Source organism: Suricata suricatta, chromosome 9 (assembly GCF_006229205.1).
Source record: "Suricata suricatta isolate VVHF042 chromosome 9, meerkat_22Aug2017_6uvM2_HiC, whole genome shotgun sequence".
In the NCBI taxonomy this organism is placed as follows: domain Eukaryota; kingdom Metazoa; phylum Chordata; class Mammalia; order Carnivora; family Herpestidae; genus Suricata; species Suricata suricatta.
Genome location: NC_043708.1, coordinates 72,690,363 through 72,761,570, shown reverse-complemented (window position 1 = coordinate 72,761,570; position 71,208 = coordinate 72,690,363). Strand labels below are relative to the sequence as shown.

Here is a 71,208-nt window from a genome sequence, read left to right as displayed (position 1 = left end):
GACCACACTTTACTGTGAAACTTGGTGTCTTATATACCATAGGTGATTACATCATTTTTCTAATGATTACATTGTTTGTTACTTCCAGAAAAATTATTATTTCCAAGGTAGCAAAAACAGAAAATCAAAATAGAAACGAGGTACAACACAGAAGATCAAAAAACATAATTCATCACTCAAAATACATGAGCAGGGGTTTATTTTAAGTACATAGTGATATTATTAACCGAACCTTATGACAAGGCTATTTTTTCTTAAAGACTTAAACAATAGTCTGTGAGTAAGGTGCCCGTAACTAGGGAGGAAGTTTCAATCAAGTGACATGATTAATAGGAGAACTAACCCCAGTCTCTGTTCCACTTAGGTCAAGCAGTCAAGCACACACATTTTCAAGTAGGGGAAGCAGGGTCGCAAAGGCCACACAGCACTTCTGGCTGGATGGACCCCAACACATGTGGCTAGTAGTTACCTTATTAGAGGATGCAGACCTAAATACTTCCAATTAGATTTTTCAGATGATAAGATGGTGTTAGATCCTGACTACAAGAAACCAATTTCAAATATAAAGATACAGATGAGTAAAAATTGAAAAAAATCATACAAACATGAGTTAAAAGTCTGAAATGACTATATTAAAATCAACCAAGTAGACTTTAGTACAAGTAATATTATGAAAGATAAATATTATGAAAGGGAATGACAAAGATGTCAATAATTCAAGAGAAAATAATAATCCCAAATATGTATGCATCTAGTAAAATATCTTTGAAATACACAAAGCAAAAATTGGTAGAATTAAAAGGAGAACTAGAGAAATTTCAATGCCCCTACCTCAACAAATGATAGAATGATTAGACAGAAAATTAGTAAGGATATAGAAGACTTGAACAATATTATCAACCAGCTTGTTTTAGTTGAAACATCTAGCAACCGCAGCAAACAGCTTCTTTTAAAGTGTTAGGAAATATTAAGGCCTTAATAAATACAAAAGAATTGAAATGCAAAATACATGTTTTAGTTGTAATGTAATTAATTGATTTGGAAATCAGTAAGAGAAAGCAGTCTGAAAAATCCCAAACATTTGGAAATGTATTTCGAAATAAATAAGAAATTTTTAAATAAAGGAAAAATGGAAACATGATTGATCAAAATTTATGGAATGCATCTAAGTCAGTGCTTAAAGGAAAATATATGCCATTATATGCTCATATTAGAAAAATACAGTCCTGAGGCACCTGGGTGGCAGTTGCTTAAGTGTCCAACTTCAGCTCAGGTCATGATCTCATGGTTTGTAGTTTCAAGCCCTGTGTCGGGCTCTGTGCTGACAGTTCAGAGCCCAGAGCCTGCTTCAGATTCTGTGTCTCCCTCTCTCTCTCTGCCTCTCCCCCACTCATGCTCTGTTTCTGTCTCAATAATGAATAAACAAAAAATTTAAAAAAAGAAAAGAACAGTCCTCTCTGGCATTCTGTCCTGCAAACTGTACATGTTGAGTTCTCCCCATAGAAACTCAGGTCCTTTCTCCTTAACAGAGAATCTGTTCATTGTTACCCAGAAATTCCCTCAGGAAAATAACTTAGGCAACCATAGAACTTACCTGGTTCGATTTTTGATTTTACCATTTGTTGCCTGATGCTCAGTGTCTTAAAATCTGTTTTGTGGATTTTTTGTTGTTGCTGCCCTAAGCAGGAGAGTAAATTCAATTCATGATACTCCATCTAAATCAGAATGAGAAATCCTGGTTTTAAAAACTGGTTAAAAGCTTTAAATATAAATGACAGTTTACTTACTTCATATGGCAATAGTGTTACAAATCAAATGGATAAAATGAACACACCTATTTTTAAAAGTAAGCAATTCACATGATAACTGAATACATGAAAAATATGTTTAATCAATAAACATGGTTTGCAATTGTAAAAATAGAAATCTCTACTAAATATAAAACCTCTAAAAATATAATAAATTTGGTCTTTTCCAAGTGGCAGATATTTAAAAGAGAGCAAATATTACTATTAGAAATAACAAGAACAGATAATTTCATATATTTTTGGTGGAAAATTAAATTGATAGAATGTCTCTATCAGTATTTATGCCTTATGACCTAGTAATTGTGCTTCTAAAAATTTATTCCTAGAAAATAAATAATTGTGAAAAGTTGTATTTGAAACATTTTTATATAAACTTAGCTTAAAATAGCAAAAATCTAAAATTAAAAAGGCAGAGATTATTTAAATATAAAAATGATGAATAATACATTGTTACTTACAAGAGTATTGTGATCTATACTTATTTGAAATACAACCTTAATATTAAAAGAACACGTTTTAAACTCTATATATAATATGACCCAATTTTAATAAAAATTATAACTCATTTATGCATGTAAACTGAAAATCACTGAGAAAAGCCTAATATTAAAATTTTAATTTTCACATTATTCTATAATTCATTTATTAAATATTTATAGGCACCTTCTTTGTTATAATAGACAAAACAAATCTATGCTTTCATGATATATGCCATCATGAAAATATAATACGTATATAGGACATAGATTCGTTACAGAATGATAAGTGCTATGAGAGAAAGTAGTGCTTGACAGGATATGGAGTATGTGGAAATGGGTTGCAAATTTCAATACGGTAGTCAGGGAATGTTTTGCATGCAAGGTGACATTTGCAGAAAGGTCTGAAAGACATGAAGTGAGTCATGCCAATATCCTGGGAAAGCACATTCCAGACAGAGAAAACGGGAGTAGCCTAGCATGTTCAAGGGTCAAGAGGCCAGTAGGGCTGAAGAGAGTCAGTGAGATGCGATGAAGTAGATAAGAGATCAGAGTGAAAAGGCGGAGCAGCCGGGGGATACATACGGGGTCATATGGACTTTTATAAGTAAAAAGGAAAGGCTTTTAGTTCTTACTTAAATAAGATGGAAATCATTGAGGATCTTATTTTCTTTGTTTCAAGTTTTTATTTAAATTCTAGTTAGTTAACATGTAATGTAATACAGTAACATATACTGTAACATACCAGTGCTCAACACACGTACTCTCCGTAACACCCATTACTCATCTAGTCTATCCCCCACCTACCTCCCTCCATCAACCCTCAGTTTGTTATCCATAGTTAAGGGTCTCTTAAGGTTTGTCTCTCTCTTTTCTTTTCTCCTTCTCCTATGTTCATTTGTTTTGTTTCTTAAATTCAACACATGAGTAAAATCTTATGGTATTTCTTTTTCTCTGATTGGTTTTATTTGTCTTAATTCACTATAGATAGACACACACAGATGTATTTATCTATTCCCACATCTTCTCTTCTATTCATCAGTCAGTAGACATTTGGGCTCTTTCCATAATTTGGCTATAAGCATTGGGGTGCATGCATCCCTTCAAATCAGTGTTTGTGTATCCTTTGGGTAAATACATAGCAGTGCAGTTGCTGGATTGTAGAGTAGTTCTAGTTTCAACTTTTTGAGGAATCTCCATACTGTCTTTCAGTGGGAATGCAAACTGGTACAGCCATTCTAACAGTGTTAGCAGGTTCTCCTCTGCATCCTCAACTACATCTGTTATTTCTTGTGTTAATTTTAGCCATTCTGACAGGTGTGAGGTGATAGCTCATTGTAGTTTTGATATATATTTCCCTGATGATGAGTGATGTTGTGTGGAGGGGAGACTATGAGAGTGAAGAGTTTTGACAAAGCAGTGATGCACAATGTCAAATGCCACTCAGAGGTACTACACTAATGAAAAATATTAATGGGGGGGCACCTGGGTGGCTTAGTCGGTTAAGTGATCAACTTTGGCTCAGGTCATGATCTCATGCTACATGAGTTCAAGCCCCACATTGGGCTCTACACTGACAGAGCCTGAGGCCTGCTTCAGATTCTGTCTCTCTCTCTCTCTCTGCCCCTCCCCTGCTTGTGCTCTCTCTCAAAAGTAAATAAACATTAAAAAATATTAATACAGGAGCATATGTATGTGTAGTTGGGGGCAGATAGTGTATGAGCATTCTGTATTTCCTGCTCAACTTTTCTGTAAACCTGAAGTCACACTGGAAAAGTCTACTAATTTTTAAATATAAACAATGCTTGGAGGGCTGTGCTGTAAAAAAGAAGGGGGAAATGAGGTAATATGTAGAGGGGGAAAGGCGATGAAGAAGTCTTATTTAATATGAAAGAAATGTGATTACGAATGCAATTGGGGGGAAAACATTAATGTTGCAAAAGAGAGAAAAAAGAATTAACAGGATAAGTGCCTCTAGTAGCAGAGAGGATGGCTTCTGATGCACAGATGGGGGTGTTGACGTTTGTAGGAGCAGTAGAAAGTGAGCCAGTTTCAGGAGAGATGAAGGGAAACATGGTCCCAGATGCAGGTATATGGGTAAGTGTAGGGGTATGAGTTTGAACAGTTCTCTTTTTGTTTTAGTGAAATAGGAAGCAACATGATGAGAGTGGAACTGGAGGAGATATTTGAGAAATGAGAACAGTTTTATAGCCTAAATATATTTTACTATGCATATGATTTATATTCATGAGTATTTTACCTATTGATTATTTTTTTAAATAAAAAAAAAAAGTCCTAGACCTCTTTCCATTTTTGGTTACATATTTTTTGGATGCTCCCCATCCAAAGACTTGAATCTGGGTAAGTTTAATGGGGCAGAGAAACAGAAGTAGAAGAGCTGGTTCTATTTTGCTAGAGGAGGTCTGATAGGTACAGGAGTGCTCTGGGTCACTCTCTTGACTCAAGTCCTGTGGCTAATGTGGTGGTAATTTTCAGATAACAGATGGCAAAGATTGTGGCAAGAAGAGCTCCTTTAACAGTCTGGGTCTCCTGTGTTGTTCTAGAAGACATCTCCGATGCCCAACTCATGATCTGTTCTTCTAGACCTTTAAACTATTTTGTAAACATGTAATTCTCTATATTAAATCCTGCTGTGTTTAAAATAAAATAACTAGAATAATTTCTGCTGTCTGCAATAGACTTATGACTGGTTCACCAACGAATTATTATACTTAGTGTGAAATCAACTAGGGATGAGATCAACAAATAGCTAGGTGTCATAAAGAACTGCCAGGAGTAATCATGAAGTTCTGGGGGAAATTGGTTATTTCCGTGTGTAAAGGTCATGGAAACATTTCAACTTTTGGGGGTTCTGGCCCAAGATGGCCATGTAGGAAGACTTTGAACTCCCTTCCTCCATAAATATACCAAATTTACATTTATTTGTACAGTAGTTCCTCCTGAAGAACTGAGGGCTGACTGAACACTGTCTGCACAAAACAGTAGACAGCAAAAGAAAATGGCAGGAGGGACAACAGAGTCATGAAGGGAATGTCCATCCCTGAAACTGTGAACTGCCACTGGATTATTGAACTATTGAGGGACTATGAACAGATTCATCTGCCTTGGGGCATAGGATAAAAAACATTATTTAAAAGTACAACTAGTATATTAGTGATCCAAAACTGGGGCTCCACCCAAGGGCCAGAGGAGCTGCTGGAACTCTGAGTTGGAGGATCTGGGTTGGTGAATGCCACGGTTACACTCCACCTCCATCTTAAGAATGGAGAGTGGTGCAGGATCTAATATTGACCTGCTGCCTCCCCTAGCCCACCCCAGCCCTATACACTCAGGGCCACAGAATAGATGCACAGTTTAAAGCATGTTTGTACTCATAGGTCTAACAGGAGAACAGGAGAAACCTGTTATGGAGGACCAGGGGGAGGGGAAGAGGGAAAGAGAGTTGGGGAGAGAGAGGGATGCAAAGCATGAGACTATTGAATACTGAAAACAAACTGAGTGTTGAAGGGGGAGGAGGAAGGAAGTGGTGGTGTTGGAGGAGGGCACTTGTGGGGAAGAGCACTGGGTGTTAAATGGAAAGCAATTTGACAATAAACTATTAAAATTTTTTTTAAATAAAAAAGTAAAAAAAATAAAGCAACTAGCATATAAAAGAGTCAGCCCTAGAACTCTACCAGTGGAGGAGGCTGCTGGAACTTTCTGAAGGTCAGGGGGACTGGTGAGAGCCATGGTTTATATTCCCCCTCTATCCTAGTAACTTGAACTGAAGCAGCGTCTAGGTGCCCTAAGCAATCTACTGCCTTACCAAGCACTGGGTCCCCAGCCCATACCAGCCCCAGCTGTGCTACCAAGGTGGCAACAGATTGCTACACACTGAGACACCCCCGGTCAGCACTCACTACAGCTTTTGCACCAATGTGACTCAGGAGCAAAGCACCATAGAACACTCCATGCCCACACCACTTTGGCTTTGGCCAGCCTGCTAGGGCTTCTCCAGTCAGAGTGTTCCAGGACTTCGCAGCTGATGATGCCTGCTTTGGCTCCAGCCATTTCTCCAGGACACCGCCTGCGCTGGGGACTCTGGGACATCCTGGGTCTTATCCACATCATCTTCAACTGTCCTGTCAGGGTACACTTTGCATGGAGAGTCCAGAGAATACACTGGCCCACACCCATGGCAGCTTTAACTGTCCTACCAGGGTACTTCCTGTGCAGAGTGCCGCAGGATCCCTGGCCTGCACCCTACCTTGGCTCCACCCATCCTGCTGGGGCACTTTGTGGGGCATCTTAGTTTACACTCCATTCAGCTATCCTGCCAAGGTGCCCTGTGTGCAAAGAGTACCAGGACATTCCAGCTTGTGCCCACTTCATTTTCAGCTATCCTGGCAGGGTATCTTTTCTGTGAAGAGCTACGAGACCACAGAAACCCATGTCTGCCTCAGCTTAGCAGTCCTGCCTTAGTCTGCTCTGCGTGGAAAGCTCTGGGGTCTCTAGACTTGTACCCACTTTGGCTTCAGCTGTTCTGCCATAGTGCTGTCTGCAAGGAGATCCCTGGACCTTACAGCCTGTACACTGCCTTAGCTCTAGCTACCCACCAAAGAGCACAGAGCAAAACAACCCAACTTATAACCACTACAACTTCAGCTATCCTGTCAGGGCACACAGAGCCCTATGACTCCCTTGCTTGCACTCACCTCAGCTTCAGCAGTCCTGCCAGGGTATCCTCTGTACTTACCTGCCTCCCTCAGCCTGCACCCACTTCAGTTTTAGCTTTCCTGCCAGAGCACCTGCTACATGGAGAGCCCAGGTGCTGTTAACACCAACTTATGCCTACTTAGCTTTAACTGTATTTCCAGGGCTCACACTGCATAGAAAGCCCTGGAACTCCTCGGCTTTCACCTTATTCAGCTTCAGTGGTCCATCCAGGGCACCCACTCCCTGGAGAGTTCGAGGATCACTCCAACACAACCCCACTTCAACTCTGGCCATCCCACTGGGACAGACCCAGCATGGAGTGCCCATGGCCCCTACTTCATGCCAACAACAGCTCCTGCTGGCCAGCAGAAGTCACCTAGAATACACAATCTGCATAGGACAACCACACATAAGACCATTCCTTCAAGATTAAAAAATTTAGTGGTTCTACCTAATCCATAGAAACATAGAAATTCAAGCAAAATGGAGAGGCAAATACAAGATTAAAAGATTTAGTGGTTCTACTTAATCCACAGAAACATAGAAATTCAAGCAAAATGGAGAGGCAAATATGCTCAACAAGCAAAAAACTCTCAGAAAAATAACTAAATGATAATCAGATAAACAATATGCTTAAAAAGAGTTTAATTATTAAAAATGCTCACCAAACTGGAGAAGAGAGTGGAAGAACTCAGAGATGTCCAACAATAAGACAGAAAATATAGAAAGGAACCAATCATTGTTGAAGAATATAGTAACTATAATAAAAACACTATAGGGTATAAGAAATAGATTATTGGATATAGGAGTACAGATCAGTGATCTGGAAGACAGGGCAATGGAAAGCACTCAAGGTGAACAGTGGAAAAGAATTTTTAAAAATAAGAACAGTTTAAGGTGTCTCCTAGAAAATATCGAGGAAACAAACATTCACATAATAGCAGCCCCAAAAGGAAAAAAGAGAGAGAATGGAGCAGAAAACATATCTGAAGAAATAATAGCTGAAAACTTCCCTAATGTATGGAAGGAAATAGACATCCAGGTTTCAAAATCCCAGAAAGTCCCAAACAAGATGAATCCAAGAAGGTCCACACCATGACATAATAATTATTAAAATGTCAAAGGATAAAGATAAAGAGAAAAATTTTAAAGCAACAAGAGAGAAAAAGTTAAGCACAAAAGAAACTCCATAAGGCTCTCAGCTTATTTTTCAGCAGAAACTGTACAGGCCAGAAGGGAGTGGCATGATCTATCCCTAGTGCTTAAAGGAAAAAAATCTACAACCTAGAATACTCTAACCAGCAAGTTATTGAGAATTGGAAACATAGAGTTTCCCCGACAAACAGAAATTAAAGGAATTCATCACCACTAAACTGACCTTACAAGAAGTGTTAAAGGGAATTTTTTAAGTGGAAGAGAAAAGACCATAATTAGTCATAATTCTGAATAAAATGATGTACAATATGACAGTCCACATAAAACATGGAGGAGAGAGTAAAAATAAGAGGTTTTTTTTTTTAAAGAATGTGTTTGAACTTAATCAACCATCAACTTAATAGAGATTACTATATGCTTAGGATATTATATATGAATCTAATGGTAACCACAAACCCAAAAACTGTAATAGCACACAGAAAATAAAAAGAAAGCAAAACATAACACTAAGGAAATTCATCAATCACAAAAAAAAGGAACAGAGATTAACTACAAAACAACTGGAAAACAACAAATATCAATAACTACATACCTATCAATAATTAAACATTAATGATCTAAATTTTCTAATCAAAAGACATAGGGTGGTGGCATGAATAAAAAAATATTAATATTCTGCCTAAAAAAGAGTTACCTCAAACCTAAAGACACATACAGACTGAAAGTAAAGGGATAGAAAAACATTTTCCATACAAATGGAAAGGGGAAAAGCCAGGGTAGCAGTACTTACATATAACAAAACAGACTTTAAAACAAAGACTGTGGGACGCCTGGGTGGCTCAGTCAGTTAAGCCTCCAGCTTCAGCTCAGGTCAGATCTCATGGTCGTGGGTTCCAGCCCTGCTTCAGGCTCCGTGCTGACAGCTAGCTCAGAGCCTGGAGCCTGCTTCTGGTTCTGTGTCTCCTTCTCTCTCTGCCCCTCCCCCTCTCATGCTCTGTCTCTGTCTGTATCAAAAATAAATAAAACATTTAAAAAAAAAGCAAAGACTGTAACAAGAGACAAAGAAAGCCATTATGTGATGATAAAGGGAACAATTCAACAATTGCAAGTATCTATGCACTCAACATTGGAGCAGTTAAATACATAAAGCAAATGTAAATGGGCATGAAAGAAACTGATGGTACTAAAATAACAGTAGGAGACTTTAACACTCCCTACCCTCTTACATCAAAGGAATTAAATAATCTAGGCAAAAAATCAACATAGAAATGGGTACCTTTGAATGACACATTAAACCAGATGGACATAAAAGATACACACAGAACATCCTGAAACAAGAGTATACATTTTTTCAAGTGTACATGAAACATTCTCCAGTTTATATCACATGTTAGGCCACAAAACAAGTTTCAACAAATTCAGAAAGATTGAACTATACCATGTATCCTTTCTGATCACAATGGTATAAAACTAGAAATCATAACAAGAAAAAAAAACCAAAAAACACAAAGTCATGGAGACTAAACCACATGCTACTAAATGACTAATGGGTCAACAAAAAAATTAAAGAAGAAATTTAAAAATTACACAAGACAAGTGAAAATGATATAAATGGTATAAAATCTTTGGGACACAGCAAAAGTTGTTCTAAGAGGTAAATATAAAGCAGTATGGGCCTACTTCATGAAACAAAAAAGTCAAACAATCTAACCTTACACCGAAGGAACAAGAAAAAAGCCCAAAGTGACTAGAAGAAAGAAAATAATAAAGATCAGAGCAGAAATAAATGACTTAAGACTAAAAAACAATAGAAAAGATGAAACCAAGAGCTGGTTCTTTGAAAAGATAAATTGATAAACCTTTAGCTAGACTCATTAAGAAAAAAGAGGACAGAAAGTCATAAGTGTAAAAGAAGTAACAACTGATACCACAGATATACAAAGGATTTTAAGAGACTACTATGAAAAATTATATGCCAACAAATTGAACAACCTAGAAGAAATGAATAAATTCCTATATACATGTAAGTTTTCAAAAATGAATCATGAAGAAATTGAAAACTTGAACTAGCCAGGTATAGTAACAAAAATGAATCAATAATGAAAAAATTACCAAAAAAATATGTATATATATTGTATACTTGTACACACACACACACACACGCACGCATGCACACACACATAACCAGATAGATTCACAGGTAAATTCTACCAAATATTTTAAGAATTAAAACCCATTCTCCTCAAACTATTCCAAAAATAAAAGAGGAAGGAAAGCTTTTAAATATATTCTACAAGGCCAGCATTACCCTGATACCAAAACTATACAGAGACACCAAAAGAAGAAAACTATAAGCTAATATCTCTGATGAACATAGTTGCCAAAAAAAAACCTTAACAAAATATTAGCAAACTACATTCAACAATACATTAAAAGTATCATTCAGCACAGTCAGGTGGGATTTATTTCAGGAATGCAAGGATAGGTCAATACTCACAAATCACTCAACATGATATACCACATCAATAAAAAGAAGGATTAAAATCATATGATCATCTCAATAGATACAAAAAAAAAATTTAACAAAATTTAACATCACTCACAATAAAAACCCTCAGCAGCATGAATTTAGAAGATACCTCAACATAATAAAGACCATATATGAAAAACCTACAGCTAATATACTCAATGGTGAAAAACAGAGATTTTTTTTTCCCACTAAAATCAGGGACTATGTTTATTTAACATAGTACTGGAAGTCCTAGCCACAGCAAACAGATAAAAAAAAAAAGGCATCTATACTGGTAAGGAAAAAGTTAAATTTTCACAATTGGCAGATGACATGATACTATATACTACATATACTATATACTAAACATACTATAGAAAACCCTAAGGACTCCACCAAAAAAAGTACTAGAACTAATAAATGAACTTAGTAACCTGAAATATAAAAAATTAATAAACATAGGGGTGTCTGGGTGGCTCAGTCAGTTAAGCATCCAACTTCAGCTCAGGTCATGATCTCTCAGTTTGTGAGTTCAAGCCCCGCATCAGGTTCTGTGCTGACAGCTCAGAGCCTGGAGCCTGATTCAGATTCTCTCTCTCCTCTCTCTCTCTCTCTCTCTCTCTCTCTCTCTCTCTCTCTCTCTCTCCCTCTGCATCTCCTCTGTTCATGATCTCTCTCTCTCTCAAAAATAAATAAACACCAAAAAAATTTAATACACAGAAATTCATTGTGGTTCTATACACTAATAACAAATTAACAGAGAAATTAAGAAAATAATTCTATTTACATTTGCACCAAAAGGAATAAAATGCCTAGGAATAAATCAAGGAGGTGAAAGAACTATACTCTGTAAAATAGAGTAAAACTATAAAATATTGATGAAAGAGTTTGAAGGTGACACAAATGGAAAGATATATCATATTTATGGATTGGAAGAACTCATGTTGTTAACTTGACCATAGTACCCAATACTATCTAGAAACTCCATGCAATCCCTATCAAAATACCAACATGATTTTTCATAGAATGAGAATAATTCTTAAATTTATATGAAACTACCTAAGAACCCAAAGCAATCTTGACAAAGAACAAAGCTGGAGGTATCACAATCCCAGACTTCAAAACAATATACTACAAAGTGGTAATCAAAACAGTATAGAGGTGCCACAAAAGAAATAGATTTAGAACAGAATAGGGAGCCCATAAATTAAACTGCACTTCATGGTCAATTAATCTATGACAACGAGGAGCCAAGATTATACAGTGGAGAAAAGATAAGTCTCTTCAACACTTGCATTTTCTACATGCAAAAATATGAAACTGGACTTTTTCGCACCATAAACAAAAATAAACTCAAATGGATTAAAGATCTACATGTGAGACTTGAAACCATAAAACTGCTACAAGAGAACATAGGTAGTAATCTCTTTGACACTGTCTGTAGCAATGTTTTTCTAGCTATGTCTTCATAAGCAAGGAAAACAAAAGTGAAAATAAATTACTGGGACTACATCAAAATAAAAGGCTTTAGCACACTGAAGGAAACCATCAGTAAAACAAAAAGGCAACTTACTGGATGGGAGAAGATATTTGCAAATGACATATCTAATAAGAATTAGTATCCAAAATATATAAAGAACTTCTTCAACTCAACACCAAATAATCAAATTTTTTAAATAGGCATTTTCCAGAGAAGACAGATGGATGACAGACACATAAAGAGACGCTTAACATCACACTAATCACCAAGGAAATGCAAATCAAAATTTCAATAAGATATATCACCTCACACCTGTCAAAATGGCTAGAATAAAAAGAAAAGAAATAATAAGTTTTAGTGAAGAGATAGAGAAAAAGAAACCCTCATGCACTGTTGGTAGGAATGCAAATTGGTATAGCTACTGTGGAAAACACTATGGAGGTCCTTTAGAAAATTAAAAATAGAATCACCATATGATCCAGTAATTTGACTACTAGGTATTTAACCAAAGAAAATGAAAACTCTAATTTGAAAGTATTAGTGCACCCCTATGTTTATTGCAGCTTTATTTATAATAGCCAAGATATGGAACAACCCAAGTGCCCATCTATAGATGAATGAATAAAGAAGATGTACACACACACATTAAATATTATATATATAGTATAATGTATAACATATACATGTTATATATGTAGATATAACATTATGTATATAATATATAATGTGAGGGTGTGTATATATATATTACACAGCTATAAAGGATAAGATCTTGCATTTGTGACAATATGAATGGATGTAGAATGTATTATGCTAAGAAAAACAGATTTATTTTGCTTAGCATGATATACTCAAGGTCCATCTATGTCATTGCAAATTGCAAGATTTCATTCTTTTTTATGGCTGAGTAATATTCCAGTGTGTGTGTGTGTGTGTGTGTGTGTGTGTGTATACACCACATTTTCTTCATCCATTAATCAGTCAATGGACATATGGGATCTTTCTATGGTTTGACTATTGTTGATAATGCTGTTATAAGCATTAGGTGCATATATCCCATTGAAATAGTATTTTTTTATTCTTTGGGTAAATAGGCCAGTCAGAAAAAGACAAATATATGAATTCACTCATATGTGGAATAAACAAAACAAGCAAGCAAAGGGGGTGGCATGGGGGAGAATGAAAGAGAGGCAAACCAAGAAAAAGACTCTTAACTATAGAGAACAAACTGAAGATTACCAAAGGGAGGTTGGGTTAGAAGCATGGATGAAATAGATGATGGGGTTAAGGAGTGCACTTGCTGTGATGAGCACCAGGTGTTATATGGAATTGTTGAATCACTGTATTGCATATTACACCACATGTTAACTGGAATTTAAATAAAAACTTAAAAAGCCAGAGAAAGGCAAATACAATATGATTTCATTTGTATATGGAAACTAAAATAAAACAAATGAATAAACAAAGAATCAAAACACAGAATGACCTATACATATAGAGAACAAACTGATGGTTGCCGGGGGAGGGCAGTGGCAGGATGGGGAAAATGGGTGAAAGGGAGTAGGAGTTACAGGCTTTCAACTATGGAATGAATAAGTCAAGGGAATAATAAGTACAGCATAGGGAATATAGTCAATGGTTTGTAATAATGTGCAGTGACAGCAATACTTGTATTGGAGATGGCATAATATATAGATGTACTAAATCACTGTATTGTACACATGGAACTACTTAAACACTGCATATGAACTATACTCAAAAAACCATTTTGCTGCTTAAAGTCTTAGAATGGTGTCTTATTATAATTGCCAAAAAAAGAACAACACCTCTTTATATTCATTTCATAGACTCATGTGTTGAACACTACCTTAAACTTTATTTTCACATTCACTTATACCTCAGTCAATTTGAACTTTGTTGTATTCTTCAAATATACCAAGTTCATCACCTAAACTTTAGGTTTATGCACTACCTGTTCCCTCTGCCTAGAATGCTCTGCCTCAGGATGTTTGCATGGTTGACTATTTAGTTTATCTAATTACAGCCAAAATGTCACATACAGAAGACCACCCTGGTTAAAGATGGCAAGTAAACTTATTACACTCACTCCACACTCTCTATCTATCTACATCTATCTATACATCCATCTTTTTCTTTTTCTTTTAGTTTTTGTAGCTCTTCCTGAAACCAGTCTGTTCATTTTCTGCCTATAATAGTTATCTGTTCCCACAAAGTGTACCTTAAGGAGAACCGTGACTTTACCTGTTTCATCAATAACGTTCACCCAGTGCCTAAAATAGTCCCAACAAAAATGAAAATGCTCAATAATTACAATAACTTGGAAATAAATAAGTTAAATTTAGATGAAATTCTCTGGTCTTGATTTTCTTGCCCCCACCTCCACCCCTAAATTAGGCTATGTGCTGATTAAACAGCCTCCTCATGGAAGCTTTTACTTCCTGGTTGCGAAGAGTGTAAATCACAGGATTCAACAAAGGAAAAATCACTGTATGAAAGAGAGATACCACCTTGTCAGCTGGGAAGGCTCTGAAAGGGCGAGTGTAGATAAAGATGCCAGGCCCAAACATAAGAAATATAACAATGATATGAGTGGTGCATGTGGATATGGCCTTGTTCTTCCCCTCAGAGGAAGACCCATGTACACGGCAGAGGATGACAGCATAGGAGGCCAGAAGCCCCAGGAAGCACAGGAGGGTCATGAGGCCACTGTTGAAGACCATCAGAAGCTCCACCATGAAGGTGTCTGTGCAGGCCAGCTTGATGACCTGAGGCACATCACAGAAGAAGTTATCCAGTCGGTTTGGGCCACAGAAGGGCAAGTGAAGGATGAGGGCCACCTGGATAATGGAGTGGACAAAGCCTCCAAGCCACAGAGCCAACAGCAAGACATAGCAGGCTCTAGGGTTCATGACAGTGGAATAGTGTAAAGGCCGACAGATGGCGATGTAGCGGTCAAAGGCCATCACAACAAGGAGTAACCCTTCCCCTCCTCCAAGGAAGTGCAAGAAAAAGAGCTGAGTGATGCAGCCCCTGTAGGAGATTACTTTCTTCTCAGAGAGGAAGTCCACCAGCATCCTGGGAGCCACAATGAAGGAGTAGGATGCATCCAGGAAAGCCAAGTTACCCAGAAAGAAGTAGAGGGGGGCTGTGAGGCCAGGGTCTGATCTGATGGTGAGGATGATGAGGAAATTTCCAGGGAGGATGATGAGATAGAAAATTAAAACTAGGACAAAGACGAGGAGCTGAATATCTCGAGACTGGGTCAGACCAAGAAGGATGAATTCTTTCACCACTGTGCGGTTGTCATTTTCCATCTCCTCTGTCTGCAGTACATCAAGAAACAGAGTTCATTGTTATCACTGTTTCTTCCATCTAGACCCTCCTTCTTCTCTAACTAAAAATATTTGACATATATATCACATTAACTAAAAATATGTCTCAGCCCTCTCCAATTTCCTGGGTAAACTCTAAACCTTTCATTACCTCCAGATTTAAAGCAAGCAAACTAACAAACAAAATACTGTTCTTACACCACAACTCTTATTCCCATTTAACCATATGCTTCTATAGAACTGCTCTCAACTTTAAGAATCTGGCATCCTGAGGTGCCTGGGTGGTTCAGTTCGTTAAGCATCTGACTCGTGATTTTGGCTCAGGTCCTGATTTCATCCTGTGATGGAGCCCTGTGTCAGGCTCTATGCTGACAGTGAGATACTTCCTTGGGAATTTCTCTCTGCCTTTCTCTCTCTCTCTCAAAACAAGTCATTATATATTAATTTTATTCTCTTGAAATGCTATTTTTTAATATGTATAGTATATATTAGTATCAAGGTATATATATACTTTATAAATTAATTGCATATACTTAAGGTCCATGTTCAAAAAATGTTTTGTTATGGGTATGAAATGTTTTAAGTTTGAAAACTGCTGATCTACAGAAAAATATAATGTAATATATGCCAGTGCTCCCCTATACTATTTAACTAACACAGTTGTTTTAAGTAAGTTCTGTGGAACATGGGGTGCCAAGAAAGGGGAAATCTTTGACAGAAAATGCTAATGAGTCATTAGTTACAAAGGAAAGACAGGAAGAGAGAAGGGTGAGGGAAAGAAAGAAGAGGAAAACAGAGAAGCAAAAAAAAATACAAAAAACAAAAAAAACCAAAATAGTAAATCTATACAGTGCATTGTTAGGGTACATATTTTAGGAAATATTAAAAATATATCTCTTTTAGGTATCGCCAGAGCTGAATAGAGTGGATAATACACAGCTTTCCATGTATTACTCACAGCCACAGGTGGAATTTATGAAAGTCATACTTCACTATATCAATCAGTATATATACATAATATACATCTACACACACACACACACGGTAAGTGGAACCTGCACAAAATTTTATAAAAAAAATTTTGGGGGGGACTCTCCAAATTACCTTCTCTGCTCACTTCTTAACTTTTCAACATTTCAGCAGCCATTTGTCTCAACACTCATTCCATCATTTTCCTGAAAAATACAGCAAATATTGAGCTCTGTGCTGAGCGCTGAGAGCCTGGAGCCTCCTTCAGATTCTGTGTCTCCCTCTCCACCCCCACCGCCCCCCATGCTTATGCTCTGTCTCTCTCAACAATAAAACTTTAAATTAAAAAAAATACACCATAGAATGTAAGACAAAGCTACCTTTTACTTATTCAGGTTTTTTTCATCCCACAAACTCAGAGTGTATTATTTCATGATGTGTGTTTAAAGATATCTCTAAGACCTCAGAGGATTTCTGAAGGTCTTTGTGATTCAGGGTTACAGGATCTTCTACTCTGCCTCTTTCCTTTCTTTCATCTCTGTTTTTCAACTATGACCTAAACAGATGGATTTACACACCACCCGAAATATGTGATCTTCATCCCATATCCCATTCTCATATATGTGCCTTCTGCACCTGTAATTCTGAAATGGTGGCTGGCATAGATGCAGAGCTATGTTTGAGATGAGCATTTTTCTAGGTAAAATGAAATAAATTTATGGAAAAAATCTACAAATTATGATCCTCTTCAGAATAAAAATATCCTATTTTAGCCAATTACTGGGAAAAGGGTCAAAATGCAAATCCTTACCACCTTATCTCCAATTTTCCTTGCCATTTCAGCTAATTCATAGGTTCTTCTCACTGTGGCAATGATGATATATTATAGAGGTAGGAAGGTGAGGTAGAAGAACTGCCCTTATTTTTAGGGTAGAGACAAACTGTGCAGGCCTGGAGCACAAACTGTGGTCAGACCAGCCTCTGGAGCCAGGTGTAGACCCAAGGGCCTTACTTCCGCATCTCTTTGAAACATTTACTCATGCTTCCTTCCTAATGTCCCTCTGTTCTCCTTCTCACCCATCTCACTCATCACCAAGGCTTCATTTTCCTAATTTATTTGTATAAATTTGTTTATGGTTTCTTTTCCCCCTTTTAATTTAGTGAACTCATTTTCCCCTAATTTTCTTTCCCTATTTACTTAGCTTTTTGTAAGTCTAACGCTTCTTTATCATTTTCTCCTCTTTCTCCCTAGCATGTATTCATGTTCTTTTCTATGAAATTTTTTCACTCTTGCTGCTTGTCCCCTTGTTCACTGCCACTCCACTATATCCCATGCTTCTCTTGCCGTTATATCTAAAAACAAGGGGTGCCCAGGTGGCTTTGTCAGTTAAGCATCCGACTCTTGATTTCAGCTCAGGTCATGATCTCATAAGCCATGTCAGGCTCTGTCCTGACAGGCCAGGGCCTGCTTGGGATTCATTCATTCATTCATATTCTCTCTCTCTCTTCCCCTCCTCCACTCATATGTACTCTCTCTCTTTCAAAATAAACCTTTAAAAAACTTAAAATTAAATATGAAACAAAACACTTTGTTTTCTTTCAAACAAAATGAGCAGTACATAAGCTTCCTACCGTCTTCCATTCTTAACAGTGGGTCTACAAAATAAAACGTAGAAGTCACTTTTCAGTACTAACCATTTTCTCTTCAATGGATGGTATCCTTACAATTTACTAAATCTGAACCACTTGTTAATTACTTCTCATCCCTCATGTATATTTTTACTGCATAGAAGTGAACCTGATACAATGCTATACCTTTTTTAATAAAAGGAAATTTCATTAATATCATTCTAATGAAATAAATATATTTAACAAAGTTTCCAAGAATTTGAGTGTAATGAATGTCAACATATTGGCTGAAGCTTATAAATTATTTAAGTATAAATTAATAAGTTCTACATATTCTTAAAAATGTAGATCAAGTTGAAGAATGTTATCAAAGGTTTAATAACTGGTGCTAATGATGGTTATATAAAGCACAAAACAAATCTATTGGTCTTCACCCAGAAAATTCTCTCATCAGTGAAATGACATGGTAAATTAACTTACTTCTAAATTCCTTAGCTTTTTAGGAAGTAATAAATAATGTAGAAATATCCTTGCTTTGGAGTCCTTTCATATGATTCTAATACCTTTTCAGATACGAGTAAGTTGCCGGAGCGTTGGTGGTATAGTGGTTAGCATAGCTGCCTTCCAGATATGAGTAAGTGTTGGCTCAGCAATTCACTAAATGTATTACCCTTGGAAAGTCACCCAGCTTTCAGAAGGCCGAATTTTCATCTATCACACAATGTATTGACTCCTTCTGTCTGACAGGGACAGAAAGATCAAATGAGATGATAACAGTAATAATAAGTAACTTATTCCAGTGTGTTTAAACCAAAGTTAACTCTGCACATCTGCAAATGCTAAGAGGTAGCTCTGCTGAATGGACATATTGCCATGAGATCCTTTGTCAATGGATGCAGGGTAAACTGTGGTTGACAGTAGCTGCAAAAATCTAATAGAAGAAATTGTGGATGTGCAGTAAAACCTTCGTGTAAAATTTCAATGCAGTCCGTAATTTGTAGATCAAGCTTTTCTCAGTTTTACAGGCTTTCTCTCTGTTCTAGCCTTATGTTGATGAATAATGGAACCACAGGCAATAGAAGAAACTCAAATATGTTGAGTATGGAAGTTAAGATATCAGGCTAATCTGAAAAATGATAAAATCTATTAAGTTTTTCCCCTGGAGACTTTAACCTTACTTTCTGTATCTTCCTCCCTTCCATCTGTACTTTATAAGGAAAATAAAACATATCAGTCATTTATATGCTCCTTGGTTTTAACATCAAATGTCAATTCTCTGAAAGTTACTGATAATTTCACTTTACTATGACAAGAGAATGAAAGTTTTTGTCCACCATTAAAGTAATTCTAAGCATCAAGAGATATGGAGATGTATTAGGGGAGAGGGTAGAAAATGTCACACTGCTGAATTTAGGCCTTTGCCTCTTCTATTCCTACTGTAAATCTGACCTCTGTTCCATTGTATTCCAAGGCAGCAGATGAAGCAGTGGAATAGTTGTATACCTTCTCTATTGTCCTCTCCTGCTTGTTTCTTGTAAATACAAATACTGCTCCCAGCCCCTGAAATTTGAGTCTGCAAGGGTTTTAGGAAATTCTCACAAAGTAGCCATCCTTCCTCTCCCGATAGAAACATTAACTGACCATTCTTATTGTTCATAAATACTTGTTCTCACATAGGGACCTTAGCTTTTGAAACTTCCTTTAACTCTTTGTGATGCAGTGGAGAAACTGCTTTGGACACTTGAGACTACCACAGCTCTACTGAATATTTCCATAGGGAGCTATTAGAATGTCAACTAAATTATGCATGGGGTAATACCAGAGCTTTGTAAAGGATAAATATTTTTAAATGAATCACATAATGCCACACTGGGTAAATTCTGAATTTTAAAACCAAAATTCTATCAGTGAATGAGATAATAAGCCCTATTTGGAAGCATATTTATTGGGACAAAAGTAAAGTGGTTAAGAAAAATTTATATCTTAGCATTCAAAAAATGAAAAGATGTAAATGAGAGATTATTAATGTATACATATGTATGTGACATATATATACATATATCAAGAAAGCAAGCTAGGCCAGAATGAGAGGGTGAGGAAAGTGAGGTATTTGCCTTAGGCACAAACTTTACCAGGGTACCAAAAACTTTGATAATCAAGATAAATATTTTAGTATAATATTTTTTTTAAATGTGAAAATTATGAACAGAACAATCAAATTTTTTAATAAAGACATAAAAATTACAGATTTTTCCCTTTCCATGAGATTCCAGTATGGCCCAGCATGACATTATTTGGAATTTATTTTGTTCATCATGGATTTTTATAATTAACTTTGATTTTGTTTAAATATTAATTAAAACATTCTTTATTACTAAGTTGGTAGGGGTTTTTTTGTTGTTGTTACTTCCTTAGATTTCACACTCAGGGCAAGTGCTTTACTCATTGTCTAGCATCACCGTGACCTGACCCTGAAAGCAAACAGTGTGGCCAAATCATTCTGAGCTTGTAAGATTCAGCACATTGCTGTGATGAAGACATGAGCAGAGAGAAGTGCTCGTGAAGACTCTGAAGGCATGATTCTTAGAGAAAAGAGCTGTTCAGTGTAAGATAGACCATTTCCCATCTGACTTACCAAATACGCTGGGAAAAGATCTGTCATGATCTCAATATTTTTTGTTTATTCACTTTTACTCTGCTTGGCAAAAACAAAAGTAAATAACTTGTTGTTTTTTCCATTGAAGATTATTGAAATAAAAATTAAAGGTCAGAGCAACTAAATGCAGCTTAATTTCCTTTTGATATCTGGTTGTTTTTACTGTTTTGCTTTAAAGAGAAATCTGAGTTTATGAGTAACTTTACAATTGAAAAACTGAATACACACTTTTGTAAACTAAATACAATCCATAATCAAATATGTATTTGTCCTAATCTATTTTCAGCTCAAAAACACAGTGTGAAAAGTAGGAAAAGAAAAAGGAGAGAAAAAAGAGATAAAAAGAAAGTTAAAATGATCAAAATATAGGACAGGAAAACAGAGAAAGGAGAAATAAATATAAAGATAATTATATCTATAATTGTATTGTAACAGCCCTATCTTGAAACAAGTTAGATGCCTGCCACACAAGACTCTTTAAAAGGTAACAGTTCCCGGGCACCTAAGTGGCTTAGTTGGTTAAGTGTCCTACCTCAGCTCAGGTCATGATCTCATGATTCCTGAGTTCAAGACCTATGTTGGGCTTTGTGCTGACAGTTCAAAGCCTGAAACTGCTTTGGATTCTGTCTCCCTCTCTCTCTGCCCCTGTTTGTGTTCTCTCTCTCTCTCTCTCAAAAATAAATAAACACTAAAAAGATGTGATTTTTCTGTAACTATAAACATAATCTGGGACTTTCTCACTTCTTCATATTCACCCAATATATAAGATAAAATTAATCTGAATATCTAAGCTAGTTCTCAGAATGGAGGCTTTTTAACCCAGCCAGCTGGGAAAGCCTTATCATGTTAGATTTACAACTTGAAAACAAAAACATGTTCAAAAGTTGTATCTTCAGGTTGACTTCAGATATTATATAGCTAATATGCGTGATCAAAAAATCATATGTACATGGGGGGTCAGTAGGTGGTCCAAGCTGGGTGATCTGGGGCTCTCTGCTGTCAGCACAGAGCCTGATTTGGATCCTCTGTCCCTCTCTCTCTCTGCCCCTCCCCTACTCCTGCATGCATGTGCGCACGCTCTCTCTCTCTCTTTAAAAAATAAACATTAAAAACAATCATATACACGAAAATAGGCCAATATAGTGAAAAGATTGCTAGGCAGAAAGCGAAAGCTAAGGATATAATGCTGGCTCCAATTTATACATGTTCCATGGCTTTGGAAAAAAATACCACTTTTCTCACACTGTTTCTCCACCTACAAATGGGGCATTTTTTAATATTAAGATACTGAACTATTTATCTTTAATGCTGAGTTTTTTGACACTCTCTTAGTTTCTGTACCGAATTCAAAAATTACTACCCTGAGCCGGGTAGTATTTTAAGTGTCAGCAATGCAGTACAGACAAGACTAATAACAACAACCATGTTCTTTGGAATTCTACATTCTAACGCAGGGAGACAGACAATAAACAAAAAGCAGAAAAGAAAACATCAGATAATAATGAATGTTATAACGAAAATGTTGGAGGCCAGCTTATAGAATGTAATAAGTTAAACTTCTTACAGAATATAATGGGTTAACCTCTTCTGGAATGTAATAGGAACTTATTTTGTAATGTAATGGGTTAACTCCCTCTGGAAAGTAATGGGTTAACTTACTGAATCTTTTGTTGTAAACTGTCCCCCCCCCTTTTCTGTTGTCTGATCAAGGCCACGCCTACAGAAAATGGCTTAGTCACTATCCCACTATGATTAGTCGTTTAGAACAAAGAATAAACTTGGTAGGTTCCCACCAAAACTGGTGATCGTGATCGGCATGTCACAATCTTGAGAGGTTCTCACCAAAACTGGTGATTGGCATGCCACCGTGTAATTGGCTATCACAGAATCCTATGTATGTCTATATAATCTCAATGTATCAAATGTTGGGGCCATTCTCTGCTCCTTATCATCTGGAATTCAGGTTTGGTCCCGCCATAAATAAAGTTTTGCCTCACTTCAATTTGGCTTTAGTGGTCTCTTCAACATTAGGTTACCACAGAAAATATAACAGTGTGTTGGTGAAAGAGGCTGCTATTTTAGATGGCATGGTGGTCAGGGCAGAAATTTCTGAGGCAGTTTCAAAAGAGTGAGCTGGGAATGTCTAAAAAAGTCATTCTAGAAAGAAGCCACCAAAAAGAAAGATCTGAGGATGCCTGTGTGGCTCAGTGGGTTAAGCATCTGACTCAATTTCTGCTCGGGTCTACTGGTTCGTGGGTTCAAGCCTCACATAGGGCTCCTCTCTGATGGTGTGGAGGTTGCTTGGGATTCTCTCTTATTCCCTCTCTCTGCTCTTCCCTCTCACATGCTCTCTCACTCAAAATAAATAAATATGCTTTAAAAAAAGAGAGAGAGAAAGGAGGGAAAGAAGGGAGAAAGAAAAGAAAGAGAAAAACAGGAAAGAAAGGGAAAGAAAGAAAGATAGACGGATAGATAGCTTGATCCATCTGGTGTGCTGAGGAACAGAAAATAGGCCAGGGTGCCAAGATAGTGAGAAAAATTATACACAGAGAAGATTCCTTGCCATCCTTGTCCCCCATCTATATTTCCCCCACACACACAATTCATAATAGGAAATAGCTATTATTCTTTGTGTATCTTCCCAAAAGCATTATGCATATATAAGCAAATGGACTGCATATTCTTTTCTCCCTATTAATAAACAAATGTGATAAACATTCCAAAATAGGGAATTATTGGAATACATTTTAATAACAGCACACGAGTCAGTACTTCACAGGTATTTAAAACTATATATCTATAGATAGATAAGAGATATCCATATATAGATATAAAATATGTAAGCATATAATATATATGTTGATGTATAAGTTCTAGAATTTTTAAGCTTATTCATGTTGAAAATTGTGGAAAATATATCTCAAAATATTATATACACTCTCTGACCTTTTCCCTATTGTGTGTATTTCTCATCAATTTCTTTCTACCAGTCATTTTTAAAATTATTGATATTAACATAATCACATTATATAAAACTCTATATTGTCTCTCATTTCAAAATTTCCAATTCTGCTTTTTACAGTAAAAAAATAATGTATGCAATCACTCATTCTCTTATCAACCATTATTGAAAGTCTACCGGAGTGAGTCACTGTGCCAAGAGATGAAAAAAACATTAATAAGACAAACACTAACTTCAAGGCAGAAAATTGTGAATAATACACATAAAATTTAAATCATGAGATGTTTTATAAAAGAGCTGTACTTAGAGTATCACAAGAGCAAATAGAAGTGGGGCATTAGAAATATTTCAAGAAGGAAGAAGCATTACAGCTGAGTCTTGATTAAAATATTTACCAGAAAGTGGTAAAAGGAGAGAACAGAATGTGCAAAGGCATCAAAGAATCAAAACTGCACATGTGCAGAATTAGTAAGTGGTAAGATTGGAAAAACAGGGTAATTGCTAAGAGTGGTTATATTTGATTATGTTTATAATTCAGCAAAAGGAAATTCAGGAAATACCCATGAGACTGCTGTTTTACACTCTAAGTGGAGAATATATCTAGATGACTTGATGAAATTTACAATTTGTCTGTAGGTTGTTTATATGTATCCTGTAGCTACATCACCAGACTAAGTTCATTTTTCAAAAGTATACTGTTACATTTAAAATTCAGAATTTATTATGGCATCCAACATGGGCAGGTCTTAATCTGACAGATTTTAATCTGGGATATAAAACATTTTTTTTAATTTTTAAAATGTTTTATTTATTTTGGAGAGAGAGAGAGACAATGTGAACAGGGGAGGGTCAGAGAGAGAGAGACACAGAATCTGAAGACAGCCTCCAGGTTCTAAGCTAGATATCAGCATAGACCCTGACCTGGGGCTCGAACTCATTAACAGCAAGATCATGACCTGAGCCGAAGTTAGACACTCAACCGACTGAGCCACCCAGATGCCTCTAAAACAAATTTCAACACATTTTTAAAATTGAAGTAATACTAAATATAATCTTAGACCACAATGAAATAGAACTAGAAATATATCAGGACAATTCCCAAATATTCAGGAAAAAAATACACTCTATATAACCATGAGTAAGAAAGTCAAACTAGAGATTAGAAAGTATTTTGAATTGAATGAAAATGAAAACACAACATATAAACATATGCAAGATACAGATAAAGCATTGCTTAGAGGGAAATGTGTTGAATCAACTGAATATATTTAAAAGGTTTATAACAAAGGGTTTGATTCAATAGTCTAATCTTCCCCTTTAGAAAACAATAGGAAATAAAATCCAAACAAGGAAGAAGGAATGCAATTACATAGACATGAGAAGAAATATAAGAAATTGAGAAAAATAATAGAGAAAAATAAATAAAACCAAGAGCTAGTTCTTTATAAAGAACAACCAAATTCATAAAACTTTAGAATAGTCAAGGAGAAAAAAACAATTACAAAAATATCAATATCACAAATATCATTGTAGATATGATAAAAATAAAAAATATTAAGGAAATTAGCAATTTATACCAATGAATTTAATACTTCAACTGAATGTACAAAATTCTAAAGGCATTAACTACTAACGCTAACTCGAGAAGAAGTAGACTGAATAGCAATGTATCTATTAAAGAAATTCAACTTGTATTTAAAATCTTCCCATGAAGAAAACATTAGATCCAGATACCTCCTCTAATGAAATCCACCAAACATTTATTGAAGAATTAATACTGATTCTACACAAACTCTTAAAAACCATGGAGTATGAAATGGAAAATACTTTCTAAAATCCTCTAATTTCTTCTTGTAAACATTGGGTTATTTAGAAGTGTGTGACTTAATTCAGAAATGTACACAGTTTTTTCCTAATTATTTTTAATTCAATTCCATTATGGTCAGAGAATATATTTTGTATACAATATACTGAGATTTTTTTATATAGGCCAGCATATGGTCTTCTTGGCAAATGCCCATGTGCACTTGAAAAGAATGTGTATTCCTCATTATTGGGTGCAATACTCTATAAATAGCAACTAGGTTAAGTTTGTTTCTAGTGTTGTTCAACTCTTCTATACCCCTACTGATTTTTTATCACATTTTCTATCAACTTTCAAAGAAGTTATTAAAATTTCAATCTATGACTTTCAGTTCTCCATTTCTTTACTTAGGTATGTCTGTATTAGTACATAAATTTTTAAGTTCTGTTGCTAGAGGAATCACATTAAGATTATTATGTCCTGAAGAACTGCCTTTTTTTTATTGCTATGAACTTCTTTTATAAATACCTAATAACACTTCTAGGTCTGTGAAATTTACTTTGTTATTCATACAGCTATACCATGAAGTGATTAATGTTGGCAGGGTGCATGAGGGTTTTCCAGACAAACAGAATAGTAGGATAGTTAGATACATATTAGAGAGAGCAAGAGGTTTATTATAATGAATTGGTTCATGAGATTATGGAACTGGAGAAGTCCTACAATCTGTCCTCTGCTAAATGAAGACCCAGGAAAGCCAGTGGTGTCATTTGGTCCAAGTTCAAAGGCCTGAGAACAAGGGGAACTGATGGCATAAATTCCAGTCCAAAGGCTAGAAGAGATGAAATGAAATGTCCCAGCTCCATCAGTCAAGCAAGAAAGAAAAAGCAAATTCCTCCTTCTGCTTTTTTTTCTATTTTTTTCTATTCAGGCCCTCAATGGATTAAATGATGCCCACCCACATTGGGAAGGGCAATCTATTTTACTGAGTCCACCAATTCAAATACTAAGCTAATACTAACACTGTCACAGACACACCAGAAATAATATTTAATCTGGGGACCCCATAGGCAGTTGATCCATAAAATTAAACATCACATATGGCATATCATTCTCCATCCTTATACTTAAAATATATCTGGGTCTTTACATTTAAGAACTGATATCTTACAAACAGCATATACTTGAATCTTGCTCTTTTATGCAGTTTGAAAATTGTTTAATTGGCATATTTAGTCCATTTATATTTAATATTATTGTTGATATTTGAGTTCATTGGTATTTGTTTTCTATCTGCCCTATTCTTCTTCATCATTCCTTTGCATTTCTTTCCTTCCTTCTTTTGTATTGAATGTTAATATTCCATTTTCTTTCCTAAAAGGTTATCTAATTAAATCTCCTTGTATTATTTTTAAATATGTGGATGCTCTAGTGATTACAGGACTCATCTATAGCTTACCGGTCACTTCAAATTATTATTCAAAGATACTTTGTGAAGAGTATAAGTAATTTACAAAAATATATATAAATATTTTATCTTCCATTAAGTCCTACATGCTATTGTTATTATATATTTTACTTCTAAATGTTATAAGCCCCACAGTACTTTATTATTTTAAAGACGTTAATTATAAAGTAAATAATACAAAGTAAAAATACTCCTTGCTGTATTTATACACTTTTACCATTTCCAGATCTTTTCATTCATTCTCATTAATTCAAGTTTCCATCTGACATGTTCTCTGTTTACATGAAGAATTTTCCTTTATTATGACATTTTGTATGGGTCTGCTGTCAACACATTATCTCTCAGCTTCTGTGAATATTAAATACCTGTTACACCTTTGTTTTTGAAGTTTATTTTCACTAAATATGGAATTCTAGCTTGACAGTTTGTTTTTCTTCTTTAAGAACTTTAAAAATTCTATTCCATTGACATGGTGTCCATTGTTTCTGATAAAAGGTCAACCACCATTCTTGTCACTCCTCTGAACTGTCTTTTTTCCTCTGTTGCTTTTAAGATTTTCTTTTCTTTGGTTAGCGTCTATTACACTGTGGTCTTACTTGTATTTACACTGTTTAGATTTTGCTGAGTTTCTTGGATATGAATTATTGGCAGTTACTTTTCCTATCCCATTCTCTCTCTCTCCTCATCTGGAATCCCAATTACACATGTATTTTACTATTTGCTATTGCCCCAAAGTATATTAACACTATTAACATTTTTAATCTTTTATTGCTGAACTTCAGTTTGGGTTGTTTCTAATAACCTACCTTAACAATCAGTCATTTTGTCTGCATTGTCTATAATGCTCTTCATTCAGCTCATCTAAGGAATTATTTTAAATTTCAAATATTGTTGTTTTCAGTTCTAGCACATCCATTTAGAGTTTACATTTCTTTCCTGAAATCCTCATCTACTTATCCATTTACAACTTATTTGATATATTTATAATAGTTTTCTAAAGTTTTTATCTGATAATTACATCATATGGTTCAACTGGTAGTTTTTGTCTATCAATATTTTTCTATTAGAGATACTCTTCCCTGTTTTATTTTCTTGACATAGCTCTGAATTTTTAAATGATAGTCCCAATACTTTCTATAAAAATTCAATGGGAGATGAAGAGTAGTATTTAATATTATTTTTCTTAGTTCTTCAGAAAGTTCAATCCTTTTCCTCTGTCTAAAAGTTAGAATGAGGATCTGATCATTCATATTCTTTCAAAGGTCTAAGGGAGCTGAGACTTGGAATCATCTTTAATTAAACTGAATTTAGTTCAAATTAATTGTACCTCCAACATCTACCAACTGCTACCAAGATATTTTATCCTGTTGTTACTTGGATCTGGGAGGAGTTTAAGCCACAATTCAGATATTTTTATTTTCCTTAGGATTCATCTCTATACACATTAATGCCCAAGCACTACAATAATGGCTAAAATTATTCAAATCCCCTCTAATCTTCATTTATTCTTCCACTGCCCTTCTTCTGAGCAAATTATTGGTATAGTTGTCAGTGGGGATAGTGGAAGAAATTTTTAAGCTATTTATTTTTGCATTTGGGGCTTTTTCAGATTCTAATCTGTCAATAGCTTAGAGCTTTTTCCTCATCTCTATGAAATAACTCAATCTATGGCATGATCACTCCTCCATGTGCCCATACCCAGACCAGATACTTACCCACAGATATGTAACCTGCCATAGCTCTCTGCTCATCTAAACGAACTTTTTCCCTCTCTGGATCTCTGTAATAAGGTTTCCTTGCTTTATCCACTCTTTTTTAGAAATTTTTATTTCTGCAATTGTCTTTTTATTGATAATACATGAGCATCATTCTTCTACAAGCTAATCAGAATCAGTAGTCTGTATTCTCATTATTTGTTTTTGAGAATAAAATTATGTTTATAAGCTTTTCCATTTTTTCCTTTGTTAATTAACTGTATTGGTTTCAATTCCCCCTTTCTAGTTTCCTTCTAAGTATGATCTATTTCATATTCATTTACTGAAATTCCTTATGTATTAGTGAATTCACTTTATCATTTATATTCTTTAGTTAATAGCTTTTTTATTTTAATTTTTATGCATGGATATTCCCTTGTACAATCCTGGAGTAGGAAGGAAATATTCAATTCAATGTCCATGCAAGCCTCTATAATTGTTGAGAAAATAATCTGTCCATCCATATGTGGTAAACAGGTTTTCAGCAGTTTTTCTTTTTACCTTTTGCCTACACATATATATTCCTAATATGTCAAATATAATTTTTTCTTTTTATTTACTATTTTTATATCCTACTTCAGTGGCCTTTCTCACTTCCAAGATTATAATACTATTATCCTACATTTTACCATTATTGGCATTGTTTTATTCTGTTTTCTTATAAATCTGAGAACATACAAACAGGTTCTTCTAGAACCTTTATATCTATGGTTCCAAATTCAGACTATCAAATGTGCTTATATAAAACCTGAGTCTGAAAAAAATTAATTGGAGAGGTGATAACATTAAAGATCTTCTAGATCATCCTCCTGATCCCAGACCATGGCTAATTTAGATATAGGCCTTCAGTCAAGAACTGGAAAATAGATTTCCCCAGTCTCCTGATTATTGTAGGGGTAGATCACTTGGCAGGCTAGTTTTACACTGTTTTTCTGGCAATCATGTCTGGAAGGCCAGCATAGAAAATAGTGTTCTATCCCTTCAAAGATTTTACATGTACCTAATCTCCCACATTACACCCCCTTGTATTTAAAATAATAAAGCAATTTATGTAATCTCCAATAGACTCTATAGTAGCAAATAATTACCAATATCATAATGAGTAAAACCACAGAGGGCAAGGTTTAACATAAAAGGAAGATTTGTAAAAACCCATTAGTAATAATCATGAAGCTCTGAAAAAGAGTCAAATGAAATAATTTCATGACATTTTTCTATAAAACCAATTACCTTCCTTTCATACCCATTAAGAAAATTCGGGGTGGGATAAATAAGTATATACATTAAAGAGAATCATGTATAGAGAAAGAGGGGAAAGTGGGTAGAGAAACTTTTTCAAAACAAGTCTGCAGAAAAGCATTTAACTCTTAGGGAGTTTTATAGCTTATTGATCTCTGCCCAGAATATTGATGTTGTTCTAAACCACAGAAGAAAATTGTGGATGAGTGACTTTCTTGTTAAAATATTAACATGTATTTTTACAGTATTTAGAATAGAATAAAATTCCTTATCTTAGCCTAACAGACCTTAGTGATTTGACCCTTACAGTCATATAAAATGTAACCCTTAAATCTCTCAAAATTACTCATCATGTTTCAACCATTCAGGTGTTTCTTTTATATTCTTTAAGCATACCAAGTTTATTCTCTAATTATGCAAAACTCTCCCTCATTGCCTACAATAGTACCTGCCGAATGGGAGGTACTCTGTGAAAAACTACTTGTAAATGAATGTATGATTTATAGCAAGAATTCCCTTTTTTGACTTATTATAAAATTTATTCAGCAGACCACATGCCGACTCAATAACCTCTTCATGGAGGATTTTACTTCCTGGTTGCGAAGGGTATAAATCACAGGATTCATTAATGGAAAGATCACTGTGTGGAAGAAGGAAACTACCTTGTCTGCTGGTAAGGCTCTGAAAGGGCGAGTATAGATGAAGATGGCAGGTCCAAACATGAGAAGTATAATAATGATATGAGTGGTGCACGTGGAGAGTGCTTTGCTCTTCCCTTGAGAAGCAGACCCATGTACACGGCAGAGGATGACAGCATAGGAAGACAAAAGCCCCAGAAAGCACAGGAGGGTGAGCAGGCCACTGTTGAAGACCATCAGAAGCTCCACCATGAAGGTGTCTGTGCAGGCCAGCTTGATGACCTGAGGCACATCACAGAAGAAGTTATCCAGTCGGTTTGGGCCACAGAAGGGCAAGTGAAGGATGAGGGCCACCTGGATAATGGAGTGGACAAAGCCTCCAAGCCACAGAGCCAACAGCAAGACATAGCAGGCTCTAGGGTTCATGACAGTGGAATAGTGTAAAGGCCGACAGATGGCGATGTAGCGGTCAAAGGCCATCACAACAAGGAGTAACCCTTCCCCTCCTCCAAGGAAGTGCAAGAAAAAGAGCTGAGTGATGCAGCCCCTGTAGGAGATTACTTTCTTCTCAGAGAGGAAGTCCACCAGCATCCTGGGAGCCACAATGAAGGAGTAGGATGCATCCAGGAAAGCCAAGTTACCCAGAAAGAAGTAGAGGGGGGCTGTGAGGCCAGGGTCTGATCTGATGGTGAAGATGATAAGGAAATTTCCAGGGAGGATGATGAGATAAAAAATTAAGATCAGCACAAAGACCAGGAGCTGAATATTTTGGGACTGGGTCAGACCAAGAAGGATGAATTCTTTCACCGCTGTGCTATTTTCTAGCTCCATCTTTTCTGCCTACAGAACATCAAGGAATAAAGAGTTTACTCCCATCTCTTGCATCTAGATCATAGTTCTTTTCAAACTAAAAGTGATGTATGCCATGTCTGTTACACCATCACTGCCCCACAACCTATGGATTTTTTCCTAACCTTTATTCTTCTATATTTCATATTTGCCAACACCCTGGTCTTGAAGTCACACTCTTCTGCTTCTTCAGTCCTTCCTGTGCTGCTATTTAACTGTTCTCTCACATGGGACTCTGCAATGCCCCCGCCCTGACTTATTTATGATTTGCATGAGGCATAAGAAAATATTTCTGACTGAGCAAAAACTTAACCTCAGTTATCAAGTTCTTCAAGTTTTTATTTGATGAAGGTTAAGGTAGGGATTGACAGCAAATAGGAATCACAGTTTTTTAAGGTGAAGAAATGTTCCATATCATGACTGTAATGATTACCAGTGTCTGTTCTTTTGCAAAAATTTACTATACTCTACAGAAATTGTTACATTTACTTTATGTAAATTATACCTTAGGAATGCTGACTTAAAAAGTAAAGAGAAAACTGTTTATTTGAAATATGTCCTTCTCCTCTATAGAATATCAACACATCAACCTGGTCTAAATAAATTTTTTAAATCCTGGTCATTCTGGAGAAATTAAGATCTGAGGCTTATCTGTAATAGTGGTGTCTAAATTGTGAATGTGGTTACCCAACACACATAATTTATTGGCATGAAAACAATAATGGTAGTACTTCTATACATATATTATTATATCACATACTTTGAAGTTCTGCTTTTAAAAGTTTTATAGTTTTTATAGAATCATGATATAATTGAATATAAAGTATACAAATAAAATATAGATGTTACTTGTGCATGTTCAAAATAGTTTATTATTGAAATAAAAAATTTAAAAAGCTTGAAGATATTTACACAAGAACAAACACTAGTGATGTAAAACAATATTTCACATGCTTTCAGTAACATAGCACACTTGTTTTTAGTGTTATGGAATATAGAGTGTAGAGAGCAGGGCAAGAAGGGTCCACTAAGTAAATATAAGAGGAGACAGAATGAAAGAGATAAAGAAAAAAAAGAAAAGCAATAAAGTCTCAAATCAAGAAACTGAAAGATTTTTACAATGGCACATGTATTCAAAACATCAAAATACTTGCTTTTTGTAGGTCTAAACCTAAATAGATTAATTAATAACCAAAATTTCCATTTATAGTCTAAGTTGGGAATTATGAAATAGGTACTTTACATCACAGAAGGATATATATGCACAAACATACATTGTTTCCTAAGCGAAACTGAAGCACAAAACTTTACAAATGGCACCATCCAAATCAACTTTTCTGTTTCCTCCTTTCCTTTTCTATCCTTTCCCTGCCCTTTTCTCCTTACCCTCCCCTCCCCTCCTTTCCTTTCCTTTTTCTTCTTCTCTCTCCTTCCTTCCTTCTTAAGTATTCACTGGCTTCAATATGTATCATTCCTTCTGTGCATAAAACCTGTTAGAAAAATGGATCAGGAATCCCTCTCTATTTAATCCTAAGTCGTGTGAATCTTGCACACTATTATACAGTGGTTATTTCATAGTCTTTCAAATGCTGATACTGTCTTTAAGACATAGAAGAAACCTTTAAGATCCTCTAAGGTTAAGAGCTACAGACTCTTCCTCTGTATCTTGTGTTTTATTTCCTATCATAGATTTCTGTTCTTCTATTAACTCTTTAACAATGAGATTCATTACCATCTAATATCCTCACTTCTTTCAGTTAATATATGACATGTGAATTTAAGACCAAGTATTAACATCCCCAAATTAATTGGTATTTTAATAAAGGCTTTGTATATCTTCAATAATTTTAAATATGAGTAAGAACTAGAGCTATATTATTAAGAACATATAAAAGGTGCTGCTGAATTGTTGAATTCAGACCTCACATATTAGTCTATTTCTACAATAATTCTGACCTCTACATTCATGACAGCAAATTAACCACCTGAAGAATTATAATAGGTTTCATGTATTCCTTCTTCCTATACTTCATAAATATGGAAACAAAACATTTACCTCTCTAGCAATCCAACACTACTCTCACACAACAATCACTTCCTCAAGGAAGGAACAATTACTGATTATTCCTGCCTTTGTTCTTAAATATCTCTTCTCACAGAGGAGGCTCTTACATTTTGAAATACATACACAGCCCACTTGTGATGCAACAGAGAATGTACTTTGGGAATTTAAAGGCTAACAATGCTATAGAATACTTTCAATGGGAATTATTAAAATGCCAACAAGATGTAATCAAAGGTTAGACTAAAGAGTCCTTAGGTACAGATATTCAAATACACTCAGTTAAAGAGACACTGTGTCTCTGCTGGGATTTAAAATCAACATTCCAACAGTGACAGAGACAATGGAATGGCAAGCATCTTTATTAGGTCTCAGTTAGTAGAAAGCCACAGGAAATTATTTTATATTTTTCGCTACAATTTAAAGAAAGAAAACATAGTATAATTGGTAGGAAATCATAGCTACATCAAGAAAAAATTAATGTGATCAGGTAAATAAATATGTTAGACTCAACATATTTCTGGTGACAAAAAAGATAGGCAAAGACAAAATAAATGATGCTCACAAAGAGTCCTCTACACAGCCCTTCCGTGGAAACAGATATCCTCCCAAATAGACCATATTATGCCCTTGGTATTTATTGTTTTCAGTATAGACATAACTGTCTCCTAGGCTCTGCTGAAGCAATAATGAGGAACTATTTCCTTTTCAAATACAGATTAAAGAGTTGTTTATTATTATTAAACTAAATAATATTAAGAATCATGTAGTGGAAGGTAACAACATTTAAATTTTAGATTTGATTTTGTTTTAAAGAGAAAGATTTTCAAACTACTAAAAAATTAAATTACTAAACGTAAATTTTTTAATGCAATACATAGGGGCACCTGGGTGGTTCAGTCAGTTGAGTGTCTGACTTCAACACAGGTCATGATCCCATGGTTCATGGGCTCAAGCCCCGCATCTGGCTCTGTGCTGACAGCTCAGAGCCTGGACACTGCTTCAGATTCTGTCTCCCTCTCTCTGTCCCTTCCCTGCTTGTGTTCAGTCTCTTTCTCTCTAAAATAAACATTAAAAAATTTTTCTTAATACAATGCATAATAGATATTTCATTCTCATACAATTATGTTAGAGGACTTTAAAACCCCAATTACATCAATGCGTAGATTATCCAAACAGAAAATTAACAAGGTAACAGTAGTTTTGAATGGCAAACTAGACCAGATGGATATAGCAGACATATCTAGAACATTTCATCCTAAAGCAGCAGAATACACATTCTTTTCAAGTGCACACAGAACATTCTCCAGAATAGATCACATATTGAGCCACAAAACAAGTCTCAACAAATTCAAAAATAGCAAAGTCATACCATGCATCTTTTCTGACCAACACACTAGAAAACTAGAAATCAGCCACAAGATAAAATCTGGGAAGACCAGAAATACATGGAGCTTAAATAACATGCTACAAAACAATGGGACAACCATGAAATCAAGGAAGAAATAAAAAACCATATGGAAACAAAAGAAAACACAATGGTCCAATATCTTTGGGGGGCAGCAAAAGTGCTTCATGAGGAAAGTCTATAGAAATATAGGCTAACCTCTAGAAGCAAGAAAATTCTCAAACTAACCTTATACCTAAAGCTTCTAGAAAAAGAACAGGCAAAATCAAACCCATCAATAGAGAGGCAATAATAAAGATTAGAGCAGAAGGGTGACTGGGTGGCTCAGTTGGTTAAGTGTCCTGATTTTGGCTCAGGTCCTGATCTTAGGGTTTGTGAGACTGTGCTGCACTGACAGCATGGAGCCTGCTTGAAATTCTCTCTCCCCTGTCTCTCTGCCCTTACCCCCAACTCTTTTTCCCCCTCCCTCCCTCTCAAAATAAACATTAAAAATAAAGAATAGAGCAGAAATAAATGGTGTATAAACTAAAAAAACAATAAACAGATCAATGAAATCAGAAGATGGTTCTTGAAATGATCAACAAAATTGATAAGCTGGACTCATCAAGAGAGACAGAGAAAGAGAGAAAGTGAGTTTGTAGTCAGCCAAATAAAATCACTAATGAAGAGGAGAAGTAACAACAAACACCAAGAAATTCAAAGGATTGTAACAGAATATTATGAAAACCTATGTGCCAACAAATTGGATAATTTAGAAGAAATAGATAAATTCTTAAAAACATATAATGTACCAAAACTAAACTAGGAAGAAATAGAAAATTTGAATAGACCAATTACCAGCAATGAAATTAAATCAGTAATCAAAAAATAAAAATGCAGGACCAGAAGTCTTCACAGACAAATTTTACCAAAAATTTAAAGAAGAGTCAATACCTACTCTTCTCAAATTATTCCAATAATATAAGAGGAATGAAAACTTCCAAATTCATTCTATGAAGCCAGTATCATCCTGACACCAAAGCCAGATAAAGACACCATAGAAAAGAGAGCTACAGAATAATATTTCTCATAAATATAGATGCAAAAATTCTTAACAGAATATTAGCAAACCAAATCCAACAATACATTTTTAAAAATCATGCACCACTATCAAGTGGGATTTATTTGGAGGATGCAGGTGTTTTAATACTCACAAAACAATCAACGTGATACAGCACATCAACAAGAGGAGTATAAAAACCATATGATTGTTTCAGTGCAGAAAAAGCATTTGACATAGTACAACATCCATTCGTGGTAAAAACCCTCTGCAAGGTAGGTCTAGAGAAAACGTACCTCAATACAATAAAGGCCACATATCAAAAACCCATAGCTAACATCATACTCAATGAAGAAAAACTGAGAGAGCTCTTTCTAGGGTCAAGAACAAGGATGTCTACTTCCACCACTTTTATTCAACACAGTAATGGAAGTCTTAGCCATAGCAATCAGACAATAAATAAATAAATAAATAAATAAATAAATAAATAAATAAATAAATGGCATCCAAAGTGATAAGGAAGAAGTAAAACTTCCAGTATTTGCAAATGACATACTATGTATTAAAGCTGGAAGACTCCATCAAAACCTACTAGAACTGATCAATAAACTCAGTAAGTTTTCAGGGTACAAAGTCCATGTACAAAAACTTGCTGCATTCCTATACACTAATAATGAAACAGCAGAAAGTGAAATTAATAAAACAATTCTATTTACAACTGCATCAAAAACAATAAAATATCTAGAAAGGAGCTTACCCAAAGAGGTGAAAAATCTGTACTCTGAAAATTATAAAACATTGCCAAAAGTCAAGATGACCCCAAAAAATGGAAAGATTTTTTTTATGCTCATAGGTTGGAAGACCAAATATTGTTTAAAATGTCCATACTACCCAGCACTTACAAATTTAATGAAATCACTATCAAAATACCAAAAGCATTTCCCACAAACTAGAATAAATAATCCTAAAATTTAAATGGATCCACAAAAGACTTCAAATAGCCAAAGCAATCTTGAAAAAGAAAAACCAAACTTGAAGTATCACCATTCCAGATTTTAGTTATATTACCAAATGGTAGTAATTAAAACACTATGGTACAGGCATAAAAACAGACACATAGATCAATGAAATAAAATAGAAAACCCAGAAATAAACTGATAATTATATGGTCAGTTAATCTTATACAAAGAAATGAATACACAGGGAAAAAGACAGTCTTCAACAAATGGTGCTGGGAAAACTGGACAGCTAACATGCCAAAAAATAAAACTGGACCACTTTCTTACACTGTACACAAATTAAACTCAAAATGGATTAAAGATCTACATGTGAGACTGAAACTATAAAACTCCTACAAGAAATCATAAGTAGTAATTTCTTTGATATCTGCTATAGAAATATTTTTCTAGATATGTCTCCTGAGGTCATTGAAAATGAACCAATTGGGACTTCATCAAAATAAAAAGCTTTTGCACAATGAGGTAAACAATGAACAAAACAAAAAAGCAACATGATGAGTAGGATAAGATATTTTCAAATGATATATCTGATAAGAGGCTAATATTCAAAATATAAAAAGAACTTATATAACTTCACATCAAAAAGCCTAACAATTTGATTAAATACTGGACTGAGAACCTTTGGAGACATTTTTCCAAAGACATACAGATGGCCAGCAGACACATGAAAAGATGCTTAACAACTCTAAACCTCAGGGAAATACAAATCACAACCACAATGATATATCATCTCACACCTGTCAGAATGGCTAAAATAAAAAACACAAGTCACAACGAGTATGGGGAAGGATGTGGAGAAACAGGAACCCTCTTGCACTGTTGGTAGCAATGCAAATTGGTACAGACACCGAAGAAAACAGTATGAAGTTTACTTAAAAAGTTAAAAATAGGGGCACCTGGGTGGCTCAGTTGGTTGGGCATCCGACTTCAGCGCAAGTCATGATCTCAGGTTTGTGAGTTTGAGCCCCGGGTCGGGCTCTGTGGTGACAGTTCAGAGCTGGGAGCCTGCTTTGGATTCTGTCTCTCTCTCTGACCCTTCCCTGCTCATGCTGTCTGTCTGTCTGTCTGTCTGTCTCTCTCTCTCTCTCTCTCTCTCTCTCTCTCTCTCTTTCTCTCTCTCTCAAAAAATAAAAATTTTTTTTAAACATTCAAAAAAAGTTAAGAATAGAACTACCCGATGATCCAGTATCACACTATTGGGTATTTATCCAAAAAATACAGAAATGCTAATTCAAAGGGGTAAATGCCCCTCTATGTTTATTGCATCACTATTTATAATAGCCAAATTATGGAAGCAGCCCAAGTGTCCATCAATTGATGAATGAAGGTGTACACACACACATACTAGAATATCATACAGCCATAAAAAAGAATGAAATTTTGCCACTGGCAAAAACAGAGCTAGAGAGTATAATCCTAAGAGAAATAAGTCAGAGAAGGACAAATACTATGATTTCACTCATATGTGGAATTTAAGAAACAAACAAATGAGCAAAGGGAGGGGAAATGAAACGCACTCTTAACTAAAAGAGGACAAACTCATGGTTACCAGAGGGAAGTGGGTGCAGAGGAGGGTGAAATGGGTGATAGGGATTAAGGAGAGCACTTCAATGAAAATAATAATAATAAAACAAAAAATAAAAGTAGAGGAAAATAAAGACATTTCACTCTAATTTATGTCCAGCTCACAGAAAAAGAAGTGGGAAGACTGACAAATGGAAAGAATAGAGGGAAAAAGAGATACATATTATAAAAATATAAACAGGATGGGGAAATTAAAAACAATTACAAAGACTATATTAGGAAAATAGGAAATGAACATGAAAAGACAGACACGGAAATGCATATTTTGTAAAAACCTTATATACAAATAAACTCTATAGGTAAAAGAAAGTTATATATTAAAAAATGAAACAAAGAGTCTTGGTGCTTGTGGCTCTCTTCTGTGCCCCGAGGCTGGCTGCACGGTGCCCCGAGGCTGGCTCCCTACCGGGCTGCAAGCACTCCCAAACAGGGACCAAGGGGACCTGGGGCCTGCCCTCCTCTGCCCTGGAAGTCACTATGCCCTCCACTATGACACCACTTCTTTGTGTGGTGGACATGATGTAACACGAGGAGGAGAGCCCTGCTTGCAGCCCACCCCAGCCCCTAAGTCCATATCTCTGGGCACCAGCACCATGACATGAGTAAACAGAATATCTGTCAGGCAAGAGCTGCTATGATTGTTTATAATGATACCAACAAGAAGAGGTGCCAGCCGGTGGCTTAACTGGGTTTAGCAGAGCTCATATATATCAACAACACGCTCAGAAGGGTGAGTAAGAAAATCCAGGACCATCAGCATTGCAGGGTGGGGGGTAACCTAGTGATAGGAAGATGAAGGAATACAAACTATATGGATTAGAAAGGAAGAAACAAAGCTGACCTTATTCACTGATGATACAATTGTCTACATTAAAAACCCCAAGAGTATCTGCAGTTAAAATACTAGAATAAGCCTGTTGGCATGTTTACTGGAGAGAAGGTCGATTTATAAAAACCAGTAGCATTTTTGTATAACTAGAAATAAACAATTTGAAAATTCAGTTGACCCTGAAATAAGCTGGGGGATAGGGGTGCCACCTCCCATGCAGTTGATTCTCCATATATAACTTTTAACTCACCCAAATGCCAACTGTTAATAGCCTACTACTGACTGCAAGCCTTACTAATAACATAAATAGTTAATGAACACGTTTTGTATGTTATGTGTGTTATGCATTATATTTCTGAAAGAAAGAAATTCTAGTGTGCTAGAGAAAAGAAAATGTTATTAAAAGGACCATAAGGAAGAGAACATAAATTTATAGTACCATACTGTATCCAAAAAAAAAAAAAAAGTCCATGTTGAAGTGGACCTGCAGTTTAAGCCTGTGTTGTTTGAGGGTCAAAGATATATTAGAACGATACTGCTTAAAGTAACAATAATGATAATGTATCTAAGAATAAATCTAATAAATAATTGGTTTCCTTTCAAAAATAAACAAGAAAAGAAATGTACAATGAAATATGGGGAGAAAAATCCTCATCTTGGAGAATGTTACAGTCTATTGCCACCAAAGACTATAAAATGTGGTGTTTTTTTTTATAACTATACATAGACAGAATCAGGGATCTTGCCTCCTAATGTTTGCCACACCACTTAAAATTAACTTGATGATCTAAACTACTTTTCAGAAAGGAGACTTCATATTTCTGCTGGGAAAATTTTACCATTTTAGATAATCTTGGAAACTAAAATTATGAACCAGTTTTCATTATAGTGTCAGCAATGTAGCACTGAATGAGTGAAAAAAAAGTTCCTGTTCCTGGAAATTTTAAATTCAAATGCATGGAGAAGACAATAAATAAACACACCAGAAAAGAGTATCTGATAGTGGTGAGTGCCAAGTAGAAATATAACCGAGTGATATGCTGGAAAGAGACGGGCGAAAAGGCTGCTCTGCTAGGTGAGCTGGCCGGGGAGAGCCCTGCTGAACATGTATCTGAGTGTCTGCAATAATCCCACTATGTGGAGATCTGAAGAGCTGATAGAAGGCCATGAAGCAGGAAGAGGATGGTGCACTAAGAAGCAGAAAGGAAGAGAAAGTAACAGAAAGGCCACTGTGGCAAGAGAGTAGTGGTCAAATAGAATTTTTAAAGTGTTAGGCAAGATAGGGAAGGGCCAAATATGGATCAAATGCCGGTTGGTCATCATTTCATTTCAGATGTTATAAACAGATGAGTGACGATATCTTATTTACATTTCTAAAAGATTATTCTGGTACTGGTAAAGAAAGGGAAGCAAAGAGTGGAAGGAAGCAAGGAGACCAGTTAGGGAGCATCTGAAGTTCTGTGTAGACAAGAGATGGTGATAGGTTAGGCTAGGAGGGAGAACAAGAAAGAGATGGACACAGCCAACTAAGCCACCGAGGTTAAGCGTCAGACTCTTGATTTCACCTCAGGTCATGACCTCACAGTTGTAAGACGCAGCCCCAAGTCGGGCTCAGCAATAGGCATGGAGCCTGTTTAAGATTCTCTCTCCTTCTTCCCCTGCCCCTCCCTCTAACCCTCACCTCTTGCAAATACATACATACATACATACATACATACATACATACATACATACTACAAATGTTTTTCCTTTGCAGGTTAACATCAGACTTCTCTCAAAAGCAACAGAGAAAGTTGTTGTTGTTTTAAGTGAAGCAATATTTTCAAAAACTTAAAGTATACAACAAGGATTTTATATTAATCTAAGCTATCTGTCAAGTCTCAAGACAGTTTTAAGCATCCACTAACCCAGAAATTTATACTCATGTGCTTCTCCTGTGTAATGTTCTTGAGGACAAATTTCTTCCAATCAAGAGAATGTTGAGGAAACTTCAGCAAAAGGATAAAACAGGATAGCAGTATACCTCTTACCAGAGAGGGGAAAAAAATGGGACTAAGGGGCATCTAGCATACTCCAAAGGCAATGTTAATACCTTTATTTTTAAAAAGGGTGATAGGATGTGCCTGGGATTATATTATTATAATTTCTTTGCTTATCATATCTTTTAATAGGTAATAAGACTCCATAAATTAGGAAAAAAAATAAAGAAGTCCTGTAACAAAATTCTATTGGAGAAAAAAGAAACTGAATCGCAAGAGTCTGGGGGGAAAAAAGAGACAGGGTCCACTAAGAAGACATCCTCATAGGTGCGTGATTCTGAACTGGGGAAGATAAAGATGGGCCGGAGCACTGAGGCTCCGAGGGGAGGGAGCCCCCTCTGTGGAGAGGTGAGGGCAAGAGAAACAGTGGCTGAAACTGCTTATAGAACTGTCCCTGGAGAAGAGAAAAATCTCAGTTTGGGACACAGAAGGATCCTATAACCATCCCTAACTGCAGGGCGTTCAGAGAGAGATCCTATCTCTAACTGTAGAGCTTTTTTTGCGCTAGGTGCCCCAGTCCCAGTTGGCATCAGGAGGAACCGCTCCCCATTCTCCATCCAGCTACAAGTGCCCTGGCCTGTGGGATTACATTTCAGGAGGTGTCAATAAAGTGAGCGGACTCAGATCTGGAAATGAGGCTGGGCGGGGGTCATAGAACACAGTCCACCTTGGCTATACCTTTTACAAGGATGTAAAAGACCTATATGATGAAAACTATAGAAAACTTATGACAGAGATTGAAGAAGACACCAAGAAATGGAAAAACATTCCATACTCATGGTTCAGAAGAATAAACCTTGTGAAAATGTCATTATTGCCCAAAGCAATCTACACATTCAATGGAATCACCATCAAAATTGCACCAGTGTTCTTCTCAAAGCTAGAATAAACTATCCTAAAATTCATATGGAACCATAAAAGACCCTGAATAGCCAAAGTAATATTGAAGAAAAAAACCAAAACGAGAGGCATCACAATCCCAGACTTTAGCCTCTACTACAAAGCTGTCATCATCAAGACAGTATGGTATTGGCACAAAAACAGACACACAGACCAATGGAATAGAATAGAGAACATAGAAGTGGGCCCACAAATGTACTACCAATTAATTTTTGACTAAGCAGGAAAGAGTATCCGATGGAAAAAAGACTGCCTCTTTAGCAGGTGGTGCTGTAAGACCTGGACAGCAACATGCAGAAGAATGAAACTCAACCACTTTCTTACACCATAAACAAAAATCAACTAAAAATGGCTGGAGGACCTGAATGTGAGACCGGAAACCATCAAAACCCTTGAGGAGAAAGTAGGAAACAACCTCCTTGACCTCAACTGTAGCAATTTCCTACTTGACACATACCTAAAGGCAAGGGAAATTAAAAGCAAAAATGAACTACTGGGACCTCATCAAGATAAAAAGCTTCTGCACTGCAGAGGAAACAATCAAGAAAACGAATAGGCAACAGCCATAATGAGAAAAGATAGTTGCAAATGACATATCAGATAAAGGGCTAATATCCAAAATCTACAGGAACTCACCAAACTCCACACCCAAAAAACAAATAACCCAGTGAAGAAATGGGCAGAAGACATAAACAGACACTTCTCCAAAGAGGACATCCAGATGATCTAGAGGCACATGAAACGATGCTCAACATCACTCATCATCATGAGGGAAACCAAATCAAAACCACACTGAGATACCACCTCATGCCAGTCAGAGTGGCTAAAATGAACAAATCAAGAGACTATAGATGCTGGCGAGGGTGTGAAGAGATGGGCACCCTGCTCCACTGTTGGTGGGAATGTAAACTGATGCAGCCATTCTGGAAAACAGTGTGGAAGTTTCTCAAGAAACTATCAGTAGAACGCCCTTATGACCCAGCAATAGCACTGCTAGGGATTTACCCAAGGGATACAGAAATGCTGATGCATAGGGGCACATATACCCCAATGTTCACAGCAGCACTGTCAACAATAGACAAATCATGAAAAGAGCCTAAATGTCCATCACCTGATGAGTGGATCAAGAAGATGTGGTATATATATACAATGGAGTACTACATGGCAATGAGAAAGAATGAAATTGGCCATTTATAGCAAAGTGGATGGACCTGGAGGGTGTCATGCTAAGCGAAATAAGTCAGGCGGAGAAGGACAGATACCATATGTTTGCACTCATAGGTCTAACAGGAGAACAGGAGAAACCTAATGGAGGACCAGGAGGAAGGGAAGAGGGAAAGAGAGTTGGGGAGAGAGAGGGATGCAAAACCTGAGAGACTATTGAATACTGCAAAAGAATCGGGGGTGTAAGGGGAAGGGGGAGGGGGAAAAGAGGTGGTGGTAATTGAGGAGGGTACTTGTGGGGAAATGCACTGGGTGTTATATAGAAACCAATTTGACAATAAACTATTTAAAAAGTAATTATAAAAATAAAAATATATGCTACTACTATTTTGGTGGGACCCTTGAGTATGGAGATTGGTGTCTTTTGTTAGCTTTGGAAATTTTTCAGCATTATCTCTTCAAAATTGCCTCTGCCACATTTTGTCTATCCTCTTTGGAAACTCTGAACTTTCATTTAGTTCTCAATGTCTCTTACCCTTTCTTTCATCCTTTCTATCCCATTTGGCTTCTGGACTGCAATTTTGGTAATTTCCTCAGCTTTATTTTCTAGATTAATATTTCTTCTTTGAATGTGTCTAATTTGCATTCAGGTATCTATGGAATTTTTAAACTGAATCTAAGTTCTCTGTTTCATATAATTTTCCTTCTTAATGACCTTTTTCATATTCCCAACCCTTTTTGTATTTTTTAAAATATACTACATATATTCAATTTATATTCTGTAGGGGTTTTTTTTCTGCTTCTGAGTCTTCTTTCTGTTGTTCTTCTGGCTCTCACTCACAGAGTCATGCTTTCTTGTGTGCTCTTTGATGTCAGACTGTAAACTCTTATTTCTTATCTGTAGAATACTTTAAAAGTCCTAGAATAATGGCAGCATCCTCAATATGGTATTTGTATTTCCTTCTATCAGAAGGCATTACAACTCTGGAACCAGAAACTGTAACCAAAGTATCAGCTAGCAGTGATTCATCCTACTCAATAGTATAAAGTCAAACTCAAAAAAATATGTGTGACTAATGCAGTGCCTGAGTGGCTCAGTCAGTTAGGCATCCGACTTCAGCTCAGGTCATGATCTCACAGTTCGCGGGTTTGAGCCCCATGTTAGGCTCTGTGCTGACAGCTCAGAGCCTGGAGCCTGCTTCAGATTCTGTGTCTCCCTCTGTCTCTCTACCCCTCCCCCACTCATGCTCTGTTTCTGTCTCAATAATAAATAAAAAAAAATTTTTAAATATGTGACCCCACTTATAGTTCATAATTCTTTTTCCTCTTTTTAGCCTTTTGGGTGATGATTTTTTTTTAATTCTGTTTTGTCACTACCCTGAGAATACATCCTTTGAGATCTCATCTTGTTATGGAATATTTCCTTGTGTGAGCCCTGGGCTTTGTCTCCTGTCCATCTCTGTCCCTATCACATAAACTCTGGCCTAAAAAACAGAGCACAAGTTTTCACAATAAAAGCTGATTTTTATTCATCTTTAATTTCCCTGGGTTCCCAACTTCATTTGATTTCTAGATTCTCAATATTCTATACTGTCTTTTTTTTTTTTTACTAGCTAATCAAAGTATTTCAAAAAATGTGTATCCAACATGTGTTTTTGTTTTTAGTGACAGGTTCAGTAAAGCTCTCTAATGCACCACCAGATTGAAATGGAGGGCAGCTCTATCATTTCTGCATTATAAGGCATGTGGTATATCATACTGTTTGATCATGGAAATTGCCACATTAGTTTCAGTGTTAGATAAAGTTTAATATATTTAATATTCAGTACCCATCCTTCTGTCATAGTTCCTCAATCTTCATGACTGGCTGAAGTTTATTCTGATAGTTTCATCAAGAAGTTCTTGAAATCCACATTCCCAGAATTTTGTTTAATGCTTAAAACTGTTGGTAGTTGTAACCTTTCCAATTAAATGTCAGTTTTGCTAGGTATAAAATCTGAGCTTTACACTTACTTGTCCAAAGACTTTGGTTCTACCTAACATGCATTTAATGTTAGTTTATGTTTTGTAGCAATGCAGGCAGGTGAACTGGCCTGCTTCTAATTGAACTGAGTAGGTGAAACTTCACAAACTTTGCAGTAATGTTTATTTTTCTACTTATATGTTCATACGTTTTTAATTTTGAATTAACCTATTCTATTAATTAAAAAACAGTAGAACTTTATTTTTGTTTGGATAATAGAGATGTTTTTTTACCATTTGTGACAGTAAAGTCCCTCTTACTAATATTGAGATACCGTTAATATCTTCATTACACTGTTATATCTTTTCTTCTTAGTCCTAGCTTCAACATTTTCAACAAATATCCTTTAGTAGTAGGAGTATAACAGTGGTTGAAGAGTATATTGAGTCAGTAGTTGTGGGGAGCTGCAAAGATCAGCCACCTAGGCAAGGAAGTGTCACTCCCTGTGGGGAGCTGCCAGAAATACAAAGATCAGCCGTCTGCAGGCTAGGGAAGTGTTATTCCCGATTCAGGGACTGGAGACAGCCAGACTGGAGAGCCAGTAGAACAAAGATCTGCCACCTGAAGGCAGAAGTAGTGTTAATCGCTCCCTCGCTCAGCACTGCAGTCTGCCAATCTGAGCATTCTTACCGATCCCTTAGGCGCTATGTTGAATTTGCAGTTTCAGTTTCAGTTCTGGTCTCTCCTTATTTACTTGACCCTGTTTCTTAGCAACAAACCTAGGTCAGCTGCCTTGCTTCCTGCCTTGATCCCTTTATAAGGTGTGAGTATTTTCTCAATAAACTGAGGCTTGATCAGAGATTTTGTCTTGCCTCCATTTTCTGTGCCCCCTGCCCCCCAATTCTCACTCCCTTCTTCAGGACCTGCATCGACTGACCTGCAAGCCGGGTCAAGTAGTCTTTTCCCCCAAAACATTAATCCTATATAAATGAAGAAGAAGTAAAATGAATACAAGTCTTGCTGGTTCAGATATAGAGAAATAACAATACGGAAATATAAATCTAGAAACAAATTATTTTTATTGTGTATGAATATATATTTTGTGTGTTAGATAGTGTCTTCATGCCCTGTTGTAAAAGTATTAGAGAAGTCTACTATTTTATTAATTTCCAGGTAATGAAAAGTTAACCCAAAATTCAGGAATCATAACTTCAACCAGTATATTTGGGTTCTTAGAAGAGAAGTCCTGCAGTTTTGAAAATGAAAGAGGGTCATCATAGAGAAGATTTCCCACAGCAAAGAATAAACTATTTGAAGAATTATTCGATCTTGTGTACCTGAGATTTTCATCATTTTCATCATTTATATACTTTCATTCCTGAATCTAACCATATACTGTGATCAAAGAAAATATAATACTAAGGCTCCATAGCACAGAAAATACTCTTTTTTTAATGTTTGTTTATTACTGAGAGACACAGAGAGAGCATGAACATGGGAGGGGTAGAGAGAGAGGGAGACACAGAATCTGAAGCAGCTTCCAGGCACTAAGCCGTCAGCACAGAGCCCAACACAGGGCTCAAACTCATGAACCATGAAATCATGACCTAAGCCAAAGTCAGAGGCTTGACCAACTGAGCCAACCAGGTGCCCCATAAAATGTTCTTTTATGGCTATAACCATAGTTTTGAAATTGGAAAGTTAATTTAAGTAAATACATTTACATGAACTCAAATATTATAATCTACCTTTTATATTCTGAAACACATAAATTGGGTTCTTAGTGTCAGGGGATAGTAAATTGATCTCATAAATAAATCACTAAAATATTATGAAAACTAATACATCTAGATCTCTTCCATAGGTGCTAAAAAATGGTTTAATGGGAAAGAACTCTGAATTAACCAGCACCCACTAAACTAATTTTAAGATGAGAAGCAGAATTAGCAAATACAGAAAACACAAAAATGTCAAAGCAAATAATAATCTTTTAAAAATAACACAGCTAGATGTCTGTCAATTCTAGTCAGCCTAGAATCCCTTTCCTCTAAGTCTCCTTTCACACTGGCTATTAAAGTAGATGTAAGTAGACACTAGCTATACAAATCACTACTTGGCTAAAGACTTCCTCTGGAAAGAGAGGGTGTCTTAGATCTCACATAGTAACCAAACTCTGCTATGAATTTATAAAAGTTGCTTGTAGGATGTGACAAAATCTTGAGTTCTGTCACCAATACTGTTGAGTGGCTGCTACCTGAAATATGAGTTAAAACAGCTTGTGTAAGTGAATCCTCAGTTTCCATCATGAATTCTTGGAATAGGAAAAGAACAGAATAATCTATTTTTCCAGTCCTAGGAGGGTGGATGACCAAATCCCACCCCAATGGGCTAAGACTGAACCATGGCAACAATATTTAATTTGGTCACTTGAAGCTACTCACATTCATATGCTAGCCACTTCTTCATATTCAAAGAGGACATGCCTCCCAGGTCTTATTTATTTTATTATTTCTCAACATGCATTCTTCCCACAGTCAAAGTTTCTCCAGAATACTCATTCAATAAACAATTAATAAAAATATGTGTTTAGCAGACCATCATTATATCTTAACTTCAAATGGCGATTTGCTTTAAGTTTCCCAGAGGGTATGAGTAAAACCATTTCCATCTTAATTTTTTGTTCTTTCAGCGAATAGAGGGGAAAATCTGGTAGGAATTTAAAAACTCAGATGAAAAGCAGTATTACTCCTGGTGCAAATGCTTTCTACTTTAGGAAATGACCTTCAGAAAGATTATGGACTATGCCACTTATCTTTCACTTCTCTTTACATAAAATGTATCTGTTGACCAACTTCCTCATGGCTGTCTTTACTTCCTTATTCCTCAGGGTATAGATAATGGGATTAAGTAAAGGGAATATCACAGTATGGAACACAGACACCACTTTATCTAGGGAAAAGGAGTCAAATGGGCGAGCATAAATATAGATGGATGGTCCAAACATAAACACCACAATGGTGATGTGGGAATAGCAGGTGGACATGGCCCGGCTGGTACTCTCACCTGAGCCTGAATGTTTCTTAAGCATGGCCAGGAGGAAGGCATAGGACATTAAGAGAGCAATGAAACATACCACAGAGATCAGACCACTGCTAAAAATCATCACTAATTCCTCTGGGAAGGTGTTGGCACAGGCAATCCGGACAACTTGCGTGATGTCACAGAAGTAACTGTCTAACTCATTGGGTCCACAGAAGGGAAGTCGAACAATGAGAGCCACTTGTATTATAGAATGAATAAAGCCCCCCAACCAGGAGAGAGCCACCAGGATACTGCAAAGACGTCGATTCATGATAGTAGCATAGTGGAGAGGACGGCAGATAGCAGCATAGCGGTCAAAGGCCATTACTGTAAGAAGAAACATCTCTGAGGCTCCAACAAAGTGCAAGAAAAAGAGCTGTGCAATACAACCACCAAAGGAAATTCTCTTCCTTTCCACAAAGAAGTCGACAAGCATCTTAGGGGCTGTGATGGAGGAGTACCAAATGTCAAGGAAGGCCAGATTAGCCAACAGGAAATACATGGGTGAGGTCAACTGAGGGTCAAGCCTGATGGTGCAAATAATAAGAATATTTCCTGGAAGGATGAACAAATAGAAGGATAGAAATATAACAAATAGGACTAGTTGTACCTCTCGAGTCTGGGATAGGCCAGTGAGAACAAATTCTGTCACTTTGGTGTAATTTGCAGATTCCATTTCTTCACTTTTTAAAAATAATATGGCTGTAAAAAAATAAAGAAATTACAATTACTCCAAACGGCATTTAACTAGATTTATTTTACTGCTTTTGAAATCATCAGATTGGCCTCTATCATTAAGAGACTGTATTAGGATGTATTTGATTATCCCATTTGATGGTTGATAAGCCAAAATTGGGAAAAAGTAAGTGAGGACCTGAAAATTAGAAACACTGAAACCATATGAAGCATGCCACATCTCAGAAACCAAAGCCCCAAAATAATTTAAATAGAAATTATTAATTTCTATTTCTTTATGAAACTCAGCAGTACACTAATTCTTTCCCCATATATCTATCTTTGTAAGAAATATGTGCAGCTACTTATGAGATCAGCCAAATTGTAGACTGTTAATAAGAAAAGCAGATGTTATTTCTAAATTTGTTTGTTGTTGTTGAGAAATCTAGCCAACTTGGAAACTTACTTCTCTAATATCAGGTACACTGTTCTGGCAGTATTTTATTTTTAATCCTTCAAAAAGATCTCGGGACTTCATGTGTAGTGAATGGACATTTCTCCCTTAACCAAAGCCTATACAGCTTAATCCTTGGTAATAGGTAAGCAGCCACAATATACCACAATGCATGGCCACAGATGATAATTCTCTGGTCTATGATCGAATATCATTACTGCACTGACCATGTATTTTATCCACTGCCCCAGGAAGATAGGAAGAAGATAGTGATATAATAAATGGGTTTGGTTGCTACCCAAGCTGACCCATTCTGTCACTTCAAGATGACAGTGGGAATAAGATTATTGCTAAAATTTTGCTCAAGGCCTAGTCTTGAACCTACTACTATTAGATAAAACAAAACCCATCAAATAAAAATAAGATAATCATTCACTTTACCAAATATGCTTCCTATTTTAAGTAATATAAAAATTGTGCATCAAAGTAAGTATTTCTTAGAACCAACACCCAATACCAAAGAGTTGCTTCTGTTCAACTGATGTGCTGTTTTATAATATTGCCTCTCCTCAAGAGGTAAGCATAGAAAAACAGAGTTAAGATTCTATGAAACCAAAGAGATGAAACAGCATCTAGACACTAAAACTTGTGTAAACTATTGACTGAAGTAACCCAGTGTCTCTTCCTTGGAAGCTACATACTCAATTTGTGCATAAATTTAATGACCATAGACATATGACTTTCAGATCTAATATGTTACAAAAGCATTCATAAAGAAGGGATGGTTCACTACAAGTAAACACATCAAGAAAAGACCAGTATTTGCCAGCAATCTGACACAAAAGGCAGAAAACAAAAACACTCAGAAAGCTCAGCATTGTGGAACTTTTTAGCAAAAGGGTAAATATACCCACACTCATGAATAGCCTAGGGTGGGTAGGCCTTATTGAGTTAATTAATCATGTTTAGTAAGATAGTGAAATTTAAAATTCAGTTTGGAAAATTTTTAATCAAAAGAAAGATAATGCTGCCAATTTTCAATCCTCAACTTTCTTAAAAGCATGATTATCCAGAATAACATATTTCCTAGGAATCCAGAAAGCAATGGTTTTACTGTATTTACCTGGAGAGGGTGCCTGATAACCTCCATAAAACTTTACCCATGATGTTGAAAGCTCTAACCTAAAACATATAGTTTCTGTGTTACTTCTATAAATTACTCATTTATTCATTCAACAGCTATTTAGGGAATATCTACTATGTGCTAACTGCTGAGAATATAATAATGAACAAGAAAATTTGGTTTCTGCCTCACTGAACTTCCATTTTAGAATATAGACAGATAACAAATTAGTAAACAAGCAATAAGTAAATGAATGAACTATATAATCAAAACAAATAATTACCACTATTGATAGGAGACAAGAGAGAAGTAAAAAGGGGACTATGATAGAAAATAAATGGGAGTGGCACATGGTGGTGATGGTGATGGCTTTTTTAGAAAAGCATCTTTGAACTAGTGACATTTCTACTAACTTTGAAAGCAGAAGAAAAGCATTTTAGGAATAAGGAAGAACAAATACAAAGGCCTTGTGATAGGGAAGAGTTTCTAGGAACTATAGAAGACCTGCAACTAGAGAGAGCCAAAAGACCAAGTATTATGATCTATAAAAACAAAATTATATTTTAACAGCTTCCAAAATATTTTAGAACAAAATCTAGAGAATAACTTAACAAGACTTGTGATTTAGAAAAACACTGCTTTGCAAATAAATTGAAGTAGGATTAAGTGTGACTTAAACTACAGATAAAGCAACAGCCATTAAGAGAAATTTAGTGTTTTTTTTAGAAAATACTTAGGAGATGCCAATGGCAGGATTTAATGTTGAATTGTGTGTTGTTATTGTCCTACTACCAAAGTCAATTGGAACTTGAGCACCATAATGGCAAACTATTAAAAAATATATCTTTATATCTCTTTGTCAAAAATGAGGTTCATCCATAACATTCAGGTTTTTAATAAATTTTGAGTGAATCTGACATAAAGATTTAAGAATGCTCTGTCCACACTCTAAGAAAAGCTTGGGTTGTGCCAATAAAGCCTGGAACAAGGAATCATGTCTGTGGAAATTCTGAAGGAAGCTAAGCCACCTATGGAGCCTGACATAGGGCATTTCCTTCCTAGGCTGCCATTTAGGAAATTGCTATTCTAAGCCACTACTTATTCTTAGAGCAGCTGTGTTGCTTGGTCAAGTGGGTTTTACTTCATCCTGCTTACACCTATGCCTCCTAAGTTTCTTGAAACAAGCCCTCTCCTCCTTTCGTTCTCTTGTCATTGCCGTGTACAACATGGCAATTTGACATACATATTCATAGTGAAATGAGTACTATCAAGTTAATTGATATAATCTCTTCACACAGTTACCATTTTTTTCCAGTGACAAAAACACCTGAAAATTACTCTCTTAGGAAATTTTCAGTACTCAATACAGTATTATTAATGACAGTCATCATTCTGTACATGAGATCTCTAGACTTATCATTCATCCTACATAACTACAGCTTTGTTTTTGACCAACATCTCTCTATTTTCCCCCACCTCTCTGTCCCTGGTAACAACCATTCTACTCTCACATGGCTAAAGAAATTGTGATATAAGGGATTGCATGGTTGGCTAAGTCACTTAAGCAACTGACTTCAGCTCAGGTCATGATCTGGTGGTTTGGAGTTCACGCCCTGTGTTGAGCTCTATGCTAACAGCTCAGAGCCTGGAGCCTGCTTCAGATTCTGTGTTTCTTCCTCTCTCTGCCCCTCCCATGCTCATGCTCTGTCTCTCTCTCTCTCAGAATAATAAACATTAAAAATTTAAAAAAAAAAGAAATTGTGATATAATAATATATATAATTCCATCTTTAAAAAAAAAAAGAGATCCTAATATTTACAACAACATGGATGAACCTGGAGGATGTGCTGGGTGAAATAAACCAGACAAAGAAATACTGCATGACCTCACTTATATGTGGATTCTAAAAAAGCCTGCTTCTCTTTTAACAATATCTGGTGAATTCCCATTCTGTGCTTATTCTGCAGGGATATAGTATCTAGAGGATGACTATGGAGATACCTAGAAGTACAGAGGCTCTCCCTACAGGCGAATGAACTGTGAACTCTCCTTAAGGGAACAAATGCTTAGGGGAAAACTAAGAATCTGTACAGAACTTCTTCCTTACCAACAATGCAGTGTGTATCCATGTATCTAGCCAAGCTCTCAGTAATCACACAGAGAATAGATATCTTGCAAATAGAGATCTTGAGGAATTAGGGAGTCTATCACATAGATCCTGAAATAGTAAAAGATGAAACAGCTCAAGAGATATGCAGTTACCTTTATACAAGAGGCATTTTAAAAATATTATCTATCATCTATGACCATTGTTGATTCTCTTTCCTTAGATGAAGATGTGAATGAAGAATCCAGTGTTTCCCAGAGTAAAAGTCACTCATCCTAGCCACTCCCAAAAACCAAAAGCTCACAACTGTAAGAAGTGCTGTCAGACTCTGCTTTAATAACATCAGGTAGAAGGAGTAAGCTGAAACTGAGAGGCTGGAGAAAAATGGAAGAAAAGTAAGTGCTGTATTGAGTAAGTAGACAAAAGCTGTAAAAGAAAGAGGAAGTTTTTAGTCCTGCATGTCTTCTGAGGATGAAAAGAGTCCATCTTTTTGGATCACATTGTTACCAGTGAGTATTCATTTAGATGAAAAAGCAAAATAGCTTTATAAAATAAATAAAAATGTTCATAAATAGATTCAAGTGGTGATTTATTGAAAATTCTTCTTCAGAGAAAAGTACTTTAGCCTTTCAAACCTTTCAAAGATCATGGGACTATGGTGAAGGCTATGTAGGAAAGCTTTAGCCTTACTGGGCTAGGGGACAGAGCAAAAGAAATCCTGAGAAATAGGGACTAAGGTCAAGTGAGGAAGGGAGGCGATAGGCAAGCACAGTAGAAAGGTACTAGATTTTTAGAATATAGATGAGTGCAGTTTAGTTTTAAGGAGTACTCTACCTCAGTAAGATTCATCTTAAAGCAAATCATTCCAAAAAAGATATTTTTAGAATAGTAGGATAAGGAGTCACAAAAACAATGTTATTATTTGAAATATTTTGTTTTGTCTTTATGACCCATCCCATATGTTACACACACATACAGACATATCTATTACACACGTCTTTAATTTATCCAAAATATTTACAAAGAATTGAATTTTACAAAGTGTAGGATACTTATATGATGCATACTCCAATTTAAAAGACATCTGTAAAGAGTTCTGAATAAGAATTAAGACACTTGGATTCCCATGACAGCTTAGTCACTGAAATCTGTGTGACCTTAAGAAGGTCATTCAATATTCAATAGTCTCTTTCTCCCTTCCCCTCCCCATGATCCTCCATTGGATGGGTTAGTAGAATATTTATATTTACAGTATAAGAACTTCTATACTTTTTGTAGCATGATAATTTATCTATGACTTTAATAAACTTCAGAAACGACCTCAAAAATATTCCATCAAATTGTCAATAATAAAAAAATTGTTTGTTTTGTTTTCAGAAAAAATTTAAAAAATATAAAAAAGAAGGTCATTCAACTTCCCTCTACAGAAATTACTTCCTAGCAACATGAAAGCAACTTGAATTTTAGTGAATAACCTAGGTGTATAATTCTATGATTCTATGAAGATAAAATTAAGAATTTGTGTGACAATGTGGCAGGACATTGATTTAACCACCCCTGTAAATATACACAACACATAAAAGAGATAACTTAAATTCATTTTCCCTATTCCTAAGACATCGAGCTTACTTATCTTACTAAGGAAGATAGGGAGGAGGTAGTATACAAAAACATCTTCACCACATACAGGGGTTTGTGGAGACCAGGGATCTTGAGTTTAACAAATAAACCAATAGCAAAGAATACCAAAATGTATTAATTATCTAGATTTTCTAGATAATAACTGGACAAGAAGAAAGCATTAAGATGTGAGAAGGGCTTATTTTAATATGAGAGGATCATTTACTACTTGTTCATTTCTCTTAAAATAGATATGTAGTATAAGTGGCTTGATTCTAATCGTAGCTGACCAGTTACTAGCTATGTGATCTTGAGCAACTCACTTCTCTTCCTTAATGTGTCCATAAGTGCAATGGAGATAGTAATAATACCAACGTCATAGTTTTTATTGCAGGAATTAATGAGCTAATGCATGTAAAGCTCAGAAAAATACCTCAGAAAAATATAGTTCATACTTAAGTTACTATTATTGTCATTATTATGATAATGATGATGTTTATATTCCCTTTGCAAAGAGTCAAGTACAATAAAGAAACTATTATTCTCACATATAATTTCCAAAATATTGCCCTTTAAGGTCTGTTTGTATTTCTCTATCCCCAACTACTCTCCTTGGATCCAGAAGACTAAATTTGAGAAACAGCTTAGAGAAGAGGTCAGTAACATCTGACCTCTCAACACTATTTTCTCCTGTTTTCCCCAGACTATAATCCTTTGTGACTGTTGATAAATCTCTATTATTAAGTCCTCTGACTCGTCTCAGAAGGCCTTGTTTTCAAAGTGCCTGAAATTATGTATGAATAATTTCCAACAAATACCAGAGAAATCTGGGCTCCCATAGTAATACTCTGTTCATGTCTCCAAAAAAAATCTTTACTCAGTGCATGTAGTTTTTCAGTTTATATTTTGGCCAAAATGTAACTGAAACCCTGAGCCCCTTGAGGACATGAAGAATGTCTTATTTATATATCTATCTAGTGCCTAAGTTAGCTTCTGCCACACTACAGTCATTAAGATATGTTTATTGAATGAATGAATTTATAAGTGAATACGCAGTAGATGACTTTATAGAAGAAAGATGTCAAATACTTCTAAATCTAAATGTTTTATTAATCATTTGGTATTTACTTACTCTGCTTCATGAATCCTGATTTTGTTTCCTGGAGTCCTCTTTTTAAGATATTTATTATACCCATATTAATTTCAAATGAAAGCTTGCTTTTAAGGTTTTTTTTATTCACTTCCAGAGTTGTCATGATTACCAACTCCAGTCCCCTCAAAATGAAACATGTCAGGCCCCATCTCCTGAATCTTCACAGAGATAATCCTGAAGACCCATCATAAAAGAAGCTTTTCCTGACTGCTTCAGGAGTGACAGGATTCAAAATTTTGGAAGGTTATTTTCATGATTTGGCCCTCGCTGAAGACCCATAAGTCAGAACAACCTTTTCTGATTGAAACTATTTAAGAATGTCTCACCTGTAAATATGAGATGACCAAGTCATCTTCTAAATGTCCAGTTCAGACTTGGGTTTAAAAATGCCTTACCTGTGGACATGAAACAAAAGAAGAAATAGTTTGTCCACCATGGTTAAGGCCAGCTCTGTATGATCACCATGTTTCCCTAACACCTTTCCTTACTAGAAGGTTCTGCTTCTTACCACTATTCTTTGGCTATTTTACATAGTTATTCCTATTATATCTACCTCATAGTTTCAAAAAATAGAGTGGTTTATGTAAATATCATAACACCATTATTTCACCTACCAGTTGCTAGTGACAGTCTTGGTGTAGTCAAGGACTATAGAGAGGGTAAAGGTGTCTCTTCCCTCATCCAGAACAGAAAACTTTGCTTCTATATTTTGGTATATATCAATTCCTTCACTGATGTAACAATGAGCTAACTAGCATCATGGATTGTGACTAAGAAAAGCAATTCTCTGGAGGCCCAGCTAGCCAGTTAGGAATAAAAACACTAAGGAAATAATTTAAAAGTTGCTGTGTGCTTCATCCAAGGAATATAGAAACACAATATCTGAATTTTCCAGAACAAGTAAGGAAAATGGATCATTTCCCTAGGTTAGAACTAAAAAGTGTTATGATATGGTATATGTACATTTCTATTCATTTAGAGATATTGGTTCCTTAGGAAATGGAGATCTATCAAAATATAATACTACCTGAATTTCTTAAACAGTTTACTGATATTTGCAATAGAAATCTTAGGTAATAACTCCTTAAAATTTCTAACTTTTATTCAATGTCTTCAAGCTTCACTTCAAGCTTCAAGTGCTTAGCTATTATATGTCAGTTACTGCAGTAGGCACCAAGCATATATAATGATGAACAAGAGAGGAACTGTCTCTATTTCCTTAAATCAACCTACAATTGATTGTCCATCTATCAATCTACACACTCTTGTCTGTACCTCTCACCTAGAAATGTTCTCTGAAAACTTTAGGTAGGTGAGGTAGATGATAGATACATGATAGATAGATAAATAGACAGACAGACAGAATTTTAGGTTCTATTTCAAATTTATTCTATCAGCTTGATCTCCATCTCTTATCTTTCAGATATTTTTTCCTCCTAAAATTATCTTTCTATTATACTCTCTGTAAAGTGAGGATGACTGAGTTCCTTTAATAAAGTTGCAGGATACAAATTTAATACACAGAAATTGGTTGCATTTATGTACACTAATAACAAATAGCAGAAAGAGAAATTTAAAAATTACAATTTACAATCATGTCCAAAAGAATAAAATATCTAGAAACAAACTTAACCAAATAAGTTGAAGAACAATACTCTGAAAATTATAAAACACTGATCAAAGAAATTGAAGACATCACAAATGGAAAGATATTCTATATTCATGGATTGGAAGAATTAATGTTAAAATAGCCTTACTATCCAAAGAAATCCACAGATTCAATGTAATCCCTAACAAAATACCAACAGGATTTTTCACAGAACTAGAAAAAAATAATCCTAAGATATGTATGGAACCAAAAAAGATCCTGAATAGCCAAATAAATCCTGAGAAAGAAAAACAAAGCTAGAGGTATCACAATGCCACAACATACAGGCGGAGAAGGACAGATACCATATGTAGTACATATTTAAATATGGCATTGTGATATCTCTAGCTTTGTTTTCCTTTCTCAGGATTTATTTGGCTATTCAGGATCTTTTTTGGTTCCATACATATCTTAGGATTATTTTTTTCTAGTTCTGTGAAAAATCCTGTTGGTATTTTGGGTGTTATATGAAAACCAATTTGACAATACACTATTAAAAATAAATAAATAAACATTGAATAAATAAATAAATAAATAAATAAATATGTATTACAAAATGATAATAATCAAAAGAGTATGGTACTGGCACAAAAGTAGACACATAGATCAATGATACAAGATAGAGAGCCCAGAGATAAACTCACATTTATATGGTCAATTAATCTATGACAAAGGAGGCAAGAACGTACACTGAGGAAAAGAATGTCTCTTCAACAAATGGTGCTGGGAAGACTGGACAGGTATATGCACAAGAATGAAACTGGACCACTTTCTTATACATTAAAATAAACTCAATATGGGTTAAAACCTAAATGTGACACCTGAAACTATAAAACTCCTGAAGAGAACATAGGCAGTAATTTCTTTGACATCAGCCATAGCAACATTTTTCTAGATATGTCTCCTCAGGCAAGAGAAACAAAAGCGAAAATAAACTATTAGGACTACATCAAAATTAAAAGTTTCTATGCAGCAAAGGAAATATCCAACTGAGAAAAAAGGCAACCTACTGAAGGGGAGAAGATATCTGCAAATGATATATCCAATAAGGAGTTAATATCAAAAATATATAAAGAACTTATACAATTCAACATCAAAAAATAATAATAACAACAAATAACTGAATTTGAAAAATGGGCATAGGATCTGAATAGATGCTTTTCCAAAGATGACAACTGCCCAACAGATACATGAAGAAGAGATGCTGAACATCACCAACCATCAGGGAAGTGAAAAATCAAAGCCACAATGAGACATGACCTTATACCTGACAGAGTGGCTAAAATCAAAAAGATGAGAAATAGCAAGTATTGATAAGGATACGGAGAAAAAACAAACTTTGTGCACTGTTGGTGGGAATGTAGATTGGTGTAGTCACTATGGAAAACAGCATGGACATAACAAAAAATTAAATATAGAAATACCATATGATCCAGTAATTCTGATACTCGATATCTGATACTGGATATCAAAAAGATATATGCACTCATATGTTTATTGCAGTATTATTTACAATAGCTAAGATATGGAAGCAACCCAAGTGTCCACAGATAGATGAATGGATTAAAAAAATGTAGTATATAGCTACAATAGAATACTATTCAGCCATAAAAAAAAAAGAATGAAGATCTTGCCATTTGTAACAGCATGGATGGATTTAGAGCATATTATGCTAAGTGAAATAAGTCAGATAAGGAAAGACAAATACCATATGATTTTACTTACATGTGGAATATAAAAACTAAGAGAAACAGATCCATAATTACAGGGAAAAAACTAATTGGTTGCCAGAAAGAAGCAAGTTTTGGGGAAGTTAAAGGGATTGGGAGATACAGGCTTCCAGTTATGGAATTTGGAGTTAGGGAGTTTCCATATCTACGCTCTGCAATTCCCGTAAGGTACAAAGATGTTAACAGCTCTACTGCTTCCACCCCCTAGTTATGGTGCTGTCCCATGTGACTCCTCCATATCTACAATTTTATAGACAGTCCGTTTGTGAATTTCTCTTTGTGAATTAACCTATCTTGAGTGTGTCATCAGCTTTCTGATAGGGTCCTAAATGATACAATTTTCTATAAATGTGTCCTTAAGCCCATCAAATTGTTCCATCCTATTGCCTATACCTTTATAATTAAAATGTTCCCTCATCATCTTAGATAATATAAATTCCCACTCTGTTTTCCAAAACCTCTCTTCCTGGGGCTTCTATCCTTCTGCTTTCTTCGATTTCTATTGCCCTCTATGCCTGATGCACAGCTCTCATCTAAAAGTGGTTTTGGCCACCCCTGCATTGATTTCTTTTTTTTTTTTTATAGTTTATTGTCAAATTGGTTTCCATATAACACCCAGTGCTCTTCCCCACAAGTGCCCTCCTCCATCACCACCACCTCTTTTCCCCCTCCCTCCCCCTTCAACCCTCCGTTCATTTTCAGTATTCAATAGTCTCTCAGGTTTTGTGTTTCTCTCTTCCCCCAGTTCTCTTTCCCTTCCCCTCCCCATGGTCCTCCATTAGTTTTCTCCCATTAGACATATGAGTGTAAACATATGGTATCTATCCTTCTCTGCCTGACTTATTTCTTGAGCCTATTTCTTCTTTGTTGTTTTTGCTGGGACATATCTCCCCATACTTTCAAAGGAAGTGTACTTATTGAATAAATTTTATAAATCTTTGCATGACTGAAAATGTTTTATTCTATGTTCACACCTGATTGATGGCTTTGTTCTATATAGAATTCTAGCCTGAAAATCAATATTAGTTACTTTTGCCCTCTACTGAAGAGATCGGTGTTGTTACTGAATACTCTAATGCCTTTTGGAGTTTGCATACTTTTTTATGCCCTGTATTTTTTCCTGTCTCTCTCAATAAATTTATAATCTTCTCAATCTCTAAGGCAATAAAATTTCATAATAATGTGCCTTAGTTACTGTTTTCCTATCACTAGGGTGGGCACTCAGTACATTGTTTGTATCTGGAAACTTAAACCTTCCTATGAGTTTTCCTTTCATTGTTTCTTTCAAATTCCTCCCCTCTGTCTTCTCTGTTCTCCTGAAACAAATATGAGTTGAATGTTTTAACTCTTGACGTGATTCTTAATATTCAGTGTTTGGGGGCGCCTGGGTGGCTCAGTTGGTTAAATGTCCAACTCTTGGTTTTGGCTCAGGTCATCATCTCATAGTTTGTGAGATCGTGTCCCAAGCTGGTTCTCTGTGCTAACAGTGCAGACCCTGCTTGGGACGCTCTATCCTCCTGCCTGTGCCCTTCCCCTGCTCACATGCACTGTCTCTCAAAATCAATAAAGAAACATTAAAAAAAAGTTATTAGTGGTTTTTAAAGCAATTTTTTTTCGTGCTATCTCTGATTCTACCAAATTCCCTTTGGCCTTCCTAAAGGCTCACTTTTTACTTCAACTACCTTATTTATGTACATTAAAAAATTAGCCACCAAAACTTTGACCAAAAGCAGAGATCAGTAGAGCAGAGCTTACTGACTGGTAGGCTTCGGATCAGGATTCTAATAGACAGGCATTCATTCCATTTGTGATCTCCAAAGGAAGAACATGAAGGACTTTTCTCTAATATAGTTTAATTTCTTAGTGCAAATATGTCAACATTCTGTTTGTGAAGGGTATGCATATGTGAGCATCTGGGAGTGAGGGGTGAAAAGAAAAGGTGGGAGACTGAACCATTCCTTTCTCTTAATCTTCCTACTACTAGCCCTGAACCCCACCATCATCCCTACCCAGTGCCCTGGCATCTCAAACATGTCAGGGATTCAGGGAGGCAAATCTGTCTATTTCTCCTCGGTATTCCTCTCAGTTGCTACTTTCACATTAGCCTTCTCTACTCTGCCATATCAGTTGCCCCACCTTTGTCTTCTCTCTACCAAACATCTGCTGAAATCTTTTGTCTGCATCCAACTTCTGTCCTATTTGTGAGTCGAAACTTATTTCTTTTAGTGTTATTGTTATTTTATTTAGATCTTAGTAGGAAAAAGGAAAACTAATGTAGCCCACAATTTTAAATATAAGTTCAGTGTATTTATTATTTTTTTAAATAAGTACTAGTTAAAAGGATAGAATGATCCTTTTTTTACAGAGGAAAGGTAATATGAAAAATAACTATAGGGAAATGCAACAAAACATTAGTGGTGGTATTTTAATATTTTAAAATGAGGTCACCATAAATAACATCAAGTCTCTGTTACTAAGGGGAAAAAGGATCAATGGATACTGGGGTAACAACAGGCAGACTCTGTCACAGATAGGTATTTGCATTCAGCTCTATACCATACATAAGGAGCAGACAAAAGGTAAGATACGTTATTTATATTGTTAATAAGTTGCAGAAATGAGGTAAAATCCAATAAGGGAATAAAAACTGGGAAAAACTGATACCATTTTGTAAACTATATGGAGCTGTGCATAAGGCACACAGAAAATAGATGTTGGATGAAAATAATCAGAGCAGAATCCTTGAAAGATCTGAGTCATCAAACAAGATCTAAAAAGTTCCTCAGAATAAAATTGGCTCTTCTGAAACACTGAGACCATCCAGTTATTTTCTGACCTTTACAACAAAAAAGAATCTATTCTGTACTTTTCAAAAACTGAAAATACATTTAACCAAAATTTATAATACATCTCCTTGACTCAGTCATTTCAATAGTTCAAATGTCAATTCATTTTAGTTGCTTTAATCTATTTTATGTATTGAAATAATAAAGTAGGACAGGTTTTAGTATAAATAATAGGCTACTAGGATGATAGAGAGTATTCAAATTTTCTAACAGGATCTTTAAAACATTGCTCCACACAAAGTATGTAAAATGTACCCTTTTCCACCCTGTACAGAAACGTCCTTTAGGCAGTTTATGAATTTACCTCTTAATTGTATGCAGTGTATATTTCTAGGTATGCATTTTCTGTATGTTTATGTTGTATTATCATTATCTCTTTATGAATCCATTTCACCTACTAGATTATGTGATATTTGTGGGGAAAGACTAGGAAAGGAAAAAAAGAAGGAAGGAAGGAAAGGAGGAGGGGGGGAGAGTGGGGAGGGAGAGTGGGAGACAAGGAGGCAGTTTCTGGGAAGTTACACTTCTGTTTTTAAGAGAAATGCTCAGATTCCTCAGAGATCTTTCAAATCTCATAACATTATTCTATATCATCAATTATAGCTTAAGAAACCTTAATTTGAATTGAAGGAATCTAAAGCAGTTAAAGAGATACTGAGTCAGAGTGTTTACTCTCCTACTCTACAAGTGAGAAAGGATAAACCTTAACAGCATAGAAATGTTTTAAGTTTCGCCCAACTAAACACAGAAAATAAAAGAATATCAAATTATTCCTGCTTAAATGAAAAGTACAAGATAGTTGATTCTAGGGATTATTCCTTAAAAATCATTAAGTTACAGATGATTTAAGGTGTCCACTAATTCTCTGATTTTGCAATTCTGACAAGTTATCCCTTCTCCTTCTCCTTCAAGGAGACCTTGTGACTCCATATCCGTTTCATGGCATTCTTTACATCCTCATTCCTCAGAGTATAGATGAGTGGGTTTAGCATTGGGGTTATGGTAGTATAAAACACAGACACAGCCTTATCCAGTGGGAAAGTAGTGGAGGGACGGAGATAAATAAAGATACAGGGGACAAAGAAGAAAGTTACTACAGTGAAATGAGAGCCACAGGTAGAGAGAGCCTTGCGCCGGCTCTCTGAAGACCGCTTGCGAAGACTAAATAGAATGACTGTGTAGGAAGCCAGAAGAATGAGGAAACACCCCAGAGAGATGAGACCGCTGTTGGCAACTACCAACATATTTACCAAAGTTGTATCAGCACAGGCAAGCTTTAGGACTGGGTGGACATCACAAAAGTAGTGGTCAATGACCTGATCCCTGCAGAAAGGCAGCTGAAAAGTCAGAAGGGTCTGAACAAAGGAATGACCCAGGGCTCCTAACCAGGACAATGATGCCAGCACAATACAAGCATTGGCACTCATGATGGTAGTATAACGGAGAGGTTGGCAGATGGCAGCATAACGGTCAAAAGCCATAACAGTCAAGACAAAAATCTCCGCACAACCAAAAAAGTGGAAGGTAAACATCTGAGTTACACAGCCCCAGTAGGAAATGGTCTTTTTCTCAGAAATGAAGTCTGCAATCATCTTGGGACCTGTGGCTGAGGAATAGGCAATGTCCACAAAGGACAGGTTACTGAGGAAGAAATACATGGGCGTATGGAGCCGGGGTTCAGAATAGACTGTAAGCAAAATGAGCAGATTTCCCACCATGATCACAAGGTAGAAGAGGAGAAATAAGCCAAAGAACATCAGCTGCATTCCAGGATCTTGGGAAAGTCCTAGGAATATAAATTCAGTGACATTGTTAGCCACTTCCATGAGGACCCAGGTGGTACTGGTTTGGTGGCTCTGGTTCTCTGCAAAAATAAATAATATAAACTAATGTTAAGTATGATAAAGCCTAACAGGAACAGTCTTATGAAAATATTTAAGTGATGCTAAGTATAGTAGAGGAAACTCAATATTTCTTGAGCATAGTTAATTTTCATGCCACATTATTGACCTACACTTGATTTTCTGTTACACTCAGACCTATAGTTCTTTTCCCTCAAATAACTATCTAGAGAATATGAGGAATATTTTTTATTGGATTTAATGTTGTTTCCTAACCTTCCTTCTCTCTGTCTCTCTCTGCCTCTCTCTTTGTCTCTTGTATTGTCAAAAATTCTCTCTGGTATGGAAAATTTTAAAATAATTTTTAAATAAACTAATTTTTGAGGCTTAACATAAATATAAGAAGTCAGAACCTGAGATATGGATGCCAAATTTCTTAGATGAATCTTTTTAAATATAATGTACAGAGAACAACTTTAGAAGAATAACATAATACTTAATCAAATGATAAAGACTATTTTTAGTTTCTAAATTGGGCTGGAAGTTTCAATGCAACTAAATATTAAGTTGTTTTTAGTAATGAAGAACAAGAGATACAGGGGCCTCCTGCTTACCAAAAACCCATGCTTACCAACAACATTCTGGGAGTTTGAGTCTTAATATTTGGTCTACATGTGAAAATTTTATTTTGCTTGCCAATAAGGAATACCTGAAGAGTGGTCAATTTATACAGAGAAATATTTTTCTCTGTGTTGCTCTAAAGAGTTGAAAAGCTAAAACTTATTGAGTCTCCTATCATTCTAAGTCCCTTTGCTTTGAAATAGGCTTCTGTCCTTGTAATCATAGGTAAGAATCAGTAATCAAATCTCCATACAGATAATTTTATAAATAATGGTTAAAGAGTAAATGTCTAACACCATTTACAAACTATATACAACAGGGATGCTCAAGGCATACAGGTAAAAATATTGAGTAAAAATTATCTTCTTGAAAGAGATAAATAATAACACAGGATATAAAGAAGTTCCTCAGAATAAAATATGGCTCTTTTGAAGCACGGCAAATTACTAGCTCTCTTCCATCTTTGCTAGGAACACTTCTTTTCTGCCCGGATAGTGGAAGCTGAGTGATGTAAGTCTAAATATCCCCACCAAATGGATTACTTTAAGTAAATCTTCTTATGTTCTTTGAATCTTGGTTTTCTCATTTATAAAAGATGGATAAGTTTTTTTACTTCACAAAGCTGTTATAGACATAAAATTAGATTATTTGTGTAACTTTTTTTTGTATTTATGAGGTGGTTTACTCTGTCATTTGAGTCTGTGAAGTGGGATCCTTCTAGTAAGTAGAAGTTTTCCTTTGATGTAGTCATCTATTATATAAAAATTATATAGACAAAAATACAAAATATTAAAATTTATCCATAATTTTATTCCTGAGATATAAACAATAATATCTGTCCATTTCCATGGCATACATATTCTTAATAGTAGGGATACTGGTAGTAAATATTTACTAAGCACTTGACTATGTGCAGGATTATATACTAAGATATTAGCATATATTATCTCATTCTATCCTCACAGCAACATCATATCTCCATTTTAAAGAGAACCAAATTTTGAAGAGGTTCAGTAAATCATCTAGTGTAACACAGTAAGTGAATAGTCTGGTATTTGAATTGAAACATTCTGATTCCAAAGCCCACACAACACTTATCCCCCTAAATAAGTAATACGTAGAACAACAAGTGAAAAGATAATAATGATAGATGATACATAGATAGGTAATAGATGATAGATGAAAGAACAAGAAATAGAAAGAAATACAGAGAAAGAAGAAAAAGTAAAGAAAGAAGATAAACTTCTCATGAAAGAGAATTTTTTTTAATCCACTGCTCTCTTATTGATTACAGGGATATTCTGACACAATACCAGCAAAGCCAAATTGTTCTGTCATAAAACTGGCAGAATTGTTAAGGGTTGAAAAGTCATTTAGGTAATAATAGAAAAACACTTCTATTGTACTTACTGTATGCCACGGTTGTTCTAAGTGGTAATAATTCATTTAATCCTAACATTCTGACAATGAAGGCTATCAGCATTATCCCCACTTCAGAGATAAGGAAATTGAAGCACAGAGAAAATGCATAACTTGCCCAAGGTCACAGAGCTAAGCAATTAACAGAGTTGGTATTTGAACCTGAGCAAAGCAACTTTAAATTTTCTTTTCTTAGTGAATATGCATACTGCTGGGGCTGTGGGACTGTGGGCATCAAAGTCAGCATGACTTCTTTCTCATTTAAAAGTCTTAAAATTTCTGTAATAGTCAAAAGTCAAATAGTCTGCTAATTGTGAAGTTTTTTGTTGTTTTTATTTTTTATTTTTTAAGTTTATTTATTTATTTTGAGTTTAGGGGCATAAAGAGAGGGAAACAGAGAATCACAATGCAGGGCTTGAACTCACGAACCACGAGAGAACCATGAGATCATGACCTGAGCTCAAGTCAAGACTCAGACGCTCAACCTACTAAGCCACCCAGGCGCCCCTATTGTGAGGATTTTTAAAGCTGTATCAAGTACTTTGAGGCAAAGACTACATTTGCAACTGGCAAGATCATCATGACATTCAGAGTCTGTGCCCAACTTTGATTTAACTTACGATGAGAATGTCGTAAGTGATGTGGAATTGATAATCTTGACATTATTTCACTGAAATGTGTTGACAAACAGAGGAGGCCCACATCTAAACCAGCAATCCGAGTTCTAGAGGAGAGTCAGAGACATGTCTCTAGAGAAGGTCTTCACTGAGTGGAATGTTGAAAGGTGAGCAAGAGTTAACCTGATCATGAAGAGGACTGCAGGATGAAGGCACAGAAGACAGGGCAGGGCAAGGAGGACATTCCAGGCCTGATGGGCTGGAATATATGAAGACAAAGGGTATGAATCATCATAGCAACCCCACTGGGGAATGCCCAACAGGTTTAACATGATTCAACACAGAATCCATGGAAATAAATGTCAGGAAGTGAGGCTAAAAAGGAAGAGGAGTTCAGATCATAGTCTTGTGAGTTAAGTTGAGGAGTTGGAATTTATCATGAATGATTTGGTGGGTCATGAAGAAAGATCACTCCAGCAGCACAAGGGCAGCAGGCATAAGAGGTGGTGAAGAGTAACTGTTACAAAGAAGCCTGAAACTCAGCTTTCCTAGGTTCAAATTCAAGCTCCCCTATTTGTTTACATTAGGACTTCAGGAAAGTTACTTAACTTCCCTTTGCTTCAGTTTTCTCAAGGGTTAAATGTAGGTAAGAACAGCACACAGTATTGGGGCACCTGGGTGGCTCAATCGGTTAAGAATCTGACTTCAACTCAGGTCATGATCTCAGTTTGTGAATTTGAGCCCTGCGAGAGGCTCTGTGCTGACAGGTCAGAGCCCGGAGCCTGCTTCAGATTCTGTGTCTCCCTCTCTTTCTGCCTCTTCCCCACTCCCTGCTCAAGCTGTCTCTCTTTTCTTTAAAAATCAATAAACATTAAAAACTCTTTTAAAAAGGAATAGCACACAGCACCTAGTTGCTATAAGGATTAGGTATGTATCATATCAAAAGCACATATGTACATGGCACCCTATAAGTGAATCCATAAGTATCATCCCCATCTTAGTGACCAGAGAACAAGCTGACTGGAAGGAAAGAGAAAAGCCTGGATAGGAGTCATCTTAAGATGCTAAACTCCTTACTACATTCATCTCCTAATCCCCATTTACATGTTCCATGCTTTCCATGTTTAGAAAACTGATCTCCTGATGACACCCACTTTCTCAGATACATTCTTTGACTAGAGTAGTAGCAGAAAATAGTCCATATTTTTTAATCACTTTCTTTCAGAGTCTAAACAAGAATACTGAAAGATGTCTGGGCAGCTACTGTATTCTTCTTGAATAGTGACAATCTCAACTTTATCCAGGATTCCCTCAGAAGCTATTAAAGTCTAAGACCAAGATCCTTCTACTATTTCACTGGGAGAAAGAGAACAGGATTTAAAGATAGAACAACAGAGCCTGACTCAACAGCTCTGCCTCTTACAGGCTGTGTGATCTTAACACCATTTTTCTTGCTTCTATTAACTTCAGAGTCCTCTCCTGTTAAAGAATAATGCCACACATGGTAAGGATCAAATTAATTAATGGACATAAAAGAATAAGTTACCTATAAATCTAAGTCATAATCATTTCAGCAAAAAAATAAAAAATAAAAATAAATTTAAAAAATTCAGAAGCATCAGTATCCAATGTCTGAACACTGTGGACCAGGTATATGGGACTCACCACCATTTCCACTAGTTTATACAGGTTCTTAGGTGAGATTTTGTCTCCCAGATAATGCCAAAGAATATATACTAGTTATAATGGGACCTCTGCTGTTAAAGAAATAAGATCTCTCCTTTAACTTCATAAGCCCACTTGAATTATTTCAAATAAAATAAATAGCAAGTCTGCAGCACCCTGAAATTCTCTGAGAAAGAGATTCAGTCTTACTTTCTTCTGTGAACAGTTTGCAAGGAACAGGGATAAAATTCTGTATCTCCTTCCCAATAACAAGTCCCATCCCATGGCAATCTCTTTGTTCAATAGTGTCCTCAACATCAATATCACTCACAGAGACAAGGACATAGAAAACATGTACATGTTTTCATGCCTCTGGTCATTTGACATCATTTTATTATCTATAGATACTTTGAACTTTTATCTATTGAAAAATTTAAAGTCCCAATTTATCCTGTCCTAATTGTCTACAATTGAGGAAGAAACTTACTAATTATGTGTGGAACTGAGAGATAAGGAATAATAATCTTAACAGGTCTTCAAAAAAATCTGCAAATGTGTTAGAGTAACACAATATAGATTATTTAAGGTACCATCTATATCATCTTCTATATTTCATGCAACACCAATATTTATTTATCCTTTCACTTAGTATCTATTGAGCGCATTCTCTGTGTCTGGCATTGTGCTGTGAATATAGAAAAGGTAAGTAAAACCTAATACCTGACATAAAGCATTCATTTTAGAGTAATATGTTTAAAAGACCTTCTCAAATCTTCTTATACTGGACCAAAACTTATGTAAAATCTTATGCTTACATAGATAAAAAAAATATTAGTGATAGCCTTGATTTTATTCCACTCATCTAACCATGAGTGAAACTAGTGAAGTGTAGGAGGAAAGTGAATTATCTAGGCTTCACTGTGAGTGATAACGCTAGAACTAAATTTCAATTGAAATAATATTGATACACACCTTAAACTACAGTAAACTATTTCCTACATACTTAAAAGAATTATTAGAACAGATGTTTTAAGTGGATGAAGAATTTAAAGATTCCTCTTTGTCCCTGAATATGATTTGAATCAATGAAAACTGCCCTTGCATCTCACCCTGGTTCTTGTCATTACAGATGGGAAACTTACTCTGGCTCTCTTCTTGAATGTGGTCCCACGACATGGATTTGGACACCCTGAGATCTTCTTGGACCAATAGAACTTTCTGAGATGGAAATGTGATCTGTATCTAGATATTCATGCTAAAAGAGAAATGTGTACAGTGATGTTTCTCTTATGTGTGTGTTGCATTTCACAAAAAAATTATGCCTACAGCCTGAGAAGAGGTTCTGTTTGTTCATTTGTTCTCTCTTTCTCGCTCAGGATTTTATGAGCTTATAGCCATGCCACGGCTTCTGACCTTGGTGTGTAAGACTTTATTTCTGTGTTCCTGGCTGCCAAGAGAAAGAAACTGTCAGCAATCTTTATGCATCATCACAGTCCTGAGGGAATGGCTGGCCAGATGATTAGGCAGCATCTAGAGAGTATTGTTAGGAAGAGAAAGTGCAAGGATTATTCCCATTAAGTGACCCTTGTAAAACTATAATGAAGGCTACTTGGTAAATTGCTAGTTAAAAATATGCAGGCTATCTTTACAGCTTTGCACAAGTTACTAAAAGTTGGAGCAAAGTAAGGTTGATGATGCTCAGCCTCACTATACTGGAACACTAACCCAAGTATATTAGTTTATGAATCTATTAAAGGGTCTTCATTTAAAAATTCATTTTAAAAATTGCTGAAGCTCAAGTACACAAGAAATAGTGGCACAGTAAAGATACATGAATGAGTTTCTAAGGGACTTAGGTCAAGGGGGCTTAACAAGAATTGAGGTTTAGACCTCTGCCCTCTAGTATAAAATGTGTTACTGAATTGCAGCATGAACTTTTGGGTCATACCTAACGTTCTGTATTTGAATGGCAAAACCACGACAACAGAAAATACAGGAACTCAAATAGCATTCGCCTTAGTTAGGGTGCTTTTCTAAGGCAGAAAGGATTATCATGTTGCAGTACAACAGTGCCTTTTGTTGTTATTAGCAACAGTTTATTGTTCTATGACTCTCTAGGTTATAAATAAAGGGGCTGTTTAGACAAGGAATAGCTAACTTCGGACATATTGTTTTCACTGGATTCCGCACACAAATTCTTTCTCAGATGAAAAATTGTCATGTGCTTCTCTTTCTTATCTTTCTATTCTTTCCTTTCTTCCTCCCTTGCCTTCTTCCTAAGTTCCTTCTTTTATTTCATTTCCTTCTTTCCTTTCTTTAAAAACACATTTAGGGGCGCCTGGGTGGCTCAGTCAGTTAAGCGTCCAGCTTCGGCTCAGGTCATGATCTCACGGTTCGTGGATTCGAGCCCCGTGTTGGGCTCTGTGCTGACAGATAGCACAGAGGCTGGAGCCTGCTTCAGATTCTGTGTCTCCCTCTCTCTCTGACCTTCCCCTGCTCACACTCTCTCTGTCTCTAAAAAATAAATGAAAAACATTTTAAAAATCTTTAAAAAAACACACATTTAGCAGACAAAGAAAGACAAATGTTGTATGATTTCATTTATATATGGACTCCAAGAAAAGCCAGTCTTGTAGAAACAGAGGGTAGAATGGTAGTTACCAAGGGTGGAGGTGGGGGAATGGGGGAGATGTTGTAAAGGGGAACAAGCTCACAACTAGAAGATCAATATGTTCTAGAGATCTAATGCACAACATACTGACTGTAGTCAATAATTACTTCAAAATTGCTAAGAGACTAGATCTGAAACGTTCTTATCACAAAAAAGAAATAATAATAGCATGATGTGATAGAAGTGTTGGCCAAAGTTATAGTAGTAATCATGTTGCAATATATAAACATCAAATTAACATATTTTACACCTTATACTTACACAATGTTATAGGCCAACTATATCTCAATTTGGGGGGAACAAAGAAACAATTATCAAGGACTTATTGGTGCTGGGCACTGTGTCAGACACTTCAGATACAACAACCACTGAATAATGGGGCAGCCCAATAAGTGAAGGAAAATAATGTCAATCAATGTGGTGAATATTAAATTGATTAAAGATAAGCACACCAAGCTATGAGAA

At 35.8% G+C, this 71,208-nt stretch overlaps 4 protein-coding genes and 1 long non-coding RNA gene across 6 annotated transcripts in view; 1 reads left to right on the top strand and 4 right to left on the bottom strand.

Annotated features, from left to right (window-relative positions):
• Positions 1-11,003: 11,003 nt before the first annotated feature.
• On the bottom strand, positions 11,004-15,479 carry LOC115302079 (olfactory receptor 4N2). 2 transcript variants are annotated; one of them, XM_029952078.1, is made up of 2 exons: positions 14,578-15,479; positions 11,004-11,010 (listed from the first exon to the last, which is right to left on the bottom strand). In XM_029952078.1, exons 1-2 carry the CDS (start codon positions 15,477-15,479, stop codon positions 11,004-11,006), a joined length of 909 nt encoding a protein of 302 aa, XP_029807938.1. The 2 variants fall into 2 exon arrangements, with proteins under 2 accessions (XP_029807938.1, XP_029807937.1); XM_029952077.1 differs by lacking the exon at positions 11,004-11,010 and having other exon boundaries at positions 14,556-15,479.
• A 15,041-nt stretch (positions 15,480-30,520) lies between these two features.
• LOC115302077 (olfactory receptor 4N4) lies at positions 30,521-31,447 on the bottom strand. The gene has a single exon (XM_029952075.1). It carries the CDS (start codon positions 31,445-31,447, stop codon positions 30,521-30,523), a length of 927 nt encoding a protein of 308 aa, XP_029807935.1.
• A 16,840-nt stretch (positions 31,448-48,287) lies between these two features.
• The window catches only part of LOC115302071 (olfactory receptor 4M1), a 153,304-nt gene continuing 130,383 nt past the window's right edge, over positions 48,288-71,208 (bottom strand). The window contains exon 2 of the mRNA XM_029952069.1: positions 48,288-49,255. Coding sequence (XP_029807929.1) covers positions 48,288-49,229 — 942 coding nt within the window. The 5' untranslated portion in view covers positions 49,230-49,255. The remainder of the gene's footprint in view (positions 49,256-71,208) is intronic.
• On the bottom strand, positions 62,797-63,735 carry LOC115302072 (olfactory receptor 4S2-like). Its single transcript, XM_029952070.1, has one exon. It carries the CDS (start codon positions 63,733-63,735, stop codon positions 62,797-62,799), a length of 939 nt encoding a protein of 312 aa, XP_029807930.1.
• LOC115302084 lies at positions 64,842-69,405 on the top strand. The gene is made up of 5 exons (XR_003913411.1): positions 64,842-64,881; positions 65,337-65,406; positions 67,633-67,911; positions 68,722-68,774; positions 69,202-69,405. It is a non-coding gene; the product is annotated as an uncharacterized LOC115302084 (long non-coding RNA).

Coding starts and splice junctions, on each gene's coding strand:
- LOC115302077 (XM_029952075.1), bottom strand. CDS start 31,447: ATGGAGCTAGAAAATAGCACAGCGGTGAAAGAATTCATCCTTCTTGGT.
- LOC115302072 (XM_029952070.1), bottom strand. CDS start 63,735: ATGGAAGTGGCTAACAATGTCACTGAATTTATATTCCTAGGACTTTCC.
- LOC115302079 (XM_029952077.1), bottom strand. CDS start 15,479: ATGGAAAATGACAACCGCACAGTGGTGAAAGAATTCATCCTTCTTGGT.